The sequence below is a fragment of the Notolepis coatsorum genome (genome assembly GCF_963971535.1).
Source record: "Notolepis coatsorum genome assembly, chromosome: 6".
In the NCBI taxonomy this organism is placed as follows: Eukaryota; Metazoa; Chordata; class Actinopteri; order Aulopiformes; family Paralepididae; genus Notolepis; species Notolepis coatsorum.
This window is the reverse complement of record NC_140170.1, coordinates 180,900,583-180,972,671: the sequence shown is the minus strand read 5'-3', so window position 1 is coordinate 180,972,671 and position 72,089 is coordinate 180,900,583. Positions and strand designations below refer to the sequence as shown.

Here is a 72,089-nt window from a genome sequence, read left to right as displayed (position 1 = left end):
GTTTTGCACACTGTTCACATATTATCCTGATATTTATTTATATTTATTACATGGCGTTTTAACATTCGCTGAAATGCTTGATTGTGATTGGTCAATAGCCCCCGACAGCGGTGAATTATTTTTCGATAACTGACCGCTGCCATGGGCAACGCGCAATAATCACCGGTGATTATTGGCAATAATGACCGCTGTTCGCAACTGGAGAAATCAAGCCCACTGACACACACTGCATTAGTGCAATCAGTCCACACACCTGCCGGCTGCCGGCGATAATAATAATAATAACTTTATTTGAGCAGACAGCGGACGGAGCCACAGAACAACTGCGTCTGCATTTGATCTCGTCTTGTCGATGGTGTAAAATGAATTAGGTATATTGTTAGTAAGTTAGCCATGTAATAAGCGGGATAATGTATAGCTATACTCTGTCTTTGTCGCAAAATAATTGACATTCACTACGTTTAGAACCCCTCGGCGGAGCGCCTCGGTATTCTAAACTCTGTGTCGGTCAATTATTTTGCGACAATGACCTCGTAGCTATACATTATTCCTTACATATATAAAGCGATATTGTAAAGATTCTAGATGATAATGGTGATATGAATCTCCAACAGCAACATGGGCGCTGAGGTGAACCTGGTGTTCTTCTGCTTCCAGTGTGTTTCAGGACAGGGGGAGCCTACCTTTGTAGAACACGCCCCAGACTCCCTTCTTCTCAGACAGCAGCCAGCTGTTGAGGCGGGGCACCTTCTTGAGGTACGCACACGTGCAGACGAGCAGCAGGCCAAAGACCAGGATGCCATCGAAAGAGTACACTGAGAAGAATGGAGAGAACATAATAATAATTATATATATTTTATTTGTAATGCGCTTTATAATTGGGGAGCAAATCTCAAAGAGCTACATTTTAAAAGAACATAAAAACTAGCAAAGGAAGAAAGAATAAAAAATAGGCGAGACTAAAGCTAGCAAGGAGTCAGAAGAACACTAAAACTAGTAGCAGAGTAAGAGAAACATAGAATAAATAAAACTGATGAAAGAAATTGGTAAAACATCAAATGTGTGGAGCTATACATTTGATAAAAAAAGTTCATTATTTGTCACATACACAAAAATACAGGGAGCATTAGGTAATGATATTCTTGTGTTTTTCGAGCTCAGACTCAACAGTGCACAATGAAGAAACACCAATAACATAAAATAAAATATAAAAAGAGGTAAGATAAAATTGTAAATAATTTACAGAAAGTGTATGTGCATGTTAAGGTTGTGTGTGTGTGTCCAATAACAGTAAGTACTAAGTAGTAGTAGTACAATAAATAAAATATCAAAATAGTCCATTTCTACAGAAAGTGTCTTGCGTAAAAGTGTATAGTATGTGCATCTTAAGGTGCATAAGTCTTGTGTTCAAGAGTTTTTTTAATAGGGCTATAATAAACATGTGCCTCAGGTCAGCTGCCTTCAAAAGAACCAGTCTTGCCTTTCATTCTGGGATGGGCAACAGTAATCGAGTACTGGAGTATTTTCTTTTTTACCGCCTACAATACCATTTCTTTCTCAATCCCATTCATTACACTGTGGTTTTAGTTATTCGACACTGCATGATGCCTCTACGTATGGTTGTTAAAGTGCCAATCCTTATCCCTTTCACTACCACACTACAGAAGGTTAACCTTTCACTACCACACTACAGACTGTTAACCCTTTCACTGCGACAATACCGAAGGTTAGCCCTTTCACTGCAACACGATAAAGGGTTAACCCTTTCACAGTGTGGTAGTGAAAGGTTTTACCTTCTGTAGTGTGGTAGTGAAAGGGTTAAAGTGCCAATCCTTAACACATTGAGTGCCAGCCATGAGAAATCTCGTTATTTCATGCCATGCGTTGAGTGCCAGGGACGAGAAATCTCGTTATTTAATCGTTATTGCTTTTATTAGCGATATCCATTCATTTTTCATCAATCTAGCCTCAAGTTACCATTGGGACTGTCTATGAGCTCGAACAGGGAAAATACCGCCCCCTATCGTCTCCCGGATGGTAATGCACCCATTGGATTGGACTCAATGGAAATGGATGAGAAAAAAAAAAACTCCGGATTCCACATTTTACTTCTCAGGCATGTAACCGGAGACGATCGGATTCATTGTGGATCCTCAGAACAGCGTGGAATATGTGTTTTTCGAGTACCTAACGTTGGATCAATAAACGCGACCGATATTTGAAATGGCGATCAGGAATTGGAATAATCTTTTTGCAGAACATCTGATGTGGGGTAAGGAATCTATGTTACCAGTCTTGGGGTAATCAGATGTATTTTTCACATATATCTCAACGTGTCTGTGTGTGTGCGTGTATGACGTTAGCGCTAACTAGGAAATAGATAATCGATTTTTCAGCCCGCTTCTCTAGCGTGCATAAGTACACATATACTATCGATAATCTAGCGTTTATTTGAAAACGATTAATAAATCAGCCGGAAAATGACAACGTGTTTTGTGTATTCCAGTAAAGAGCTATTATCACGGAATCTTTTTTTTTTTTTTTTATAAATTTGCAAAAACTTTTCAAAACGGTATAAAACGGAAATGTAGTTAATGTACAGATGAAAAAACTATCCGTTTCGTACATGTTGACTGCAAGCAAGTCATTGATAAGCGACGGGCATATTAGACACATAGCCATAATATAGAATATAGAAATAGCTCAGCGAAAATCAAGAAATATCGGAAAATCCGTCTCAAACGGCTGGCATTCAAGCAATAAATCGTGCGCCCCCTGCTGGCACTCAAAGTGTTAAGATCCCATTTATTTTTTTTGATATTTAGAGTTTTTATTTTTCACAAACAAGACAATACATACATGACAAGACAAGACAAGACAAGACAAGACAAGACAAGAAATAATAATAATAATAATAATAATAATAATAATAATAATAATAATAATAATAATAATAATAATAATAATAATAATAATAATAATAATAATAATAATAATAATAATAATAACAACAACAAGGGGCGAGGGGGGGGAGGGGGGTTGCAGAGAGTTACAAAGGTTCAGTACACAGTGATCTAATAAAGTTCAGGGGACCTTGAAGGCCATCGGGCCTATCACTCTCTTGAAGAGACAGAGCAGCCTGTTCCATCGATAGCAAGTCCATGAAGTCCTTGCGCCAGTTCTCCAAACTGAAGAGGTTCGGTTTGCGTTCTTTCCAGTTCATTAAAATAATCCGACTTTGCATGCTAGAAAAGCCAGTGCTACAATATTATTTACAATCCTTGCTTGAGCAGTGTCCATTTTTACACACAATATACACATTATAGGGCAAGGATTAATGTCAATTTGGAGAGTAACTGACAGGTCCTCAGCAATGTCCAACCAAAATGTCCTAACAAGCGGGCAGTGCCACAGCAAGTGCATGAGCGTACCCTCTACTCCACACCCATGCCAGCACAATTTGGGTAGGGTGTGATTCATTGTATTCAATGTACAGGGTGTTATATAGGCCCTGTGTAGTATCTTTAATTGTATAATTTTATATCTAACACATTTTGATATTTTAGTACTATTCCTAAGTGCTGCTTCCCATTGTGTTTCAGATATGGGTATACCCATGTCTCGCTCCCATTGGACTTTAGTTTGGGTATTGGTATCAGGGGTGGTTGAACATGATAGTTTATACATTGCAGAAACAATGCCTTTCCTGCCTGTAATTCCCCTTAATGTCTCTTCCAAGACTCTGTTTGTTCCTATAGCTATGCCTTTAGACAACAATGATTTAATAACTGATTGTATTTGTAAAGGATCCCGTTTATATTGGCGACATTTATTGGCAATAAGTAAGTGGTCATTGCTGTTCTTGAAAGCTCCATCTTGAAGCCCCATCTTGAAGATTCATGCTAACTGCTATACTTTTATGCGCCTCAATCTCCTGAACACGGCGCGACCCATTCCTAATCGATCAGAACTAAATCGGCAGAGAAAAAGCCCATTTGCCCACGCAAATGCGCAGATTGCCCACGGAGTCTGGACGATGCGAGATGACGCACGAATGAATGTGGACTGTTCCGTCAGAGGGGGGAGCTTCGGTGGCCAGTGTCCTTTCAGCCGAACAGGATAATGAAAAAATTATCCCACTAAATGGCCAGACACGTCTTATGGCGACATCTACAATTACCTCATTGAGTCTCCATGTAGACTAATGTTTATATTTAAGTGCAGCGGACTGTAGCCACTCACATTACCAATGAAGCTCCCCCCTATGATGGAACAGTCCACATTAATTTGCGCGTCGCCTCGCGTCGTCCAGACTCCGTGGGCAATCTGCGCATGTGCATGGGGAATAGGTGCTTTAAAATGGGCGTTTTCTCTGCCGATTTAGTTCTGATCGATTAGGAATGGGTCACGCCGTGTTCAGGAGATTGAGGCGCATAAAAGTCTATTCGATCATGTCTCCAGCACCCCCACAGCCGTATCTGCAACCACTTACATCACGGCTCTCATCCATATTCATTCATTTGCTCCCTCCCGCTCTCCCCTCCCCGATTGCGGATGTAACGCGGAGATTCAGGGTTAGGGGGGGGGGGGGGCACACCCCAAAATCTGACCAATGAGTGACAGTTTGCTCGCGCGTGTGTTTGTTTAGGTCCGCTGTTAACACTTTGATTGCCCAACCCGAGTTTTCTCGGGTTTACCCCCCCGCGGGTTGAATGCCCACTCACGAGAATATTCGTTTTTTTTAGCGATCTGAAATCATATTGCATATTGTCACCCCAGGCTCTCAGATGTGAAAAAAGCACCCCCTATCGTCTCCCAGATGGTAAATCACCCTTTTGGATTGGACTCAATGAAAGTGTGGGAGAAAGGATTTCTGACTCCACATTTTACGTCTCACCCATGCAGCCGGGGTTACCAGAGTTCATTCTGGAGCCTCTGAGCCGCGCGGATTATGTGTTCTACTGTATACACGGTTGATCAATACAATTATCGATTTTTTCGAATGGTGATCAGGAATTGGAATATACCATTTGGATACCATCTGATGTCAGGTAAGGAATCTATGTTATCAGTCTTAGGATAATCAGACTCGTTTTCACGGATATATAAGTGTTTCCCCAATATGTGATATGGCTGTTTTGACTGTAAAAGCCATCAGGAAATAAGAGCAGCGATTATCAGCGTGCGCACACATACTATCGATCATCTAGCGTTGATTTGAAAACAATTCATAAATAGACCGACAAATGACAACGTTCTGGAATATTCCAGTAAAAGGAGATTATCATAGAATGGGTAGCTTTTTCCGCGAAAACGAGTGATTTTCAAAATGCTATCAAACGGAAATGAAGCGATAAAAAAACAATCTGCCTTGACAATGTTGACTGGAAAATGAGTCTTTGATAAGCGACGGGCAGATTAGACACATAGCCATAATTTAAAACATAGATTAGGCGATATTAAGTTAACATTGAAGTGGCCTTGGGCATTCAAGGGACTAATACGGAATTAACCTTGGGCGCTCAAAGTGTTAACACAGCCATGTGAACACAAACGAACTAAGGGACAAGTGCAACATTGTATCATTATAGTCCCTGTGTCTCCCTGAATCGGAACAAAGCAAACAAACTACAGGTGTGAAAACACCCTAAACTTCACAACACACAATCTAAACCCCCTTACCTAGAGCCATATGAAATCCGTTTTATTATTTTCCAAATTACATTTTATTTTTTCCCAAATTCCATTTTTTCCGTTTTAATATTTCAGAATTCTGTATTTTGCTTTTTATGCTCATTTTACCATCAGAAATAGTGTCTAATACGTGGGAATGAATAAATGTCCACAATTGAATAAGATATAACAGTCCATTTAATGTTTTTTTTTTTTTTTAACTTTTTTTTTAGCGTTTATCGCTTTTCTGGTCAAGCATGACCGACAGAAACAGGTTGAAAATGGGATGTAGAGCAGGGGAAGACATTCTGAGAAATGACGGCGGGTCCGGGAATCGAACTCGTGTCCCCCAGATCCGTGACGAGCACGGTTTTCCTTGACGCAGAAATAGCGCCGATATATGCGGTGAGCTACGGGAGCTCCCGCCATTTAATGTTTTTAAGTGCTGCAACTCAGAAATACAGTTCAATTTTACACAATATTTTTCAATTAATATTGTGACAAAATAAAAATACATATTTCAAGTGTAAACAATAGATACAGCTAGCTACTACTGACATTATCACAATGACAATGTCAGTAACCTAGCTATATCTATTATATTGTGATAATTATATAGTAATGCATAATTTAGGCACCTTTAGTTTAGTTTATTTCGTTTATAAAGGACAGTGTATAATGACAATCGTTTGCATTAAACAAATGGATGGGTGCACTAGATTTAGCAAGAAGCTATCATTTCCATCTATAGTCCTATGTACTGTAACGTTTCATAGCTATTTAAGTTTATTTAGTTTATAAAGGGCAGTGTATAATGACAATCGTTTGCATTAAACAAATAGATGGGTGCACTAGATTTAGCTAGAAGCCATCATGTCCTAACGTTATAGCTATTTAATCACAATAGTGTCGCAAGTGTTTTTTGCGGGTGCAGTCCACGGAACGTTGACAGTGACACTTGACAGAATTAGCAAAACACCTTATCACCGAGGCATAAAAGTCATTAGGATACTGTTCTGCTCTGAATTGAGGGCTTATTGTGGAATTGTTTAGCTTCTTGACGATGTTAACACTGAAGCAGCCAGACGCTTGAGCACCGCTGTGTTGTGTGTAACACGCTGTAGCGTCCCCGCCTCCCCGGTCGCGTGTGCACCAAACGTTCCACCCAAAAACGTAATTTCAGTCCAGATTAGGCCAAATTCTGCAATATTCCACGTTTTGCAGTTGATTCCATTTTTATTGGTTAATTCCGCGATTCCGTCCGCGATTCCGTGAACGCGGATTTCATATGGCTCTACCTTACCTCCCTCTCCCAAACCGATCTTGTATCTCAATGGGACTTCCTGGTTAAGCTTTGATAATTGCATCATTCCAAATCGCAATTTCGATTAAAAATCGATTAATCGTGCAGCCCTAATGTAAACACATTCATGAACTGGTTATAGGTAGAATCACTATTGTGTTATATCAGTCGACGATAGAGAGTGGCAAAATAGACATTTATTTTATATGAAAATGTTTGAGATTATTACTTTAATTACAGCTCAATGAAATGATAAGGTAGCAGTCCCCATAAGACAAGGTATTGCTATAGTTTCATCTATATCATTCCATGGCTGCTGTAATTAACACAACACAAGGATTCAATGTCAATGAATCGATGACATCACTGCTGGCCATATTCAAACTAATTTACTCTCTACATAGCCCAACTGTGAAAAAAAATGCGGTGTGGGTGAATTGGGATGAAGGGCGTTTGTTTTTACTGTAGGCTCCTCCCGTTTTGCCAGTACTGTGGTACAACTGATAGCGTGTGGTTTAGGAAGAGGGCGTTTTACACAAATCCAGCGATCCCTTTCTTGGCTGTGACGTAGCCACGTACGTTTCAGAAGCAGCGCGGATGTAAACAAAGATGGCGTCAGTAGTGTGGGAATTTTTCAAAGTTTCAGAGGAAAAAAGTTTGCTTGCTATTTGTAACAAATGCAATGCAGAAGTTGCACGAGGAGGGAAAAGGGCAACAACTTAGTATCCAACCTAATAAGTCACCTGCAACATCACCACCGCTACGATGGTGTGTTAACACTTTCAGTGCCGGCCGTGTTTTCCTTTTTACCCTGTTGAATGCCACCATCCATGGCCAATGTTAACGTTAATATTGCCTAATCTATGTTTTAAATTATGGCTATGTGTCTAATCTGCCCGTCGCTTATCAAAGACTCATTTTCCAGTCAACATTGGCAAGGCAGATTGTATTTTTATCGCTTCATTTCCGTTTGATAGCACTTTGAAAATCACCCGTTTTCCGGGGAAAAACAACCCATGCCTATGATAATCGCCTTTTACTGGAATATTCCAGAACGTTGTCATTTGTCTGCCTATTTATGAATAGTTTAAATAAACGCTAGATGATCGATAGATTATGTGTGCGCACACGCACGCTCGTGCCGTGCGCTGATAATCGCTGCTGTTATTTCCTCATGGCTTTTACAGTCAAAACAGCCATATCACATATCACATAAACGCTTATATATCCGTGAAAACGAGTCTGATTATCCTAACACTGATAACATAGATTCCTTACCTGAGGTCAGATGGTATCCAAATGGTTTATTCCAATTTCCGATCGCCATTCGAAAAAATCGATAAATGTATTGATCAACCGTGTATACAGTAGAACACATGATCCGCGCGGCTCAGAGGGTCCAGAATGAACTCTGGTAGACCCCGGCTGCATCAGTGAGAAGTAAAATGTGGAGTCAGAAATCCGTTCTCCCATTCACTTTCATTGAGTCCATTCCAAAAGGGTGATTTACCATCTGGGAGACGATAGGGGGCACTTTTTTCACATCTGAGCGCCGGCGGTCCCTGGATCTCCAACGGTAGGCTCGCGTGATGCAATATGATTTCAGATTTAAATACCCGAGAATACTCGTGACGTGGCATTCACCGGGTCGTAAACCGTGAGTCGCGCTCAAGTGTTAAAAGCCTACGACGACGCACGAGCAGCTAAAGCTGCTGTGAATCCAAAGCCAGCTGCAAAGGAACACAGATGCTGCAACTGAACAACAGAACGACAGCAGAGTGGATGCGGACGTAAGTGTATATTTTATTTTAATGTTTTATGAACACTGTATTCTTGTGTTATGGAACCGGTAGAACGTCATCGTAATTAGATCCCGTTCTTCTGTGCTTTTGTTTTTACTGTTAGCTCCAGTCCTATCTGTTGGAGCCCACGCTGAGCCGTTGCCCGCTGGAATACTGGAGTAGCAGCCAGTCCCGTTACGAGTGCCTGGCCCAACTTGCTCGTAAATTTATGTCAGCGCCTTGCACTAGCGTTGACTGAGCGTTTGTTTTCTGCTGCTGGACACGTGATGACCGAGCAAAGGAACCGACTCACATGCGAGAAGGCAGAGATGCTAATCATTAAAAAAAAATCTCCCACTGATCGGACCAGAATTAAAAAAAACAGTAGAAGAGTTACCAAAAAAATAACAATACAGGGTCAAACATGAATCTATCTGTCTCGCTCTCTCTCCCCCTCTCTCTATTTGAGAAAAAAATGAAAACAATTGAAAGTTTTAAACCTCAATGCTTTAGTAGTTTAGTGGAAAAAAAGGGTTCACTCACTGTCATTTATATGGATTATTATTTAAAGGTAATATTAATCCTTTGTTCTGTAAAATGACTGTTTGTTACTGTGTGGAACTTGTTTCAGTAGCTTATTTGTTTTTGATACTGTGAGGAATGCACTTTTTCAGTTTGTTTGTATACTTTACAGAGACATATCTGACTGTCCGATTTTACCTGCCAGTATTTAATTTGAATCCCAGGCTTATGCAAAGATTTGCAACAGTTCTAGAGGCCTTTATTTAATTTTTACATCACTGAGTGATGAACCTCACTATGGCAATTGGCAAATATTTACATTACAAACAGTGTTATGTTTACAAGTTATTGACGGATTGTGAATTTTCTGATTCAAATTATATTTATTTGGAAAAATAAATATAGTCACTTTATCAGTCAAAACTGTTGTCTTGGCTTTGTTTTGTTCATAGTAGTAACACTCATGTCATGATAAATCTGGTTAGGTCAAAACTACAGGAATATACATTTTTTTAAATTTTTTATAATACAATAAATATAATATATTATCGGTTATCGGTATCGGCCTTGAGGAGCAGAAAGTTATCGGTATCGGGGTCAAAAAATCAATATCGTGCACCCCTAATTAATAACCCTTTAATCGCCAAGGACAACTTTAGACGTCATTGCTCGCCATGCTTATTTATTAATCTGCCAATGACGTCTTTGAGATCAATATTTCAAAAATCTGTCATGGCAATCATATTTCACCCACGGAGACTTGAGACTTGCTGTTGATCTCCTCTCAACTCTCCAGCGGTTCAATACCACCATCTGGTGGCCGATCGGCGAATCGCCAAAACCGGAAGTGACGCGCCGGAAGTGGTGCTCACCCATATTTCGTCCGGCCACTCGCTATCGCTAGCGGGACTCCAGCTTGATAAACTGGATAGCGATCCGTTGCCAATAACTCGATAAACAACATGATTTGGACGTATATAGTATTATACAACCTGGAACTGGACCAACTAGATCGACATCCCATAATAGCGAACTTTCTGCTCCACTAAATATACTAAATAAATGATTTAACGTCGGCCACGGACTTATAACCCCCCCCCCCCCCGGTCACCTTGTACAATTGACATTTTTAATCTGACATCAATCGGTATCAAACTACATTTGATGATCTAATAATGTATTTAGGGCTATAACTCACGTTCTGCAGAATGCTGCAGAAAACGATAAAAACATATGTATACTTTAGACCGTATTTTAGTATGAATATGTGAATGAAAAAGTAGAACGTTGCTACATCCTAAACGATAGATACTTGACGTTGAATGGGCCATAGTAATGTCAATTTAGCAATACAATTAAAAACGTTATAGCCCTGCAAAGAAGGGGAACATCTCCATAGACAAATAGAGCTGGCAGAGGATGGTATAAGGATGGATATAAGCGTGGCAGAGAAAGGGTTAACACAATACTCTAACTTAGCATCTTTAGATAATAAAGTTCCAAAACGTGGTTCGTCTGAGGTGCCATTACATGATACAAAACGACTGTATACCGTTAAATATATACCGTTATACTGTCAAAAAGTAAGATACATATTGTGATATATTTTGAACATATCGCCCAGCTCTAAATCCATGTGTGCATTACAGGGGTCATCATGCCAACAAGGAGTAGAGCTTCCTCGGACCAGTTTTTAACCATGACCCATGAGCCCTGTGCTTGCCGGCAGCATTACCGATTGAGCCAAATAAAATGTTGTCAAAGGTCAGCATTTCTCGCCTAGAGGAAGTTCCATCCATGCAAGAGCCAATGTGTCCTTGAGCAAGATACTGAACCTCAACGGTTCAACCTGTCCCAGGGTGAGAGTCTGAGCCCTCTGCTGAAATGCATGCATGGCTCAGAGGCATTAGATCAAAACAAGTCACCCCTCGTCAAACCAGTCAGTTCACCAAGGCCAATTTGTTTTGCATCAATTTGTTTTGCATCAATCAGAAAAGACAATATTTAAAATGCTTTCTATGATTGATCATTTTTGCAGAAAGAAAATAAACCTGCCTTCAAAACTCAATGGAGAGAGAACCTACCAATTCGGAGGCGTCATTGATTACAAGCAGTCTCTTTCCAAAGATGACACGCACTACATTAATATAGTGGATGTCTGAATGAATGAATGAATGAAAACTTTATTTAACAGATTGCAGAATGGGTACAATACAGTACGGCTCAATACATACAATTGTTAAGGGGATGCAGACCTGAGAAAGACGTTTGTCTTGTTTCCATCAGGGTCCCCCATTTTCAATTCATATAGACATATATGACATACATGACATACAGATAGTCAGTACTGCTACATCTATACATTTATGACATACCAGATTTGCAAATACAGTACTGTTTGTGATACAGAAGGAGTCAAGAAAAGGGAGTATATACATTTGACGTAGAAACTGTACATCTAGACTAGAAGCTAATAGTAGCGTTGTCCAATCCCATCAGAAATGGCATTGGACGGCTGCATAGTTAAGACAGTAAACCGGTTCGTCACATTGCAACCTGTAACCTAACCTGTTTGACTTGATTGATTGATTGAAAACTTTATTAACAGATTGCAGAATGGGTACAGTACAGCTCAATTAATACAATTGTTAAGGGGATGCAGACCAGAGAAAGACTTTCGTCTTGTTTACATCAGGGTCCCCCATTTTCAATTCATCATAACATATATGACACACACGACATACAGATAGACAGTACTGCTACATCTGTACATTTATGACATACCAGATTTGCAAATACAGTACTGTTTGTGATACAAAAAGTGTCCAGAAAAGAGTGTATATATACATTTGACGTAGAAACTGTACATTGGAGGAGGTTGGGTAGGGTAGTTGGGGTGGGGTTGGGTGTGTGTGTGGGGGGGGGGGGCTGTACATTGGAGGTGGGGGGTAGGGGGGATACACTGTACACTGGAATACTGACAAAGCCATACTTGGTCGTGTACAGCATTGACAGCTGGCTTGCTTGACGTACCGGCGTGATTATTATTGTTATAGCCAAACCACTGCTGCAAATTAAATGACACTATATTGTTGCTGTCTCAGTCTATTGCTGTATTTGCTCATTACTCTGCAGTGTTGTCGAGGAAGTGTCTTCTCCAACTTGTGTTCCCTTTAATTCACTGGCTAACAGTTAGCTAAGCTATCGTATGTTCAAGCTGGGGGAAACACACCACATTACCCGTTGGAAAGTAGTTTGAAGTGAGGACATTGTAAAGATCGCAAGTCAGTACAGTGAGCTAGCGAGTCCAGCAACAAGTCGTTGTTATTATAATAACATGATCATAAGGTTTGAATGCGCTCCGCCTGGGCCACGTCCACAGCTAGCTATGCTAACGTTAGCTCGTTGAGGTTTACAAACAGACAGACAGCGTCCAGGTGAGACACAAAGTGCAACAAACATACCATTTGTCATATTCGCAGGATGCTGTTTGACCAGATGATGTGAATATGTCTTCTTTTCCAATTAGCAATCCATGTTGTTGTCAAGTGATGCTCGTTGGTGATGATGAGGCTAAACACGTTATCTGCGTTGAAAGTAACCAGGAGCACTAATGGGACGCCAAATAGTGGATTACATTTCCGGGTTGCGTAAAGATTCTCCCTAATGCACTTTCAGTTCCGCGTTCGCGTTCCGCGATCTGATTGGCCACTGACGTTTCTCTCAGCGCCAATCGCGTTACGCCTAGTTCTGCCTCTAACAGCCTGCTAGTATACTGGTTATTAAAGTGGAAATGAAGCAGTGCGATAAATACATATTCATAGCATCACATTAGTATTTAGATAAGCCACAGAAGAAATCACGTTATAAAAATAAGCAGTTTCTAAGAAAAAACGATTTGTTGTGTGCATTTCTGAAGCATTTATCATTATGGGCGCGGCCATTTTGTTGCTGACGTCATGAAGGTTGTTTGGTGTACACTGCTGGTTAGCTGCCTATAGTGAATGGGTCAGTCAGTAAATAAAATGTTGCCTACAAAACAACGGGACCGCGGTGGTTCTGTTTGTATTGCTCCTGGCTGTTCAAACTAATTTTACCATGTGAGAGAGAGGAAAGTTGGTTAATTTCCACAAACTACCAGTGAAAAAAACAGTGTTGTTGGCATGTTGGCTCAGGCTGGCTGCACTCAGGCGGCGCGACCAGCCTGTTGGACAGGGAAGGAGGATCTGCAGAGAACACTTCATTGCCTCGGATTATGTTGTTGGGGGTGGAAGGTTTGTCCAGAAGACCACTAATCAGCTGAAGCCTGATGCGGTTCCCTCGACAGACAGACCGGCGTTAGCTCTCGGGAGCGATCGCTAGCTAGTTAGCACCAGCCGGGGACCGGCGTTAGCAACCGGGAGCGTCGCGGAGCATTCAGCCTGCTGGCTACCTAGATCCACTTCAACCAGCGTCGCGGAGCATTCAGCCTGCTGGCTACACAGCTTGTCGGTGTGCTAATAGCCTCTGCAAGCTAACGGTAGCTGGCTAAACAGCTTGTCGGTGTGCTGGAGCCTCTGCAAGCTAACGGTAGCTGGCTACACAGCTTGTCGGTGTGCTGGAGCCTCTGCAAGCTAACGGTAGCTGGCTACACAGCTTGTCGGTGTGCTGGAGCCTCTGCAAGCTAACGGTAGCTGGCTACACAGCTTGTCGGTGTGCTGGAGCCTCTGCAAGCTAACGGTAGCTGGCTCCAGGCTATTAGCACATCGACAAGCTGCTGGAGCTCCCGACGCTCGGCTGGTTGAAGTGGATCTAGGTAGCCAGCAGGCTGAATGCTCCGTGACGCTCCCGGTCCCCGGCTGGTGCTAACTAGCCGGCTGGTGCTAACTAGCTAGCGATCGCTCCCGGTTGCTAACGCTGGTGCCAACTAGCTAGCGATCGCTCCCGAGAGCTAACGCCGGTCTGTCTGTCGAAGACCGAGGGAACCGCATCAGGCTTCAGCTGATTAGTGGTCTTCTGGACAAACATCCCACCCCAACAACATAATCCGAGGCAATGAAGTGTTCTCTGCAGATCCTCCTTCCCTGTCCAACAGGCTGGTCGCGCCGCCTGAGTGCAGCCAGCCTGAGCCAACATGCCAACAACACTGTTTTTTTCACTGGTAGTTTGTGGAAATTATCCAACTTTCCTCTCTCTCACATGGTAAAATTAGTTTGAACAGCCAGGAGCAATACAAACAGAACCACCGCGGTCCCGTTGTTTTTTTTAACATTTTATTTACTGACTGACCCATTCACTATAGGCAGCGAACCAGCAGTGTATACACCAAACCAGCGGCATGACGTCAGCAACAAAATGGCCGCGCCCATAATGCTAAATGCTTCAGAAATGCACACAACAAATCGTTTTTTCTTAGAAACTGCTTATTTTTATAACGTGATTTCTTCTGTGGCTTATCTAAATACTAATGTGATGCTATGAATATGTATTTATCGCACTGCTTCATCTCCACTTTAAGCTTGGCGACTCTTTCGAAGTCGCTCTCTTTCGAAGTTGGTTAAGGTTAGAGTTTGTCTTTAGAGCAGGGCGATAGACCACCGACAAACTCTAACATTAACCGACTTCGAAAGAGTCGGCAAGCTTAACCAGTGATCTGGCGTAACGCGATTGGCGCTGAGAGAAACATCAGTGGCCAATCAGATCGCGGAACCCGAACGGGTAACTGAAAGTGGGTTGGAAAAAATCTTTACGCTTCCGGGTTCGCTTGATTGATTGATTGATTGATTGATTGAAAACTTTATTAACAGATTGCAGAATGGGTACAATACAGTACGGCTCAATACACACAATTGTTAAGGGGATGCAGACCAGAGAAAGACGTTTGTCTTGTTTACATCAGGGCCCCCCATTTTCAATTCATCATAACATATATGCAATGGGCCTGGTCTACAAGATACACTACACGACCAAGGTACCCATGTACATGTCAAAATACTTCCCAAAGGTCAGTGCAGTGGCGGTTTCTCCACTAGGGGCGCTGGGGCGCCGCCCGCCCTGGTAAAGAGAGAGGAGAAGAAGAAAATGTTTTATTTTTATTTTTTATTTTAGAGCCCTAGAAATAAAATAAACATGTTTAAAATGAATAATATTTACTAATTTTAAGTATGTTTGTGTTTCCAATGCACAATATAACGTTAGCATTTCTCGGAGACGCTCTCTGATTGGCCGACGCCAGATTCTACACTGGTTAGGCTTAGGCACTCTTTCGAAGTTGGTTAAGGTTAGGGTTTGTCTTAGAGCATGGCGATAGAACGCCAGGTAGTTTGCAGGCTGTTTGACGCGGAAATGGGCATGTTTGAAAACAAGTAGTACTTGTGGTGCCTAACTTGGCTAACAAGACGCTATATGGCTAGCTGGATGCAGTGGACATGGACATCAACACAGTCTGGACAGTGGATATATCCACTTTATCAAGCCCTTCTGCCTGCTGGACAGTGGTGCGTTTCAACTAAACGAGTGAGTGAGTGTCTGTCTGTCTGTCTGTCTGTCTGTCTGTCTGTCTGTCTGTCTGTCTGTATATCTTGTCCTTTTTAACAAGTTACCATTCATTGTCCGGTTTATTGTGCCCCCCCCCCCCCCCCCCCCCCCCCGCGGCGAAATTAATTAGTTCGTTCAACAACAACACAGCATTGCTCTGAGAGAGAGAGAGAGAGAGAGAGAGAGAGAGAGAGAGAGAGAGAGAGAGAGAGAGAGAGAGATGTGCGTGTTTGTGTAGGGCATATTGGAAGCGTGGCTGCATTTGACTGACTGTGATCATATATTGATTGATGGCAATGGTGATAGTTGTACGTACCTACTTAAATATTCGCCAATGCGTGGTACATGTTTGCAAAATGTTTGGTATAGCGCCCCTCATGGAGAAGAATGCACCAGCCGCCACTGGGTCAGTGAATACCACGATCACAACACCAGAGGGAGCTCCACAAATCATGTTAAACCCAGATTCGGCTCAAACAAGGGACTAAACACGTTTCGCAATTATGCCACATCAATGTGGAACGCCCTACCCAAAGCCGTAAAGGAATGTGAATCACTACCCACTTTCAAAAAACACTCTCAAAGAACACCTACGGGAGACTGCAATTCGAAACTGGCCCTACAAATGTCCTAACCCAGTTGTACAGTAAATGACCAGTATGGCTTTGTCAGTATTCCAATGTACAGTCTGTGTGTGTCCCCCCTACCCCCACCCCCCCCACCTCCAATGTACAGCCCCCCCACACACACCCACCCAACCAACCCTACCCCACCTACCCAACCTCCTCCAATGTATAGTTTCTACGTCAAATGTATATACACTCTTTTTCTGGACACTTTTTGTATCACAAACAGTACTGTATTTGCAAATCTGGTATGTCATAAATGTATAGATGTAGCAGTACTGTCTATCTGTATGTCGTGTGTGTCATATATGTTATGATGAATTGAAAATGGGGGACCCTGATGTAAACAAGACGAAAGTCTTTCTCTGGTCTGCATCCCCTTAACAATTGTATGTATTGAGTGTACTGTACCCATTCTGCAATCTGTTAATAAACGTTTCAATCAATCAATCAACAGATAACATATATAGGTATGTCTAATAAAAATTACGTGATAGCATTCCATGCTAATGGGAGATGAGGATTGTACCATAGTTTTTCATAAATGTACGTGTGGTGAGACACACATTTGGAGATTAAAGGACACCATGTTTATTAGATTAGATTAAAATGTATTGTCATCGTACAACACAAGTACAGTATAACGAAAATAAGGGTTGTAAACACAGTTCATTAACCCTTTCACTACCACACTACAAAAGGGTTAACCATTTCACTGCGACGTGACAGAAGGTTAACCATTTCATTGCCACGTGACAAAGGGTTAACCCTTTCACTACCACACTACAGACGGTTAACCATCTGTAGTGTGGTAATGAAAGGTTAACCTTTGGTAGTGCGGTAGTGAAAGGGTTAATGCATTCACTCCTCCACCCAAAATCTTCTTGCCTACCCACAAGCCTGCTTCTCTATCCTCTAGGCCCCAAAATGACCTAATCTATGCTGAACCAATATCTTGTAATGTAATGGTTTGGTTGCTTGTAAAGATGTGTGTGTGTGGTCAAGTTCAAGTTTGCTTTTATTTGTCACGTATAAAGTACATGTACATTGTACAGTGAAATGCTTGGTTCTGTATGAGGGCCTGAGAATGTGCTTCATACAGTAAAGTGCATTCTGTTTAAACCATCACGATTCACAACAACACTTAGAATCCATTGCACACATAACAAATGGATGTAATGCATACAAACACCTGTACATTGCTCGTCATGACCGTATTGTGGACATTGTGTCTGATGCGGTACGGAACATCTCACCATCTAGTGCAGCAATGTACAAACATGCTAGAGTGCAACCAGAGTAGTTTGGCCTTACCAACAATGTCTTTGCTAACATACCAAATACACCGGATGTTGTTTTTGTTGACACCAGCCACAGGGAGGTGCTTGTTATAGAAGTAGGCTGTACCTTTGATTTGTACATGGACCAGGCCTTCCGGGACAAGTATATCAAATACCAACTACTGCTCAATGTGATGGCCTATTCTCAGCCGCCTATTCTCAGTCCTTGCCCCACAATGGTGGAATGAACTACCCATCCCAGTTAGGACAGCCGAATCCCGTCCAATCTTTCGCCGTCGACTAAAGACTCACTTCTTCAACCATTATCTGAAATGATACAAAAAAAAAAAAAACTAACCGTGACTAACCTTACTGTCATGCACTTGTCCTATAAACTAACCTACATTGTAACACGCAACACTTTGATAAACATTGTTACTCAGCTGATAGAGTTGTACCCTTCTTGCTGTCTTGTCGTACAGAACTTGTAAGTCGCTTTGGATAAAAGTGTCAGCTAAATGACTAAATGTAAATGTAAATGGCCGACCTTGTGGATACAGTATAGTGTACTTGTATTCGGAAGTCTTGGCCATGTATACAAATGCACCATGTGTGTGTGTGTTCCCTTTCAAATGAGGTTTTTGGGAAATGTGTTGGGCCTTCAATCATTCATTGTATCTTCAATGTTGAATATCCATTTTTACAATTTCCTTTATACTTTCTGTATTGTTATATTAATTTCACGTGAGGACCCCAGGACGACTAGTGGTCATTCATGTGTCAGTCAATGGGGATCCTGACACAACATCAATGGGAAGTCAATTCCCATAATGTTGCCATGTTCTTTTACAGCTAGAGCAGCGGTTCTCAAACTATGGGTCGCGACCAAAAGTGGGGTTGTGGGGAGGTGAAAAAAAAAATTCTGGCAACATATTTTGGCTAAATATGCCTTGTTTTATAAATGTATTGATAACATAGTGCTGTAATAAAATGTTCTAATAAATATGCATGATCAAGTTCAACAACGTGTGCTTTTATTTTGATATCTGAAATTACGCAATACATTAAGTGTGGGGTTACCAAAAAAAATCCTAATGCCTTGAACTTCATTGTTTTACTACTGGCTCCCCAATTGATTGATTGATTGATTGAGTTTGATTGATTGATTGAAAAGTTTATGAACAGATTGCAGAATGGGTACAGTACAGTACAGCTCAATACAATTGTTAAGGGGATGCAGACCAGAGAAAGACTTTCGTCTTGTTTACATCAGGGTCCCCCATTTATATTATTATATAGATTATATCCTAAGAGCACCTTCTAAACACTAGATTCACTACAAGAACGCTGTAGCCCTCCTTCTTGTTCAAACATTTAATATTATTTGTTGTTATCTAATATTCTACTATAATAATCCTTCTTACATATTCTCATAATATTAGTTAACTTATTTTTGTATTTCTTATATTTAATGTCTCCCTCTTTTATTCTATGTTTTATAAATTCTCTATATAGTGTATCTTTCTTTTTACATGCATTCTGCAATCCCCTTGTGATCCATGGGCTGTCTGAGGCCATGTTTAGACGGAGAGAGTCTGAACAGAAACCGCAAAAGTCGTCTTGCGGTCTCACTTTTAATTTTGCGTTTAGACTAGCGTTTTGGGATGGAATTCTCCATGCAGGCGAGGCTGTAACGACTCCAGACGACTGAGCCCCGCTGTCACACGATTGGCGCATATGTCACATGACGTGCTGTGAAGACCCGCCCTACTCTGCCTCTGATTCGCAGAGTGTGGGTGGGGAATGTGATTGGACCAAAGCAGAGTCACTCACAGACAGTGGGTCCAGTCACGCCGCGGGACAGATTCTTGTGTATTTAAAAGTACTGCCAATGTAGCCTTCAGGTGATCGCCATGGATAGAATCAGACATGCTTTGTTTACGCTTCTACTGGCGCATGCCTGTGATGTAAGCAGTACGCGCGACGAGAGCAAGCCTTTCGTCATTGTTTTATGCGGTTTGACAGTTTAGATGAGAGCGCAAAGGTTTATCGTTTCTAGGAATTCCACCCTGGAAGGTAGTCTCACTTTTTTGCGGTTTCACCCCGTAAAAACGCTGTTTCCGTATAAACGAAAGGCACATCCGAAAAAAATATTTTTGCGGATTCACCTGCTAGCGGACTGAGAGCAGTGGACACAACCAGGCTGGATAAGCTGGTCAGGAAGGCCAGCAGCGTGGTTGGGGTTGAGCTGGACTCTCTAGCGAGGGTGGCGGAGAGGAGGAGCCTCGCTAAGCTCCAGGCCATCAGGGAAAACCCCACCCATCCACTATACACAGACTTGGCTGACAGGAGGAGCATGTTCAGTGCTAGGCTCACACTACCCAAATGCATCACTGAACGGCACAGGAAGTCCTTCATTCCAACAGCCATCAGACTATATAATGCATCACTGTGCCTCACTGCATCACTGAGCACAGAGCGGCAGCTCAATAGTGGCAGGAGGACGCGACTAGCGGCCTCCAGGCTCCACAACAGGGGGCAGCGACAGCTGCCAGACATTGATCTAAGTCTTATTGGAACCCAAGGAGGACAATACACTACCTAAAGCATACTGCACCTAGTTACACTGAATACTGGAATATATATTTCATATTTCATTTAGTTAGATTTAAATTATAATTATATTGACAATTGTTTACCCCATGCTCAGTATGCTCAGTATATTCTTACTGTATTTATTTCTGTATATTTTATTTCATTTCATTTTATCCTATTTTATTTTACTCTACTCTTATCCTAGGCAACTTGATTTGATTTGTGTTATTATTCTAATTTGTGACCTGTCCTGTCCAAATGTTTAAATGTTGAGCGATTTGCAGTGTCTAATTTCCCACGGGATAATAAAAGTATTTCTATTCTATTCTATTCTATTCTATAGCGTTTCCGTCTAAACAGAGTGTTTATGTTTACTGCTATATTCTTTTATTGGACAATGTTTATGATATAAGTATAATGTCACAATAAGAACAATTATTATGATCTGCTGAGTAAATTTGGCTCATTCAATATTTAGTTAATTTATATTGTTTAATTGTCCAAAGCATATTAAAACAAATATCAGTCACATTTCAATGCCTTTTTTTTTAATATTCAGATACAATTGTATTGCCTATATTTATATATTTCTACTATTACCTTTATGAATTTATGTTTTATAAATTCTCTATATAGTGTATTTTTCTTTTTACATGGATTCTGTAATCCCCTTGTGATCCATGGGCTGTCTGAGTGTTTGTTTACTGCTATATTCTTGTATTGGACAATGTTTATGATATAAGTATAATGTCACAATAAGAACAATTATTATGATCTGCTCATACATTTTGTTCATTCAATGATATTTAGTTAATTTATATTGTTTAATTGTCCAAAGCATATTAAAACAAATAGTCATATTTCAATGCCTTTCTTTTTTTAATAGTCAGATACAATTGTATTGCCTATATTTATATATTTCTACTATTACCTTTATGAATTTATGTTTTATAAATTCTCTATATAGTGTATTTTTCTAGACATTTTCTACTATTACCTTGCTATAGCTTCTACTATTACCGTCAGACGAAGCATTTGTGGAAGTCAACAGGCCACACATTATCAAGGAGCACAACACCTTCATGGGGGGGTAGACCTCATGCATCGCAAGGTACAAGTACCACATGAGGTCACGGAGGTGGTACCTCTACCTGTTCTGGCAAACCATAATGCTAGGCCTTGTTAACCCATGGTCGATCTACCGCTGTGACTGAAAATGTCCAAAAGCCACTCAAACAAAGGACCTTCCAGGCAGAGGTCGCAACTAGCCTCATTCTCCTCCAGTCATGAAGGGGCTCTATGAGAGCTTGTGTTGGAATTCCAGATGATGTTCATGTGGACCAGGTTGCGCACTGGCCTGTGAAATGTGACAAGCGTGGCCATTGCAAATTCTGCAAAACGAATGCAACCACCACCCTCTGTGAAAAATGTGATACGAAGAAGAAATTGTTTCAAATCTTTCCATTTGGCCTATATAAACTGCCACACATGCTGATAACATTGGTTTAAACATGGTGCTAAGGATACAAAAGTGTATTTGATTCTAAACTCTTTTTGAAACATATATTTTTGAGAAGACCTCCAATATGAGGCAGTCTTATTTATTTGTAATCAGTTTGCAAAATGTTGTGTTGTAAAATAAATCTGGGGGAAAAAAGAAATTGTGAAACCGAAGAAGGAAAATTATAGTTTGAGGAAATGCAAATGAAAAGGAAGAGATTTGTCAGCTTGATTTATTTTCCAATGAGGAATATGTTTAATGATTAATGATTAATGCCCAATGTGACATAATAGATTATGTAACATTTTAGTTTAACCAATGTGACATATAATGTAACATTGCAGACCAGGGGGTGGTATTTTGAAAACAATGTCAGATATGTGTTCTTTGTGGTCTATCTGTTTTATGCAGTGTTAATTTTGGCAGCTATTTTCATTTTAGTTTTAGTCTTAGTCATGTATCAAGTGCTCCTTTTTCGTTTATCATATTTAGTCATCTTCATTTATTTTTCGTTTAGTCAGTTTGTCAACTAAATGTCTGAGCAGTGTTAGTCTCAATTTTGTCTTTTTTGTTTTAGTCTAGATTTAGTCTACGAAAACGGATGACATTTTTGTCTATTTTTAGTTAATGTACTAAAAAAATTATATTATATAAATTATAAAAAAAAAATCTTTTCTTTTTTACAGCTACTGTTTTATATATACTGTTTTTTAGTAATAACTAGAAAGTAATGGTATTTATTCAACAACAGGTGATTGTATAGATTAGTATTAGTATCATTAAATGACAACTGTGCTCAATGAGTTCACCCACGGAAAGGTTGTTGGCACATTGGTTCCACACGGACATTATATGTTGTTGCACTTGCTTCCAGAAGGCTCCGTTTAGGTCAGCTAGTAGCAGAGGTTCTGTTGTGATTTTTAATGCACAATAAATATTCAACATTCTCTTTTGAGACTCCGCCTCAGACTCTTATCATTTGGCACTAAAAGCTAAACATTGTCACCTGTATGGCTGTCCGCAACATGTCATTAATTGTGTGTGAGAGGTCGATCAGTTAGCCACATTAGCATGAGCTAGGTTAGCCAGTTAGCGTGAGCTAGATGGAAATACAAACTGTTATTGGTGAAAAAGTGATTTACCTTGGAATACTCCTTTGCCAACTTGCTGTACTTTGCTTGCAGGTCTGCAGCTGGATTATGAATAGTCCCAACTTTAGCCAAGGTAACGTTAAGCTAAAACTAGCTTTTCAAATAGCTCTTCAGCTAATGCTAATAACAGAGCTCCCTGTCACACTGCTCTACTCGGGATGATGGCATTAAGAAAAGTTATAATTATTTTGTCTCGTCTTGTTTTAGTCAACAATATTAACATATACAAATTTCGTCCTGGTTTTTGTAAATTACATTTTTGTGTCCTCAGTTGTGGTCAACGATATTTAATAAACTATTTAGTCTCGTTACCGTCACACGGTCTTCAATAACGTGACGTCACGTCTCGTTGGCGTCATGAAAAAAACCTTCGTTGACGAACATCTTTCGTCACCATTTTAGTTGACAAAATTAACACTGGTTTTATGCAATAGCATAAAACTGCAGTGCCGCAGCCCCATACATAGGAGGGGCCTGTACTGTGCGTTGGGGACCTGCTGCCACTAAGAAGTCTCCAAAGAAGCCTGCAGTCAAAGCCAAGACGCTGGCAGCCAAGAGCCCCAAGAAGGTGGCAGCCAAGAGCCCCAAGAAGGTGGCAGCCAAGAGCCCCAAGAAGGTGGCAGCCAAGAGCCCCAAAAAGGTGGCAGCCAAGAAAGCCCCTACGAAGAAGGCTGCCAAGCCCAAAGCCGCGAAGCCCACGAAGACTGCAGCCAAGAAGTGAAGGTCTTAAACCTTACCGTTTGTCTAAAACACACAAAAGGCTCTTTTTAGAGCCAACCATTGCTATCCTTGAAATGACACATTCCCTCATATAAATGCATTGTTTGGTGGATAGAAGCAAATCTACTGCTTATGTTTTGTGTCCTTACCAATATTAGCTAACTTCTAGTCGGTTAAATTAATAGTTAATATCCTATACTCTAGGTCAAGGATATATAATAGAATAGACTTTTAATTGTCATTGCACACAAGTATACAACAAAATTTCAGGGGAGCTCCCACAGACCGTAGTACAATATATACATAAATGAAACACATAACACTGTACATATAACAGAATATTTTAAATAATAAAGTGCATGGTGAGCGGTAACATAGTGGTTATCAAGTCCAGGTAAGTGCATGGTGCATGTGAGGGGACAGTCAATGAGAGTTTAACAGTCTGACTGCTTGGGGGAAAAAGCTGTTCATAAGTCTTGAACTCTTCGCATGTATGGACCGGTATCTCCTCCCTGAGGGAAGGAGCTGAAAGAGGTGATGTGCTGGGTGAGACTGGTCCTTGATAATACACTTGGAGCGGTGGAGGCAGCAGGAGGTGAAGACGGAGGTGATGTTTGGTAGAGGAGTCCTGACGATCCTGCCTGCCGCCTTCACCACCCTCTGTAGAGCCTCTTGCTCTGCCTTTGTGCAGCTGGAGAACCACACAGACACACCGTAGGTCAGCACACTCTCTACCGCACAATGATAAAAGTTATCATTTATCATGTTATCCATACTGTTCAAACTCTGAACTATGTTGCCTATATACTGCCTTACACTGTAATCACTACCGACTAACGTCTGGGCTTCTCTCCCTATTCAGGATTGTAATTTTGTAATCAGTAATTACCTTGATTGTTGTCACTGCTGCTGATTGGGTCTGCTGGCTGTACTGAGGCCTTTATAGTAATACTCTGCCCCTCTCTCCCTGTTGGTTCTTCAGCAGTGTTACTGGGAACAGCCGTCCACGGGCAGAAGTCGGATATCTCGCCCGTTATCATGACTTAAGTTCTTTGCTTTAGGTCGAGAAGTCGGATCTCTCACCGCCCTGTTCTCTCGTTATTTAAGTTGTCCTTCTAAGTATCCTTCCTTATTACTAGTACCTGCTTTACCTGGTACAGTATTGTTATCGCTCAAAGTGTTTCTGATAATAAAAATAACACATATTCGATAAGAGCAGCACCCTCTCCGTCTCCATTCTTCCATGCCATACTTTAACTCAACATTCTTACCTGGATTAACAACCGACCTCATGTTCTACCCATATAACTCTTGTGTGATAGATAGCATGTACAATAATGCTGCTTATACTGCATGTATACATATGTATAGTATATATCTATCCACTTCTGTCTGAATACACCTGCATATCTTTTTTATATACCTGCATATATACTACTATATATATCCCTTACCTTATACCACTGGTCAGTGGTCAGTATAACTTACTAGTCCTACCATAGTGGCTTTATACCTGTGATCAGCATTATTACTCAGTAGTAGTAGTAGTAGTAGTACTAATTTATATATACTCCAGTCTAATCCTATTGCACTTTACTGTTACATTTGTACTCCGTTAGATGCCAATTTATTTACGTTGTACTATACTTGTGCTGTATAATGACTTCATTTGAATCTAATCTAATCTAAAATAGTGAAATTAAAACACTAATTTGGTTGGAACGCTCTCAACGATGAATATAAATGTCAACAGGATATAACGAGTCAAACAAAGCAATTATGGTAGAAGCAAAACCTTTCTCCACATAAATATTCTATATGGAATTCCAAAAATATATATACAAAAACTACAGCTAGTTTCAATATCAATCTTATATCTAGAAAAGCAGCTTTTAACAGGCAGCATTGCTGCATTCTTTTGAATAACTGATTAAAACTGAACTTCAGCACGAGAGGAGCGAGTCTTGGCCTTATAGCTCTGGCCTTTCCTCCGGTCTTGCCTCTTCCAGACATGTTTATTATTCTCTTTAGTTAAACGAGTTAGAAAATAAATGCAGTGAGTTGGAGAGTCACCTTTTATCTTCAGGCTTGTGTTTTCTCACAGAAAATCGCCCAGGACTTCAAGACAGACCTGCGCTTCCAGAGCTCTGTGGTCATGGCTCTTCAGGAGGCCAGTGAGGCTTACCTGGTCGGTCTGTTTGAGGACACCAACCTGTGCGCCATCCACGCCAAGAGGGTGACCATCATGCCCAAAGACATTCAGCTGGCCCGCCGCATCCGTGGAGAGCGAGCTTAAATCGACCTGTTGACTAGTTGTCCCCCTAAAGGCTCTTTTAAGAGCCACCTCAATAATCTTGAATGATTGATTGATTGAAAAGTTTATTAACATATTGCAGAATGGGTACAGTACAGTACAGCTCAATACATACAATTGTTAAGGGGATGCAGACCAGAGAAAGACTTTCGTCTTGTTTACATCAGGGTCCCCCATTTTCAATTCATAATAACATATATGACATACATGACATACAGATAGACAGTACTGCTACATCTATACATTTATGACATATCAGATTTGCAAATACAGTACTCTTTGTGATACAAAGTGTCCAGAAAAAGTGTATACATTTGACGTAGAAACTGTACATTGGAGGATGTTGGGTGGGTGGGGTGGGGTTGGGTGGGTGGGGGCTGTACATTGGAGGTGGGGGGGGGGGGGGGACACTGTACATTGGAATACTGACAAAGCCATACTTGGTAATTTACTGTACAACTGGGTTAGGAGATTTGTAGGGGCCAGTTTCGAATTGCAGTCACCCGTAGGTGTTCTTTGAGAGTGTGTAGTGATTCACATTCCTTTACAGCTTTGGGTAGGGCGTTCCACATTGATGTGGCATAATTGCGAAACATGTTTAGTCCCTTGTTTGAGCCGAATCTGGGTTTAACATGATTTGTGGAGCTCCCTCTGGTGTTGTGATCGTGGTATTCACTGATCTTTGGGAAGTATTTTGACATGTACATGGGTACCTTGGTCGCGTAGTGCATCTTGTAGACCAGGCCCATTGCAAGTTGCTGTACTCTGTCGTCTACTCTAAGCCATCCTAGGTTGTCAAAGTGGGCAGGGGTGGGTTCTAGGAGTCAGGTCAAGCAGTAGTCTGACTAGCTTGTTTTGAGATGTTTGTAATGAGCGCAGTTTCCTCATTTTAACTGTTTTCATTCCACATGGATGAAGTAAGTGATGTGTCATGTTCGTTTGACCACCATCGTAGCTCATCATATACGAAATGGACACTACTGAACTGGATCTCAAATTCAAGTTAAAGTTCTTTATTTGTCAAATACACAATACAGGGGCATTGCAGGTAATGACATAATTGTGTTCCGAGCTGACTCAACAGTGCACAATTAAGAAACAATGAATACAAGAATGGTAACAATAGGTAGTAGTAAGATACAATGAGATAAGATTAAATAAAAGTTAATTATTTACAGAAAGTATCTTGCATATACGTGTATGTACATGTTAAAGTGCAGAGTGCGTCTATGCATGTGTGTGTGCGTGTTCAAGGGTCTCATTAGAGGCCACGTTTATAAACGGTGACTTTAGGAGCCTTCCATGTGTTTATGTAAATTAATGAAGGTATTGATTAGACAGCAGAAAAGTGAATATTTGGTTGATATATTCAGAATCAGGTCTATTTGCGACCTTGTAGTAATATACTGTATTTAGTGTATTATAGTCTCACCCATTGATGTTCTATCTGATCAGATTTTACTTGAAACACCACAGATGTATGTTTGAATAAAACACTTCAAATTCAATGACAATTGCGATCATTAATTGTATGTCCTGTGTGGAGGAATTAATGATGAAAGAAAGCAAATGTTTGACAGAGGAAGGTTGTAAACAGGAGGGTTAATAAACATATAACTGCCTTCTACATGATGAGACTGTGTAGGTGATGTTTAAATGCAACGAGGCAAGTATCACAAATAGAATCTCAGAATTGTCACTGCTGTGCAGAACATGCAGTAATAGGAGATTAATAAATAGGAGATACAGCGTATTTTCAGGGGTAAAAGAGAGTGGTACAGAGATATTTTCTGTATCTCTGTACCACTCTCTTTTACATCGCAGCATCCTCAGGTGAAATAGTTAAGAGTCTTAACTATTTCACTTGAGGATGCTGCGATGTAAAGGGGCATCATTTTGTTTTCAAAGGTGGGGGGGACACATTTGGGGGCGTGGTCCGGCAAAAATGGTGAACATTTAGAATTTTTTGACAATGTGTAGTAAATGCAAGCATATGAGACTTGCTTTTTTCATGACCTGTAAATGTCCCCACAGCCTTCCTCCAATTTCTGAATCCAGCAGAAGCAAATGGTGGATCAGTGTATTTCGCCAGGTAAGACTTCTTAAGTTGAAATGCGTTTGCACAATAAAAGCACAGGACTCCTCCCACAGTATGACTGTAGTGAATCCAAGAAAATGCTTTAAACCATTTCTCTTGGAAACATAGAGTTTTGTTTGCCAATTCCTGAACTGGTATTTCTTTTGGATTGGGCTGATATGGCTCAGTTATCTGCTCTTGCTCTCCTCTTCCATCTTGTTCTCCTTTATTGCCTGAGCATCCATTGACCTCTGCCTGCTGCTGATCCAGCTATGGTAAACATAAACAAAAAGTGGAATATCTGTGAGCCATTTCTAATGTTTTACAATAATAATTATAATAATTACAATAATGACAAAGATTGTTGCCAAATAACCTACTTTATGCTACTCCCTCCTCATTGTGAGTCCCTGACCGAACTCACTGCTTAGAACTATACACAGTAAAATACTTATTCTGTTAAGACATTATTGTTACTTACATCATTTCTGTCATTCAGTGATGGTGGGAGTGGCAAGCTTGTAAATGCAAGCTTAGTAACTGCAAGCTTATGAGACTTGCTTTTTTCATGACCTGTAAATCTCTCCACAGCCTTTCTCCAATTTCTGAATCCAGCAGAAACAAATGCTGGATCAGTGTATTTCGCCAGGGAAGACTTCTTAAGTAGAAATGCTTTTGCACAATAAAAGCACAGGACTCCTCTCACAGTATGACTGTAGTGAATCCAAGAAAATACTTTAAACCATTTCTCTTGGAAACGTAGAGTTTTGTTTGCCAGTTCTTGAACTGGTATTTCGTTTGGATTGGGCTGATATGGCTCAGTTATCTGCTCTTGCTCTCCTCTTCCATCTTGTTCTCCTTTATTGCCTGAGCATCCATTGACCTCTGCCTGCTGCTGATCCAGCTATGGTAAACATAAACAAAAAGTGGAATATCTGTGAGCCATTTCTAATGTTTTACAATAATAATAATAATAATAATAATAATAATAATAATAATAATAATAATAATAATAATAATGACAAAAGATTGTTGCCAAATAACCTGCTTTATGCTACTCCCTCCTCATTGTGAGTCCCTGATCGAACTCACTGCTTAGAACTATACACAGTAAAATACTTATTATGTTACTTACATCATTGCTGTCATTCAGTGATGGTGGGATTGGCAACTGCTGTGCATCCACTGGCACTGTTTGTGTACTTTTAGTAGGCGTAGCAGTTTCATCTCCCTGCTGAATAAACAAAACAAAAAAGAGAGAAAACATTAGAACATATTCCCATTAGTCATTACTGAATGGTTTTGTATCTTGTTTGCAAATTCAGATTAAAGACAGCAGATTTAAGCAGCATATGAACAGACCAAGGCTAGCAAGGCTAGTCATTACTGAATGATTTTATTATTATTCTTACAATGTGATTGCGTGGCAAATACATTTTACTTTGGACTTGTTATGATAGCAGAAGAATCTGCATTGTTGTCAGTACAAGATTAATCAGTGAATCACATTGAATTAAAACATGATTATTTCTTGCTGGTGGACTCTGTAAACACGCATTTGTCATGTCTCATGATTTTTGTACCACGATTACTTTCAAGAGAAACAAACAGGCAAATAGCCAATCTGGACAAATACATTAGGCCTATATTAATAAAGAAAAAAATAAAAGCTGTTCAAATGCTGTTACTTGCCTTCTTGTTGAAATAGTTTCGTGGTGGAAGTGGGAGTGGCATCTGGGCGTCCACTGCTGTCACTGCTGCTGGTTTAGCTCTAGGAGGCGTAGCAAAACTAAGTTTGCTTTGAACGAGTATCTTCCTCCTCTTGGGCGGTGGTGACCGTTGCATTATTGCGTTGCATGCAGGTACTGTAGAACACAGCAGTACTGCCTGTTGCCAAATGCTCTGTTTATACAGTGTATATGAGGACGTGTTTGAACACACCTTGACGACCTGAGCTATAAATTAATTGTTATGCAAAGACGAGTAGCCAAGTGGTTACTTTGCGGCACGATTAGTCGCATTTTTGTGTGCAGGCTTACCTGGTCGGTCTGTTTGAGGACACCTGTGCGCCATCCACGCCAAGAGGGTGACCATCATGCCCAAAGACATCCAGCTGGCCCGCCGCATCCGTGGAGAGCGAGCTTAAAGCTGTTGACGAGTTGTTCCCCTAAAGGCTCTTTTAAGAGCCACCTCAATAATCATGAATGAGCCCAGTTTCCTTATTTTAACTATGTTTTGATTCCACGTGGATGAAGTTAGTGCATGTCATGTTTGACCACCATCGTATATATTCAGATTCAGTTGGCCTTTTCTCTGATCTAATTAATAGTTCAATCGATTACACTATGGTCAGTTTTATTCCCCCTGTTGCGCCAGCTGTTATTATTATGACTTGTATGCTTTATTACTAACTAACTTGTGCCTATTATTACTATTGACATGTAATTGAAACAATTGTATTTATTGCTAAGCTTTCCGTCTGGGCTTTAATCGACAGCACGCAGCAGTTTGACAATATAGGCGAGTCTTGTTACAGGCATAAAACAAGTCTCTCCCAAAAGGAAAGTTACATTGTACCTTCCCTTTTTTTTTTTTTTAATCTTCATAAAAGTAACTGTAGATTTAATTCATCATGAGCTACATAAAGCCTTCCTCAGAAGTGGTAATCTTCCACAGAAGACGAGGTAACACATATCATGCCGACGCCAGCAATGACTGTGTTTACCAGCACTGAGAAAGTACAAGTTTATAACCAAAAGCATGACACCAGATGCCTTGTTTTACTGCCAGTCCCTCACCAGGCAGCTCGACTCACCGGGGAACGAGTACTGACTGGATTATAATGACATTTAAACCATTTAAAAAACAAAATACTGAGACAAGTTGCTGCTCACTGCACCATGTGACGACGGAAAGGAGAGCGTTGGAACGTGTCCAAACTAACCACGGCTCTCCAGATGGTTTTATTCTAATGGAACATGCTTGTGCTAACTGACCCATTAGGTGTTCGATTTCAACTATGTTCCCACGTTTGTATTTTAGCCCGTTTTGGCGAGAAGAAAACACAAGTAGCAGAGCTTTTCAGCTGCAGAGTTGTAGACAGGGTGGGTTGAGTCTGCATGGCTCTCATGTAGTATTTAAGACCAGCCCCCTGTCCCAGCTCCACTACCATTTACATTTACATTTACATTTAGTCATTTAGCTGACGCTTTTATCCAAAGCGACTTACAAGTTCTGTGCGACAAGACAGCAAGAAGGGTATAACTCTATCAGCTGAGTAACAATGTTCATCAAAGTGTTGCGTGTTACAGTGTAGGTTAGTTTATTAGGACAAGTGCATGACATTAAGGTTAGTCGGGGTTAGATTTTTTTTTTTTTTTTTTTTTTATCATTTCAGATAATGGTTGAAGAAGTGAGTCTTTAGTCGACGGCGAAAGATTGGACGGGATTCGGCTGTCCTAACTGGGATGGGTAGTTCATTCCACCATTGTGGGGCAAGGACTGAGAATAGGCGGCTTCTCTTTGATGACCCTCCGGGAGCTTGGATAGGAGTAGATCTGAGGCGGCCAGAAGACGCAGAGCGTAGGGGTCTTGAGGGTGTGTAGTTAGAGACCATTGACCGGAGGTAGGCGGGAGCAGTTCCCTTTGCCGCACGGTATGCTAGGTCGAGGGCCTTGAAGCGGATACGTGCAGCAATGGGGAGCCAGTGCAGGTCCCTAAGAAGTGGGGTGACATGGGCTGACTTCGGTAGGTTTGAGATCAGGCGGGCCGCTGCATTTTGAATGAGTTGAAGAGGCTTGGTGGCAGTGGCCGGGAGGCCAGCTAGCAGTGCGTTGCAGTAGTCGAGGCGGGAGATGACTGTTGATTGGACGAGTCAGCTCGGACTATTTCTTGCATTTCGTGTTGATCAGACGATAGAAGAGAACTATGGCAGAAGTCGCTCCAGCCGCTGCCCCTCCGGCTAAAGTCCCCAGGAAGAAAGCTGCCTCCAAGCCGAAGAAGGCATCAGGTCCCAGCGCCGCAGAACTCGTCCTCGAGGCGGTATCTGCCTCTAAAGAGAGGAGCGGCGTGTCCCTGGCTGCGGTAAAGAAGGCTCTGGCTGCCGGTGGCTACGACGTGGAGAAGAATAATTCACGTGTGAAGACCGCTGTGAAGAGCTTGGTGTTAAAGGGCACTCTTGTCCAGCTCAAGGGTACCGGTGCCTCCGGCTCCTTCAAAATCAACAAGGCTGAAGCCAAGAAGCCCGTCAAGAAAGCAGCTCCGAAAGTTAAGAAGGCGCCAGTGAAGAAACCTGCTGCTGCTAAGAAGGTTGTGGCTAAAAAGTCTCCAAAGGCAAAGAAGCCTGCAGTCAAAGCCAAGAGCCCCAAGAAGGTGAGCCCCAAGAAGGTGGCAGCCAAGAGCCCCAAGAAGGTCGCAGCCAAGAGCCCCAAGAAGGTGGCAGCCAAGAGCCCCAAGAAGGCCGTGAAGAAGCCCACAGCCAAGAAAGCCCCCGCGAAGAAGGCTGTCAAGCCCAAAGCCGCGAAACCCACAAGGACAGCAGCCAAGAGGAAGTGAAGGTCTTAAGCTTTACTGTCTAAAACACACAAAAGGCTCTTTTTAGAGCCAACCACTGATCCCTGAAATGGCACATTCCCTCGTATAAATGCATTGTTTAATGGTGGATAGAAGCAAATCTACTAATGCTTATGTTTTGTGTCCTCCCCAATATTGGTTAACTTCTAGTCGGTTGAATTAATAGTTAATATCCTATACTCTAGGTCAAGGATATGTTATCCTTACTGTTCAAACTCTGATGCCTATACTACTGCCTTGCACTAATCACTACCGACCTCATTATGTTCTACCCATGTAACTTGTGTGATGGCATGTACAATAATGCATGTATAATATACATAGTATATATATCCACTTCTGTCTGAAAACATCTGCATATCATATACTATATATATCCCTTAACTTACTATCACAGTGTCTTTATAACTAACACTGTACATACACATCTGATCAGCATTATTACTCAGTATACTCATTTATATATACTCCAGTTTAATCCTATTGCACTTTACTGTTACACTTGTACTCTAGTTAGACACCAATTTATTTTCGTTGTACTATACTTGTGCTGTATAATGACAATTCATTTTTTAATATAATCTCATCTAATAGTGAAATTAAAACACTCATTTGGCTAGAACGCTCTCAATGACAAATGTACATGTCAACAGGATATAAGGAGTCAAACAAGGCAATCATGGTGGTAGAAGCAAAACTTTTCTCCACATAAATATTCTATATGGAATTCCAAAAAATATATACAAAAACTAAAGCTAGTTTCAATAACAATCTTGATCTAGAAAAGCAGCTTTTAACAGGCAGCATTGCTGCATTATTTTGAATAACTGATAACTGATAACTGATAACTGTCCATAGCTCCATTGCTGTCTTGTATACTGTTAGAATTGCATAGCTGTAGTTTGGACAATAATAATGGAGAAAGTAAAACACATGATCATAGTATTAATTATGATATATACTGTACCGCAGTACAGTAACTTCTAAGTCAGTTAAATTATAGTGAAATTAACACTCATTTAGCTGGGGTACCACCTGGAACCCTCTCAAAGACCCCTGACTGTCTTTTTTAAAGATTAAAATGTATTGTCATCATACAGGGCAAGTACAGTACAACAAAAATAACTTGAGTGCAAATACAAAAGTAAAGTGCAATATACAATGTATAAGTGATTAAACTGGAGTACATGTATAAATTAGTACTAGTGCTAATCAGACATAATACAATTTTGGTTTCAATATCAATATTCTAGAAAAGCAGGTTGTAACAGGAAGCATCACTGCATTATTTTTTTAATGACTGTGATTTAGTCCAGAACTCCATTGCTGTCTTGTAGTTCTGTTATAATTTAGAAAGTGAGTCATTATTATACATACTTCATATTGGGAAAACTTCTAGTCAGTTAAATAATAGTTAAAGTTAATAGTGCCTATACCTGATTGCCTATACTCTAGGATATGTTATCCATGCTGTTCAAACTCCTGCATTTCACTGTCTACAACTGCCTTACACACCTACCTCAAACTATATTCTGCATAAGATAAGATATTCCTTTATTGATCCCCTTGGGGAAATTCAGGCATCATAGCAGCATGGGGGGGGGGGGGTACAGGTAGTAAAAAAACAACACAGGCAGTGTAAACAATTAGGTCAATTTGGTCAATATAATTTACTATCTAACTAGCTGAAGAAAATATTCACATTATTCACAGTGTCACATAAGGTGCAGTATGCATAGGGTAGTGTTATAATTTACTATCTACTGAGTATACATTATTCACAGTATCACAGTATCCACTGAAATATACATTATTCACAGTATCACAGTATCCACATAAGGTGCAGTAAGCCTAAGGTAGTGTAGGTTGTCCTCCTTGGGTTCCTATATAAGTCCCAGGTCAATGTCTGGTAGCAGTCGCTGCCCCCTGTTGTGGAGCCTGGAGGCTGCTGGTCGCTGCCCACTGTTGTGGAGCCTGATGGCCGCTGGTATGAAGAACTGTCCGAGGCGGTTAGTTGAGTGTCGGGGGGGAATGAGTCTGTGGCTGAACGAGCTTCTCATCTTGACTAGCTCGTCGTAGAGGGGGTGGTAGGGGTTCTCCATGATGGCAGCCAGCTTCCTTATCATCCCCCTCTCTGCCATCACCTCAAGTCTAGGTAGCTCGACTCCCACCACAGAGCTAGCCTTCCTCACCAGCTTGTTGAGCTTGTTGGTGTCCCTTGAGTTGATGTAGCCTCCCCAGCATGCCACAGCATAGAAGAGGATGCTGGCCACTACAGACTGGTAAAAAGACTGCAGCAGTCTGTTGCACACATTGAAGGACCTGAGTCTCCTCAGGAAGAACAGCCTGCTCTGTCCCATATGTCTGTATGATAGCATGTGCAATAATGCTGCATATATATATATATATATATATATATATATATATATATATATATATATATATATATATATATATATATATATATATATATATATATATATATATATATATATATATATATATATATATATATATATATATATATAATGTGTACTATATCCCCCCCACCCCACCAGCCAACCTCCTCCAATGTACAGTTTTTTCGTCAAATGTATACTCTCTTCTTGTACTGTATGTAAATCTGGTATCTCATAAATGTATAAATGTAGCAGTACTGTCTATCTGTATGTCATGTTATGATGAATTGAAAATGGGGGACCCTGATGTAAACAAGACGAAAGTATTTCTCTGGTCTGCCTCCCCTTAACAATTGTGTGTATTGAGCTGTACTGTATTGTACCCAATACCCATTCTGCTGCATCTGTTAATACAGTTTTCAATCAATCAATCAATCAATCAATCCCTTACCTACTCTTCTAGTTATACCTGTAACACTGATGTACATACATCTGATATACTCCAGTTGAATCACTTTGTCCTTTCATATTGCACTTTACTGTTATATTTGTACTGTTTAGACGCCAACTTATTTTCTTTGTATAACGACAATGGATTTAAACCTATTGAGGAAATGTATAACCATGTCTATTATGATGAGTTAAATGCACTGTCCTCTCCACATACAGTAATTCTGTTTTAGTTTCGACCTGGGATGAACTGATATTATGACTGTCAAATCACCTCCTACTGATTAGTCTTATTCTGAAGTTATTCTATTGTCTCCTAAAGAATAATTATTTTGAGAAAAAATTAGCTTCTACAATAATGACCTTGTTTGACTCCATAAACTCCTATAGTAAAGAGTGAGCGGCAAAAAGAGGTTCAAAACTGTGACTATGCTATTGTCAAACATTATATGGATAAACATGCTGACAGTTCCATTTCTTTTACAGCTCTAGGAATTGAACATGCATCCCTCAAGCCTCGAAGAGGGGATAGAGAGAGAGAGCACTGAATCAACTAGAGCAGGGGTGGCCAACCAGTCAGAGACTAAGAGCCACAAAAAAATGACTGTGGTACCACAAAGAGCCACACCATATACCAGCGTTTCTCAACCTTTTTTTTCAGTCACGGCACCCTTCATGTGTTTATAGGTCTCACCCTCTGGCCTCTGAAGTTGCTAATGTCTTTTTTATTTGGGCCTCACAGGGTTAAAAGTACCCTGTGAGACCCACGGTTGCAAAATTACAAAATCACTTTTAGCCATTTAAAAAAAATAATGTTTATTTAAAAAATGTTAAAGGGGAACTATTTTACTATTTCTTTCACTATTTGGGCACTTTTACACAATTCCTGTGAGTCTATGGAACACCTAGGTTTTTTTCAAAAAAAATGCATTGTTTTGTATTTCTAATCAAGTACTAAAAACCGCATTTTTCTACCTCAAGATCTTAAGCCGTTTTGAGGCTGGGCTCCAACCACTGTGTGGCCTGGTGCCAACTGCCACATCAACTGCCACATTATTATGCAGCTGAGAAATCTCTGACATCACAGATATGCACATTTTCAGATGACTCAGTTCAGTGAGGGTGAATATTGTGAGAGGAGAATTGGAAGAATTCGCCAATATGAGAATTAGAGACATATATCCTATTAATATAAGTCCACATAGCTAAGAAACAATGGTAAACACTGAAAAAAGCCGTTTATAAGATAGTTCCCCTTTAAGCACATGTATAGTCAATTGGTCCTGTTGTTCAGCCTCACAATGCTATTTGATAGTAAATGTGTTTATATGTCCCACCCTCTGGCCTCTGAAGTTGCTAATTTCTTTTTAATTTGGGCCTCACAGGGTTAACCTCTTAAGCCCGAGATATACAGTAAAAGTGTATATTTTCAGCATTATGTTTGTTTACCAATTATTTTAACTGTTATTAGTGAAATATAAGATTATAGAAATCTCAGGGCATTGAGTCGGAAACCGGCGCATATTGACAGGAGGAAGTGGCACAGCCAAAAGTGAGTGTAGTCTTTTGAAGGAAGAGACTCAGGGCTTTCAAATTTCGAAAAACGACCCTACCCAGCTCACACCAGCCCCTGTCAATCATCTGACTTCTGGATTTACTTTTTAATTTCTCTTATTTTTTGGGATTATCTCCCACAAACCTGAACGTTATTGCCATAAAACAGAACGCAGTTAGTTTCTCTACCTTTCTGTGAACGTCTTGCAAAAAACGGTGTTGCAATATGATGAAAAATGGTGGAGAAATTTACATTATAAAAAAGATGGCAGAATTCAGTACTGTATCTACAAAACCTTCTGTTTAATCATCTTCCCTTTATTCATTTGCTTAGATTTTTCAGGTCTGGTCAATTTTAGCATGGTGTTATTTACAGTCAAAGATTTTTTTTTTTTTTTAAATAGAATTTATATTCTCCTTTGGTTCATTACAATTTACTCAAGCCTAGTAACAGACACACTATTTCTGACACTGATCCATATATGTCCCTAGATTCAGATACCAAGAACATGCAAATGGACCATTTAAAAAAAAATTGTAAATGTTTATTCTACGTCCTTATGGAATGAGTGACATAAAAAAAAAAAAAAGTAAAAAAAAAAAAAAAAAGTAAAAAAAAAATAAAAAAAAATATTTTTTTTTTATTTTTTTTTATTTTTTTTTATGGATGGAAGAGCCGCACATTGACGGGCAAAGAGCCGCATGCGGCTCGCGAGCCGCGGGTTGGCCACCCCTGAACTAGAGAGTCGCTGGATATACAGACTCAAAGCTATGTATTATCCAGGGTTAAATGATACTATTGATATGGTTTCTTTTTTGTAAATATGGAAGTATCTATCTGCCTGTCTTTTTGGTGTTTTGTTGTGTCGGATGCTATTCTGGTTTAAAATGTGTATATAGCTTCCAATTTAAGTGATATGTAGCCGATATTGCAGGAGGTAGCCTGTCTGTCTAGATCAGCAGTTCTCAAACTATGGGTCGCGACCCAAAGTGTTTTTATTTTTGGTTAAATATGCCTCTTTTTATAAATGTGTATTTATAACAGTGCTGTAATTAAATGGTCTAATAAATATGCATGATCAAGTTCAACAACGTGTGCTTTTTATTTGATATTCCTTAATTCCACTTTGAAATTACGAGATGCATTAAGTGTGGGGTCGCCAAAAGAAATCCTAAATAAAATGGGGTTGTGGTATAACAAAGTTTGAGAACCCCTGAGCTAGAGCAAATCTAGTGGTACCATAATATGAAACTAGAGAACTTCAGGAATCCACCATGCCAACAAATAAATATTGCTCCAAAATTACGCTACATTTTGAGGTGAAGAATTGGTGTGGCCATTCTCAAAGTGTTCCCTTTGTCAAGACCAGGACTGGGGACCCAAGATGCAGGCGGACACTGTAGTAATAAAGAAAATACACTGTATGTTTATTTAAAAAATGGGGGAAGGTTGGAGGTGGTGAGTCTGTATCAGAGAAGGCGGGCATGCAGGCAGTGGTGATCCTGAGACAAAAGAAAGACAAAAATGAGGAAAGCACAAAAACTAGGGATGTCCGATATTATCGGCCGACCGATATTATCGGCCGATATCGGCAGTAAAATGTGATATCGGAAAATATCGGTATCGGTTAATTTTTTTTTTAAAACAATAACAATATTTGTTATATATATATCCAGTGAAATGATTAGTTACCTGAAATTATTCCGTTTTTTGGGGGGGGAAACCCTGCATATATCGGTATCGGTTGATATCGGTTGATATCGGTATCGGAAATTAAGAGTTGGACAATATCGGAATATCGGTATCGGTAAAAAAGCCAATATCGAGCATCCCTAACAAAAACACAGGAAAACGGACAAAAAAATCTATAGCGTAGTCTTTTCTAAAGCGAGGCCTGAAACGTCACCATCAAGTAGCTGAGTTAACGATCTGACGACGAGTGACTGAAGAACTGGGGTAGATGTACTGCAGGGCTGATGAGAAGATGGTTGACATTGTTGAGCAGGTGAGATGAATGAGATGATTGCCAGGAAGCTGCCCTATGGTCTGCAGGAAGCTGCTCCCCTCAGCTAACAGGGTAAAACAGGGGTAGGGAAGACACAGGAGCCGCTAGATCGTGACAACCTTGACCTTTGACCACAATGTATCTGAATAACACAGGGCTCAATGGAGAGCGAGCTTAAATCGACCGGTTGACTAGTTGTCCCCTAAAGGCTCTTTTAAGAGCCACCTCAATAATCATGAATGAGCCCAGTTTCCTTATTTTAACTATGTTCTGATTCCACATGGATGAAGTTGGTGATGTGTAATACGTTCGTTTGATGACCATCGTAGCTCAATACTAAGTAACCAGAATGATTCATAACTCGACTATGCAAAAGGTAATATTGAAGTAATATATTCATATTCAGTGAGTCTTTTCTCGGATCCATTAGTTCATTGAATACACTGCTGCCTAGTAATAAATATAACCCATATGGTTAAAAATAAATACAATCCGGATTCTCAGTGTTTGCTCCAGAGCCTTGTCTGGAGTTCCAAAATGGTCAGTGTCAAGTAAGTAATTTATTTATAGAGCACATTTAAAAGCTCAAGAGCCAACCAAAGTGCTGTACAGTACAGTCACATCATAAAATCAATGTGGGTAAGTGTGGTCCGGTACTGTCCATGGTGCTGAAATAGTGACATTTAGATTTCCAGTGACTACAAGTAGCGAATCCACACTTCCAAACAATCTCGAGATAATGAAATAAATGAATCCGTTATGACAAATAAACTATTTGTTATGTCGAGTAAATGATACAAATAATAGTAAATCAAATGTATGCATGGCCTCTTAGGGCTTCCATAGAATACACCTGCATTATAATCTTTTTTATATACTTGTATGACTATATATAATATCCCTTACCTTATATCACTGGCCAGTATGACTTACTACCATAATGTCTTTGTAACCTGTAACACCTGATCAGCATTATTAGTAGTAGTACTCATTTATAGATAATCGTTTAATTTAAGAGAGTAAAGCAGAACAAACTCATGGCTGAAACTTTTCTGCCCTCTACTGGCTAAATGAGAACTTAACTTCTATTAGCTTTACACACGTGCGCCACGCCCGACCAATCGTATCGTAGAAGCCACGCAGTACTATTTGCATCGACCTCCTACAAATAAGGCAGGAAACCGTAAGCGACCGTCACCAGTCGATTCTGATAAGCCGTCGAATATGCCTGAACCAGCCAAGCCAGCGCCCAAGAAGGGCTCCAAGAAAGCCCTCACCAAGACCGCTGCCAAGGGAGGCAAGAAGCGCAGAAAGTCCAGGAAGCAGAGTTATCTCTACATTAACCAAGCCCCGAAGCAGGTTTATCCCGACACCGACATGTGGTTCCCGAACTCATTCCTTAACTACATCATCGAGTGCATCGCTGGAGAAGCCTCGCGTCTGGCTCTCTACAACAAGCGTCAGACCGTCACCTTCAGGGAGATCCAGACCGCTGTGCGTCTGCAGCTCCCCGGTTGCTTCCAAGCCTACCACAACGCTTGTGTGTTTCATATTGTCAATTTGAACCTGATGTAAACTAAACAAAGTCATTGATAATGACGGCCATATTAGACACATAGCCATAATTTAAGATATAGTTTATTGATTGAAAGGGCTTGTCGCTGCGCGGTCGTAAGCGATAACTGGCGGCGTGCTAGCAACGTAGGGTCACGTGGGCTTAGTGGCCAATCCGAGGAACGCGGAAACCGAACAGCGTTGTAGAAGGCATAGACGCTCCCCGGTGAGCTTGCGAAGCACGCTGTGTCTGAGGGAACCAAGGCTGTGACCAAGTACACCAGCTCCAAGTAAACTACCATGTTCACTGAAGATTAACCCAAAGGCTCTTTTAAGAGCCACCCACTCTGTCCTGAGAGAGTTGTTCCTATTATTCTCATGATCGCGCTGTTCATCAAAGTGTTTGAGAGCCTGGTATTGCCTTTCGTTTGAACAGTTATTATCATGGTAGGGCTGTCTGTCGGGAGATGAAGTTGTGTGTTAGTTATTGATTAATAAATGAGTTAACTGTAATCATAGTTTGGATGGCTATTAAGTTGCTAATTATATTTACTAGTCAAAATCCTGTGATTTTAGGTTGTTGACAAGTAGCTAGATTGGATAGACTAGCTTAGTACATCACATTTATACAGTCAATTAATATATCATCACCTGCCGTATTAGAACCCTGATCAATAATACATTATTGGACTTTATAATACACATGGATAATGTTGATTTTAGCATTTTCAAAGTGGAAATGCTATTCCAAAAATAATACATTCCAGGCTCATTTAATTATAATGAAAAAGATGAACTACCCCATAGCCAAACACACGTCATATGATTTCCAACAGTCAAGTGCAAATAGTATTCATTATTTGATCATAATTGAGCTCTGTATATTTCTGTACAATTTACAACCTTGCGTTGTATGTTAAATGCATTATTACAACAACAATAACCTTTTATAACGTTATTGTTGACATCAAACTCCAGCAATCAGAAGTCTAAAATCTGACTTCATAAGTAACCCTCAGCAATACTGATCATCTCCGGTCCCCTCTCCCACCATGTTTAGCAGGATACACAGCCTCCACATCTGGCTGAAAGGTTACTCTGCTCATCAGGCATCCCCTGTGGTTTGGACTTCAACAAATTCACTGATAAACCACACCATGCTCTCTCCACTCGTAATGTTAATGCTTAAAATCTAGTCACAATTTCTCTAGATGTGTTTCTGTCATACAACATAAAATCAGAGATTAGGGCCTAACTTTTCTGAACAGTATTTACTAATAAGGACACTTTTGATCAAACTGATCAGCAGCTCAATAGTTGCTTTTATGTTTAAGGTGCTCTGAATCTGTCCTTACAAAAAAAATATTTTCTGTTTTACCATGGTACCAGTCATATAAATTATTTACCATGGTACAGCCATATAGTAAATGTAATGGAACCATTAATAACATGGTTATAACATGGTATAGTCCATTTTAAACCATGATATCAATGGTACATGGCATTATTTGGTATCATAGGAATGCCAGGATACATTTTTGTAAGAGATGTTTCAAAATGGAAATGGGGACCCTGATGTAAACAAGACAAACGTATTTCCCTGGTCTGCATCCCCTTAACAATTGTGTGTATTGAGCCGTACTGTATTTTACCCATTCTGCAAACTGTTAAATATTGATTGATTGATTGAAAATTGTATTACCAGATTGCAGAATGGGTACAATACAGTACAGCTCAATACACACAATTGTTAAGGGGATGCATACCAGAGAAAGACTTTCGTCTTATTTACATCAGGGTCCCCCATTTTCAATTCATCATAACATATATGACACACATGACATACAGATAGACAATACTGCTACATCTATACATTTATTTACAAATACAATATTGTTTGTGATACAAAAATAGTCTAAAAAAGAGAGTATATACAGTTGACAAAGAAACTGTACATTGGACGTGGTTGGTGGGGGGGGGTAACTGTACATTGGATTATCGACGAAACCTTACTTGGTCCCAAGAAGATGGTCTTGTGTATTAAATAAAGTTTTCATTAATTAATTCACTCTGGATCTGGTAAATCCAGTAGCTATACACACAATTGTTAAGGGGATGCAGACCAGAGAAATACATTTGTCTTGTTTAGATCAGGGTCCCCCATTTTCAATTCATATTGACATTTATGACATAAACAACATACATGGCATGTATGCCCCGGTTTATCTGGCAGCTGTGCTGGAATATCTGACCGCTGAGATCCTGGAGTCTGCTGGAAACACTGCCTGTGACAACAAGAAGAGTCCTATCATCCCCCGTCATCTGCAGCTGGCCGTGCGTAACGACGAGGAGCTCAACAAACTGCTGGGAGGAGTGACCATCGCTCAGGGTGGTGTGCTGCCCAACATCCAGGCTGTCCTTCTGCCTAAGAAGACCGAGAAGGCTGCCAAGAAGTAAATTATTTAGCCTCTTCGACAAAGGCTCTTTTCAGAGCCACCCACCTATTCTTGAAAATGCAACATTTCCGTTTGTCATAATACAATTTGGTTGTGTAACTTACGTTGTTACCTCGGACATAAGTGTAAGGCGATAAACATAAATAGTAAGGGTTATATATATATATACAGATTACAGCATGCACGAACATAAATTTACTATAATGACAGCAATTTGTGTATTTCCACAATTGTTGGGGCTCAATTCGTAAACTATCTGAAGCGGTGCGACTCGTTGAGACCATTTTCTTTACCTGGTCTGGATCACTAATCACATTATAAATAAATGGGTAGAACTATAAGTCGTGTTTTGTAGCTGTGCCTGTTTCATATAAATAGTGGGGGTCCATAAAAGAGCCTTTTGTGAGACAATGTTCCACGTGTTCTGTATAATATAATGGTTGCTTGTGTAGATATTTAATGTGAGGTAGTGGGGGAACATAATTATGTGCCAACATATGATCCAAACCGGTCTGAATAAATAAAATTACATTAATCTGCTGTGTCCACTAAAGGGCCATCACCCGTAGTCATTCGAATAGTGTCATAGCGGTCATTTACGCACAGACATAAATGCACCATAATGATAGCAATTTATGTATTTCCACAATAAAGAGCCTGCTGCTCCCCGGTGAACTGGCCAAGCACGCAGTCTCTGAGGGAACCAAGGCTGTGACCAAGTACACCAGCTCCAAGTAAACTTCCCTGTCCATCAAACCCGTATTCACCCAAAGGCTCTTTTCAGAGCCACCCACTTTATTTTGAGAGAGTTATCCCAATGATCCGTCAAGGTCAGGTGACAAATGAATAAACCCATATCCCTATATGCATTTGTTTTTCCTGGATCATGTCTAGGATGCTGCCTGTCATATTCACGAAGGGGGTGGGGGTGTAATTCTAAATTCTATAAAACTAAATATATGAAAAAAATACATACAAAGTGGCATATAATCATCAGAGCCACCCACTTTGTTTTGAGAGATTTATCCCAATGATCAACCAAGTTCAGGTGATAACTAAATAAACACATTCCTTATGTATTCTGTTTTTCCTGGACCATTTCTAGGATGCTGCATATGTGTTTCGCCACCTGATGGAGTAAGTGCTCTAGTAGGTGGAACAAGCGCCTCCAATATATTTTCAAATGGGAGAAGTTTGAAGTTAGGCTTAACTGATTTTGGAAGTGAAATTGAGGTTTTTGGTTAGGTTAAAGGTCAAGGGTTGAGTGTTTGGGTTAGATCCTGGTGCACAGACACAGGAAACGGAACATGGTTATAGGGTCTAGGGGGTTAAAGCAGTGTGCAATAGCAGGGTTGAGAGCCTCTAGTTGGCTCCAGCAGCTGTTTGCTATGGGCTTTTAACTGCACTATTTAATAGCATCTATAACTTCTGGCTACACACACTCTTGGAGAGTTAACAGTAACAACCATACAATCAATCAATCAATCAATCGTACACAATAAATACATATGTCAAACCTGATATATGATGTCAGTCAGACTCTGGCACATTTAAAATGAATAGTTATTGCATGTTTAATTTGTGACCACAAACCAATATTTTCTGTAAACCTTTTATTTTCTAAAAAGTGCATCTAATCTTGTTGATAGATAGATAGTAGATTTTTTATTTGACTGTATGGAGCACATTCCCATGGGCTCATACAGAACCAAGCATTTCACTGTAATGTACCTGTACTTTATACAAGACAAATAAAAGCAAACTTGAAACTTGAACTACTTGTAGGCACCGCACATCTAGCGCTCAGCACCATAGACGGTACCGGACCACACTGACAAAATCATTTTGGAAACCGGGAAAGCATGCAGGCTCAACCAAAATGGACCCCAGGCTTGCGGCCAGTGTGCACAGTAGCGTCCGTTAACATGGGAGCGGAAGTGAAGCGGCAGTCGCCCGTCCGTCCGTGTTCATTCGCGTTGGGTGTGCCGGGGGCGTAAGGCCAGAGTTTCTACACAGCAGCGTATTATTCTTGTTGAAGTGAAGACTGAAACATAGTTTCTCATAATGGCCAGAACTAGCTTAGCTTCATCACTGTAAGTGGGTCAGACATTTACCTTAGTTCCCTACAGTCACGAAATACACACTCCAAATACAATCAAAATGTGTACCACGTCTCCCACAAGTGTGACTGGGAGACTCATGTGACTGGGAGACTCGTGTGACTTGGAGACTTGTGTGTCTGGGAGACTTGTGTGACTTGGATACTTGTGTGACTGGGAGACTTGTGTGACTGGGAGACTTGTGTGTCTGGGAGACTTGTGTGACTGGGAGACTCGTGTGACTTGTGTGACTGGGAGACTCGTGTGACTGGGAGACTCATGTGACTTGTGTGACTGGGAGACTTGTGTGACTGGGAGACTCGTGTGACTGGGATACTCGTGTGACTTGTGTGACTGGGAGATGTGGGAAATACACAGGTCACAACATGTTTACAGGAACGTTTTGGAGTTGTATTTTGATTGTATTTGGAGTGTGTATTTCGTGACTGTAGGGAACTCTGGTAAATGTCTGACCCACTTACAGTGATGAAGCTAAGCTAGGCTAACGGTCCAGGCGTTCCCTAAGCCTAATGCATGCATGTCTAACTCAAGGGAAGATGTTAAATAAGCTAATTTCCCAAAATGTTGGAGTTTTCCTTTAAGAGAGTAAAGCAGAACAAACTCATGGCTGAAACTCTTCTGCCCTCTACTGGCTAAATGAAAACTTAACTTCTATTAGCTTTACACACGTGCGCCACGCCCGACCAATCGTATCGTAGAAGCCACGTAGTACTATTTGCATCGACCTCCTACAAATAAGGCAGGAAACCGTAAGCGACCGTCACCATTCGATTCTGATAAGGCGTCGAATATGCCTGAACCAGCCAAGCCAGCGCCCAAGAAGGGCTCCAAGAAAGCCGTCACCAAGACCGCTGCCAAGGGAGGCAAGAAGCGCAGAAAGTCCAGGAAGGAGAGTTATGCCATCTACATCTACAAAGTCCTGAAGCAGGTTCATCCCGACACCGGCGTTTCCTCCAAGGCCATGGGGATCATGAACTCCTTCGTTAACGACATCTTCGAGCGCATCGCTGGAGAAGCCTCGCGCCTGGCTCTCTACAACAAGCGTCGCACCATCACCTCCAGGGAGATCCAGACCGCTGTGCGTCTGCTGCTGCCCGGTGAGCTGGCGAAGCACGCTGTGTCTGAGGGAACCAAGGCTGTGACCAAGTACACTAGCTCCAAGTAAACTACCCTGTTCACTGAAGATTAACCCAAAGGCTCTTTTAAGAGCCACCCACTCTGTCCCGAGAGAGTTATTCCTATTATTTTCATGATCGCGCTGTTCATCAAAGTGGTTGAGTGCCGGGTCTTGCCTTTCGTTTATTATCGTGGTATGGGGGTCTGTCGGGAGATGGAGTTGTATGTTACTTATTGATTAATAAATTACTTGCAACTGTAAGCATGCAAATTATATTTACTAAAGTCAATATCCTGTGATTTTAGGTTGTTGACAAGTAGCTAGATTGGATAGGCTAGTTTAGTACATCACATTTATACAGTAAATGAATATATCATCACCTGCCGTATTAGAACCCTGATCAATAATATATTATTGGACTTTATAATACACATGGATATTGTTGATTTTAGCATTTTCAAAGTGGAAATTCTATTCCAAAAATAATACATTCCAGGCTCATTTAATTATAATGAAAAAGATGAACTACCCCATAGCCAAACACGTCCTATGATTTCCAACAGTCAAGTGCAAATAGTAGTCAGTATTTGATCATTATAAGCTCTCTATTTCTGTACAATTTACAACCTTGTGTTGTATGTTAAATGCATTATTACAACAACAATAACCTTTTATAACGTTATTGTTGACATCAAACTCCAGCAATCAGAAGTCTAAAATCTGACTTCATAAGTAACAGCAATACTGATCATCTCCGGGATGGGCCTGGTCTACAAGATACACTATACGACCGGGGTGCCCATGTACATATCAAAATACTTCCCAAAGGTCAGTGAATACCACAACCACTACACCAGAGGAAGCTCAACAAATCATGTTAAACCCAGATTTGGCTCAAACAAGGGACTAAACACGTTTCGCAATTATGCCACAACAATATGGAATGCCCTACCCAAAGCTGTAAAGGAATGTGAATCCCTGCCCACATTCAAAACCGCTCTTAAAGAGCACCTACGGGAGGCTGCAATTCGAAACTGGCCACCGTAAATGCCCAAAACCCCCACCACCTCCTAATAGACAGTCTCCTCCCCACCGCATGTATATATTCCCTCCCCGCCGTATGTATATTTCTCTCCCACCCACCCACCCCTTCCTAATGTACAGTCCCCTCCCCATCATATGTATATACTCTGTCAGGATCTAGGGGTAACAGTACTGTATATTTGAATACCGCTTATGTCACAAATGTATCAGTACCAAATACCTATATGTCCCTATGCCATAAATGTCATGTATGTTGTGTATGTCATAATTATATTTGTGATATTTGTGATACTTGCCTCATTGCCTCGTAACATCACCTACAGTCTCATCGTGTATAAGGCAGTTATACTTGTTTATTAACCCTCCTGTTTACAACCTTCCTCTGTCAGACATGTGCTTTCTTTCATCATTAATTCCTCCACACAGGACATACAATTAATGGTCACAATTGTCATTGAATTTGAAGTGTTTTATTCAAATGTTGTGGTGTTTCAAGTTAAATCTGATCAGATAGAAAAGCAATGGGTGAGACTACAATACAGTATATATTACTACAAGGTGGCAAATAGACCTGATTCTGAATATTTCAACCAAATATACACTTTATTTTCTGCCGTCCAATCAAAATGCCTTTAATTAATTTACATAAACACATAGTAAGGCTCCTAAAATCACCGTTTATACACGTAGCCTCTGATGAGATTCTTGAACACACACCTTTTAAAAACTCTTGAACACGCACACACTCTGCACTTTAACATGCACATACACTTATGCAAGACACTTTCTATAAATAATTGACTATTTTTTTCATCTAATCTCATTTAATATTTTATCTTACTACTACCTATTGTTACCATTCTTGTATTCATTGTTGTGTCTTAAGCTGAGTCTGAGCTCGAAACACAATTATGTCTTGCAATGCCCCTGTATTGTTGTGTATTTGACAAATAAAGAACTTTAACTTGAATTTGAGATCCAGTTCAGCCGTGTCCATTTACAGTATTGCTCAGACCAGTGTCAAAAGAGCTAATATACGTTAAATGTGAATAATGATCTTAAATGTATTTATATTATCAGATCCAATAGCCATCCCTCATAATTAGGCTACTTCTCTTATCTTCTTAACAAGACGAACACGAATCGATAGTGCATCTCTCTTGATATTATTTTATTCAGTGTTTCAACAGACAAACAAAGCAGACAGAACAGACAAAATCAAGACATTACAGTGACAAATTTAAAAATATATACCCTCCCCCCTCCCAAAAGAAACAAACAAAAAATTAATAAAAAAACAAGACAACCAGTCACTCCTTCGTGTCTCCTACCAGTGCTAGACATAGACACATCAAATCAGACACTGAGAATATATATCTATAATAGACATTCAGTCCACATAGTCCAGTTATAGTCTTTGTACAGAATACCATCAGGTCATCAAGAGTCCCTTTAGTTGATGCCTATAGAGGAATGAGCCGAGGGAAGAAACATCACACAACAATCACATAGCAAAAACAAAACACAGAAAAATAGTGCTCTATAAGTTCACATTGTTTTAGATATCTACAGTATATGATAGTGCATCTCAAACTGAAAACCCTGTCAAAATAGATAGGGTTACGATGCCTTTTTTATTGTGGTCCAGTTAACGAACGCAATTCCACTACATTCTACTTACTTACTTACAAATCCTCTTTGTCCCGGTAGTTCTTGGACTTCGGAAACCGTGCGAGGCAAACAAATATATTGGGGGCCCACGTGTATGGTTATTGCCCGAGATACCTGCCGGTTTATTTTTGAGACCACCTGTCTCGACAAGCCAAAGGCATTAGCTGTCTTTCGCAGTCTTCCCTCATCTGCTAGATAGTAGAGAGTGCAGGCTACTTTCTTTACCACACCGACCGGGGAACGCATGACTGTTGTTTGTCCTTGAATGTGCGGGCGAAGCATTTCACTCAGCGACAGTAGCGCTGGTCGGGACATCCTAAAGTTATCTCGCCATTCTTCTTCCAACACACCTCCGCTGGCGAGCGCATCGCCGCTGTCTTCGTGTAGTTGCATTTGGGCTAGCAGACAAGAGGAGCAGTAGCCTTCTTCGAATCACGACCATGCGCCTCCGTTCGTGCAACGCGTTCATCAACAGAGCATAACATCCATGAACAGCCTTCCATTTCAGTAGCTGTCTTTTTCAAAACGGTGTTCCCTCAGATGTAGCTGGCTCTGCTCTAATCTCTCTAACTTGCTATTGTTTGCGACAGTCTGCCGTAAACATGGAAAATAATTGCGACAGCTCTGCCGTAAACACTGGACTCCAGTTTTCAAAGACCGCGGTTGCAGTGTAGCAAAACCCCGGTTGTGTGTGGCCGAACAGTGCAACTGCGCACATACAATTATGGTTATATTAAATCCAGTGCTCGTATGGACTGGGCCCAGTCCACACGAGCGCTGGATTTAATGTAACCGAAGTTTGAAAAAAATAAACCTCTGTCCACACAGGTGAATAACCGTGTATAACCGCATACTCACGGCGGCTGGAAAACCAGCAACCGATACATGTAGTACAATGCCAAAGCAGTAGGCGGCGATGTTGTTCAGACATGAAGGCCATTTCAACCAATCAGAAAAGGTTGAACGCTCACTACACTTCCTGCAAAACAAAGCCGCCATCTTTAAATACCCTTGCGTTAGCCATTTAGCCAACGGATCATATATTTTTCAGCAAAGAAAGAAAGTGCAATAAACAAACGCAATCATACACTGCCACTGAATCCTGTCTCGTGCTTTGGCCTGCGCTTCGTCCCAGGAAAGACCCATCTCCCTCCATACTACATTCTACGCTGTAATAATAGCTGCCTGGTGCGCATGCGCTGTGACACCAATGGCGGAAATACACGGCTCGCTCTGTAATTACCACTCGTTTTGTAACAATGATTTAAAAGGTTTATTAGCAACTCCGAGCTTTCAGACCCCATCGTTTCGCTGTGTTAAACCCATATTGTATGCTGGGTATCTTTGAAATTCATATCTGATATATTTTTGACCCACCCCCAGCTCAAAAGCAGCGCTTGGTACTTAATATGAGCCTGGTAGCGGCATAGCTGAGAGTGACTGCGGATACAAAAAGCCCCTGGCTTGCAGATCACAGTTACGATGCATACACATCCACATGCACACACTCACTATACAAGCACTCACTTTAGACACTTTTACACTACACCATATTTGATCTATTTAATAAAGAGATTTGCACTACATCCATACCTAAGATGCATTTAGCATTTTTAAAAGTTTGCATTTTTTACCTCATTGGTACTTAGGTTGTTCTTTAGTTGTATTGTATATCTGTAGGCTATAGTGTTGGGTCTTTATTCCTCTTTTACTTACTTTTTACTTTACTGCTTGAAGCACATTCTCTGGGGCTCATAAAGAACCAAGCATTTCACTGTAATGTACATGTACTTTATACATGACAAATAAAAGCAAACTTGAACTACTTGTAGGCACTGTGAATCTAAATCTGGGGCAAACTAATGGGATAGATAAATTAAATGAGTGCAACCATGTGAACCCAGCTGCCACGAGGAACTCATGAATCAGACATGTCTTAGAATGATCACGTGACACCAGTTCTATGGTCAAAAGTGTGTGAGAAGGGGGGTTATTATGGGCTGCAGCTTTTGGCCACGCCCAGCATGACGGCTATCTCAGTCTTCTTTTACGTCCTCAGACAGTATTTATATTCAGAGGGCTTTGCCTTTGTTCGTCATTACTTCTTTTTATTTGTTTTGAACTCATCCCAGAAGAAAATGTCTGGTCGTGGAAAGGGAGGAAAAGGACTCGGAAAAGGAGGCGCCAAGCGTCACCGTAAAGTTCTCCGTGACAACATCCAGGGAATCACCAAACCCGCCATCCGTCGCCTGGCGCGCCGCGGAGGAGTGAAGCGCATCTCTGGTCTGATCTACGAGGAGACTCGTGGTGTGTTGAAGGTCTTCCTGGAGAACGTGATCCGTGATGCCGTCACCTACACCGAACACGCCAAGAGGAAGACCGTCACAGCCATGGATGTGGTCTATGCTCTGAAGAGACAGGGACGCACTCTGTACGGCTTCGGCGGCTAATCAATCCAAACTACCAAGACCCAAAGGCTCTTTTCAGAGCCACACACATGTTACTAGAATTGAGTCGATTCCATCTTGCGTCTCAAATAACATTCATCCTTAGCTGCTAGATATGTACGCCTCCTAGGCTTTGGACAATGCACAATTCTATACGTATATATATTATGACTTGTACAGGACGTGAAAATTACATACAGGTCATTAAACTGAACTTCAGCACGAGAGGAGCGAGTCTTGGCCTTAGCGCTGGCCTTTCCTCCAGTCTTGCCTCTTCCAGACATGATAGTATTTATACACCTAAACGAGTTAGAAAATAAATGATTGCGGTGAGTCTGGGAGTCGCCTTTTACATTCAGGCTTGTGTTTTCTCGCACCATCAGAAAACATCGCTCACCTTATAAATGTATACTGGCATTTCCATGATTAAAAGTTATGCCAAATACATGTAAAAAGGATTATATGCAGGTATGTACAGACAGATGTGTATATGAATGTGTGTGTATATATATATATATATATTGTACGTCAAAGCAGTGACAGTCGACAGATGTCACCAAGAGAGCTATTGTTTGATTGAAAACTTTATTAACAGATTGCAGAATGGGTACAGTACAGCTCAATACATACAATTGTTAAGGGGATGCAGACCACAGAAAGACTTTCGTCTTGTTTACATCAGGGTCCCCCATTTTCAATTCATAACAATTATGACATACACGACTTACAGATAGACAGTACTGCTACATCTATACATTTATGACATACCAGATTAGCAAATGCAGTACTGTTTGTGATACAAAAATAGTCTAGAAACGAAAGTATACATTTGACGTAGAAACTGTACATTGCGCTATCAAGGTGCACAAAATCATTCTCTTGGAAAAATGCAGTTTCATGTCGATTATTGCTTGGCTTAGTTAATATCAAGTGTGGCTATGGAGTTTTGCTAAGAGAATATAGTTGGGTTATTATGGCTTTGCACGCAAATAGTTTTCTGTGCGCGGGAAATGTGCGACAAAGCCTCTCAACCAATCGTATACAAGAAGCCACGCAGCTATACTTGCACAATTTGACCTATATTCTACCCATGTATAGTATATATATAAATCCACTTGTGTCTGAATACACCTACATATGATCTTTTTTATATAACCTACCTTATACCACTGGTCAGTATGACTTACTACCATAGTGTATTTATACTTATAACACTGTACATACATCTGATCAGCATTATTACAATACTCGGTATAGTACTAATTTATTATACTTCAGTTTAATCCTATTCTTCTTCTTCTTATTTGAATTTCCGGCAGTGTAGACGCATCGTGGCGTATTACTGCCCTCCGCAATTCTTTTTATGGGCTCTTCTTCTTCTCCTTCTTCTCCTTCTTCACCGTCTTTTTCTCCTTCTACTGGACCCCGTCATCAACTACATTGTCCATTGGAGTGCAGCTAATGCTGCTACTTCCTGTCTGAGCCCCCCTCCGCGGGACCCTCCTTGCCCCCTGCAATCTTATTCTGGGCTGCTTTGTCCCTCTCAGCCCCCTCAGCCAATTCGCTATACACCTCCTCCCAGCCCAGACCTTCCAATCCCAGATGTTGAACCGCTATCCTAACAATCATCTTCACCATCGCTGTTTTACCCTTAGCCTCTGCCATACCAGTAACTACCCCTGCCACGAAGGCCACAATACCTAATTTCTCCTCCCTTCCCCTCTCTCTTTCCACCTGCTCTACCCTCTCTGCCACATGCCCTCCTTCCACCCCCTGCACCCTTTCTTGACTGCCCTGTCCTACCCTGCTAACCGCCTCAGCATACGACAACTTACCCTCCTTTCTCACTCTCCGAACCGCAACCTCCTTCTTCATCACCTCACACCCCCTAAACGCTACACTATGCTCCCCACCACAACTACAGCACTTCAGCTTCACTCCCTCTCCACACTTCCCATATTCATGTTCCCCGCCACACCTAGCGCACCTCAGCCCCTTCCTACACGTGGTAGCTATATGGCCAAACTCCTGGCACCTATAGCACCTAAGAGGATTCTGGACAAATGCCCTAACCCTATACATCCTACGCCCTACAAACACCTCCCTAGGAACAACCCCACCCTCAAACGTAATCACTACCGTCTCCGTCACTGCCCTCTCTGCTCCCCTCTTCATCCTTTCTGCACTCTTAACTATGCCATTACGCCCGTTCTCCTTTAGCTTTTCCACCAGCTGCTCTACTGTAACCTCGACCGGTACCCCAGCTATCACCCCCTTACATCCCCCCTCCCCTACTCTCGCCACCCTACTTATACCCACCCCACCAATGCTCCCCATCTTCCTAGCCCTCTCCACCTGCCCCTCACTACCACACCCTATGGCCAGATTCCCATCCCACAAAACTCTTGCGTACTTTACCTCCCATAATTGCTCGACAATGAGTTTGGGCCACTCGAGCCTACCTACTTTCCCCTCTCCCCTCTCCCCCTCAAGCCTGACCACTATATGAATCACTTCCTCTTTTGCCACATCATTTCCAGCACCCTCGCCTCCCGGCCCACTTGAGCTATCGTCCCTCGCTTTCTTCCTCTTCCCCCCTTCTTCCCCACTCTCCTCCCCCCTACTCTCCACGGCACCACCCGACCCCTTACCCTTGCCCTGGCTACTCTCACCCCCATCGCTGTCGTTCCTCTCCGTCTGTTTCTTCCTCTTCTTCCCCGCCGTTTCCCACACCTCCCTCTCAATCTCTTCTTTCTCACTCTCCCTCTCCTCCCCACTATACTCCATTCTGTCACCACCCGACTCTTTGCCCTGGCTATTCTCACCCCTATCGCTGTCGCTCCTTGCTTGCAGCTCCTTTTTAGCTCGCGACGACATTCTCACCAAGACCGAGTTATACTCGTCAAGGCTCAACAATTCCCACCCGTCGTCACGCGTCTTCAGCTCGTCAAGGCTCATCAATTCCCACCACTTGTTGTCACTCCCCTTCATGTCACCATCGTTTCTTCCACTTGAGCTATCGTCCCGCACTTTCTTCCCTTCTCCCCCACTCTCCTCCGCCCTACTCTCACCCGACCCCTTACCCTTCCACTGATCGCGAATATCTGTCGTTCTGGAAATTCGTATCTCCATTTGCCATTTGCCGTTCTTCCTCTTCCTCTCCCTTCTTCTTCTTCTTCTTCTTTCCACCACCCATCTTCACAACATCTTTCCACAGCAAAACGGTTACTGTTACATTTATACTCTAGAAAGACTTCCAAAAGACCAGTCCTCCAATAACCTTGTTCCCAGTTGTATCTCCGTGAAGTCCTCCAATAACCCTGTGAGGTGTAGGCGGAGTAACGACCTCACAGAGAGGAGACCAATCAGAAACTACTGCGCCTCCGCGTTAGTAATATAAGGCCAGAGTTTCTACACAGCAGCGTAATGCGTATTATTCTTGTTGAAGTGAAGACTGAAACATAGTTTCTCATAATGGCCAGAACTAAGCAGACCGCTCGTAAGTCCACCGGTGGCAAAGCCCCAAGGAAGCAGCTCGCCACCAAGGCTGCCCGTAAGAGCGCACCGGCTACCGGCGGCGTGAAGAAACCTCATCGTTACAGGCCCGGTACCGTGGCGCTGAGAGAGATCCGTCGTTACCAGAAGTCCACCGAGTTGCTGATCCGCAAGCTGCCTTTCCAGCGCCTGGTCAGAGAAATCGCCCAGGACTTCAAGACCGACCTGCGCTTCCAGAGCTCCGCTGTCATGGCTCTTCAGGAGGCCAGTGAGGCTTACCTGGTCGGTCTGTTTGAGGACACTAACCTGTGCGCCATCCACGCCAAGAGGGTGACCATCATGCCCAAAGACATCCAGCTCGCCCGCCGCATCCGTGGAGAGCGTGCTTAAATTGACCTGTTGACTAGTTTTTCCGTTAAAGGCTCTTTTAAGAGCCACCTCAATAATCATGAATGAGCCCAGTTTCCTTATTTTAACTGTTCTGATTCCACGTGGATGAAGTTGGTGATGTGTAATACGTTCGTTTGATGACCATCGTAGCTCAATACCGAGAGTGAACGGAATGATTCATAACTCGACCAGTCAAACCGTAATATTGTAGTCAACTGTTCATATTCAGTTAGTCTTTTCTCGGATCCATTAGTTCATCGAATACACTGCTGACTAGTAATAAATATGACCCATATGGTTGAAAATAAATACAATCCTCATTCTCAGTGTTTGCTCCAGAGCCATTTAGGTTGAGCCTGCATGCTTTCCCCATTTCCAAAATGGTCAGTGTGGTCCGGTACTGTCCATGGTGCTGTAATAGTGACGTTTAGATTTCCAGTGACTACAAGTAGCGAATCCACACTTCCAAACATTCTCGATAACGAAATAAATTAATCCGTTATCACAAATAAACTATTTGTTATGTCGAGTAAATGATAAAATGAATAGTAAATCAAATGTATGCATGGCCTCTTAGGGCTTTCGTAGAATACACCTGCAATCTTTTTTATATACTTGTGTGACTATATATAATATCCCTTACCTTATATCACTGGCCAGTATGACTTACTACCATAGTGTCTTTATACCTGTAATTGATTGATTGATTGAAAACTATTAACAGATTGCAGAATGGGTACAATACAGTACAGTTCAATACACACAATTGTTAAGGGGTTGCAGACCAGAGAAAGACTTTCGTCTTGTTTACATCAGGGTCCCTCATTTTCAATTCATCAGGACATATATGACATACATGACATACAGATATACAGTACTGCTACATCTATACATTTATGACATACCAGATTTTCAAATACAGTACTGTTTGTGATACAAAAATAGTCTAGAAAAGAGTATACATTTGACGTAAAAACTGTACATTGGGGGAGGTTGAGTAGGTGGGGTGGGTGGGTGGGGGGGCTGTACATTGGAGGTGGTTCGGTGGGGGGGGGGGGGGGGGGTTGGGCAGGAGCGGTGGGGGGGGGACACTGTACAACTGTACAAGCAAAACTGTACATTGGAATATCGACAACCATACTTGGTCATTTACTGTACATTGGAGGGGGTTGGGTTAGGATATTTACATGGGCCAGTTTCGAATTGCAGTCTCCCGTAGGTGTTCTTTGAGAGTGTTTTTGAAAGTGGGTAGTGATTCACATTCCTTTACAGCTGTGGGTAGGGCGTTCCACATTGATGTGGCATAATTGCGAAACATGTTTAGTCCCTTGTTTGAGCCGAATCTGGGTTTAACATGATTTGTGGAGCTCCCTCTGGTGTTGTGGTAGTGGTATTCACTGACCTTTGGGAAGTATTTTGACATGTACATGGGTACCTTGGTCGTGTAGTGTATCTTGTAGACCAGGCCCATTGCAAGTTGCTGTACTCTGTCGTCTACTCTAAGCCATCCTAGGTTGTCAAAGTGGGCAGTGGTGAGGTGGGTTCAAGCAGTAGTCTGACTAGTTTGTTTTGAGATGTTTGTAATTTTGTTTTTAGCGCCTTTGAGGTGCTTTGGTACCATGAGGTGCAAGCATAGTCGTAGTACCCTTGTATGAGTGCTCCTGCCAGAGTCTTCAGGGTGTTCTTGTTTACCAGAGAGGAGATCCGGTACAAGAATCGAGTTTGTTGGTTGACTTTTTTTATTACATTGGATGCCATTTTGTCACAGGAAAGATTAGCCTCTAGGATGCAGCCCAGGTAGGTAATTTCATCTTTCCTTGTGACAATATTGTCACCCACTGTAACCGAGAAACCGTCGGTCTTGCTGAGTTTGTTATTTGAACCGAAGAGAATGGACTCTGTTTTGCCCATGTGTAATGATAGTTTGTTATCAGCGAGCCATATGCAGATTTTGCCTAGTTCCGAGCTGATCAGCTGATCAGCATTATTAGTAGTAGTACTCATTTATAGATAATCGTTTAATTTAAAGGAAAACCAACATTTTGGGAAATTAGCTTATTTAACATCTTCCCTGGAGTTAGACAAGATACATACCTTTTCCGTCTCTCTGCATGCATTAGGCCTAGGGAACGCCTGGACCGTTAGCCTAGTTTAGCTTCGTCACTGGAAGTGGGTCAGACATTCACCTGAGTTCCCTACAGTCACGAAATACACACTCCAAATACAATCAAAATACAACTCCAAAACGTTCCTGTAAACATGTTGTGACCTGTGTATTTACCACGTCTCCCAGTCACACAAGTGACTTGGAGACTTGTGTGACTAGGAGACTTGTGTGACTGGGAGACTCGTGTGACTGGGAGACTTGTGTGACTGGGAGACTCGTGTGACTTGTGTGACTGGGGGATGTGGTAAATACACAGGTCACAACATGTTTACAGGAACGTTTTGGAGTTGTATTTTGATTGTATTTGGAGTGTGTATTTCGTGACTGTAGGGAACTCTGGTAAATGTCTGACCCACTTACAGTGATGAAGCTAAGCTAGGCTAACGGTCCAGGCGTTCCCTAAGCCTAATGCATGCATGTCTAACTCCAGGGAAGATGTTAAATAAGCTAATTTCCCAAAATGTTGGAGTTTTCCTTTAAGAGAGTAAAGCAGAACAAACTCATGGCTGAAACTCTTCTGCCCTCTACTGGCTAAATGAGAACCTAACTTCTATTAGCTTTACCCACGTGCGCCACGCCCGACCAATCGTATCGGAGGAGCCACGCAGCACTATTTGCATCGACCTCCTACAAATAAGGCAGGAAACCGTAAGCGACCGTCACCATTCGATTCTGAAAAGCCGTCGAACATGCCTGAACCAGCCAAGCCAGCGCCCAAGAAGGGCTCCAAGAAAGCCGTCACCAAGACCGCTGCCAAGGGAGGCAAGAAGCGCAGAAAGTCCAGGAAGGAGAGTTATGCCATCTACATTTACAAAGTCCTGAAGCAGGTTCATCCCGACACCGGCGTGTCCTCCAAGGCCATGGGGATCATGAACTCCTTCGTTAACGACATCTTCGAGCGCATCGCTGGAGAAGCCTCGCGCCTGGCTCTCTACAACAAGCGTCGCACCATCACCTCCAGGGAGATCCAGACCGCTGTGCGTCTGCTGCTGCCCGGTGAGCTGGCGAAGCACGCTGTGTCTGAGGGAACCAAGGCTGTGACTAAGTACACTAGCTCCAAGTAAACTACCCTGTTCACTATTAACCCAAAGGCTCTTTTAAGAGCCACCCACTCTGTCCTGAGAGAGTTATTCCTATTATTCTCATGATCGCGCTGTTCAGCAAAGTGGTATTGCCTTTCGTTTGAACAGTTATTCTCATGGTAGGGCTGTCTGTCGGGAGATGAAGTTGTATAATGTTACCTATTTAATAAATTACTTAAAACTGTAATCATAGTTTGGATGGCTATTAAGTTGCAAATTATATTTACTAGTAAAAATCCAGCGATTTTAGGTTGTTGACAAGTAGCTAGATTGGATAGACTAGCTTGTAAATCACATTTATACAGTAAATTAATATCTTCACATGCCGTATTGGAACCCTGACCAATGATACATTATTGGACTTTATAATACACATGGATAATGTTGATTTGATCATTTTCAAAGTGGAAATGCTATTCCAAAAATAATACATTCCAGGCTAATTTAATTATAAACTATAAACTCCCATAGCCAAACACATGTCCTATGATTTCCAACAGTCAAGTGCAAATAGTATTCATTATTTGATCATATGAGCTCTGTATATTTCTGTACAATTTACAACCTTGCGTTATGTTAAATGCATTATTTCAACAACAATAACCTTTTATAACGTTATTGTTGACATCAAACTCCAGCAATCTGAAGTCTAAAATCTGACTTCATAAGTAACCCTCAGCAATTCTGATCATCTCCGGTCCCCTCTCCCTCCATGTTTAGCAGGATACACAGCCTCCACATCTGGCTGAAAGGTTACTCTGCTCATCAGGCACCCCCTGTGGTTTGGACTTCAACAAATGCACTGATAAACCACACCATGCTCTCTCCACTCATAATGGTAATGCTTCAAATCTAGTCACAATTTCTCTAAATGCTAAATCACCATTTGTTGATTTAGCATTTAATTTAATTTAATCCAGTCACTGACGTTGCTAGGTAATTCCTGCATTGGAATTCCCATGTAACTATACAGCGTGTACATATATGTAGAAATTAATAACTATGTGGTGATTTCAATGGTGAAGACGAACGTGAAAGACGTTTCAGTGACTAGTACACTAGTCTCATCTCACGGCGGGGCTTCCTGAACATGTGAACAATTAAAATTAAATTGATATGCCTCAAGATTATTCGTACAACACATCTATTGACATCATACAATGCAATTACAGTACAATGTGTAAAGAAGGCATTAAACTATAGTGCACATATAACAGTTAAATGCAATAGTAATATGCTGTATACAGGTGAATAAACTCGCTATAAAATATATAAATGAGTACAACTGAGTAATAGTGCTAAGCAGATGTATGTACTGTACAGAGTTGTAGTATTAATATGTACAGTGATACAGCTATAAAGACACTATTGTACATACTGGCAAGCAGGGTAACCAGTAAGAGTAGGAAAGGAATATGTACAGGTATGTAAATCCCTAAAGGAACAAATAAAATAAACATTTTTGTTTGGAAGCGTGGATTCGCTACTTGTAGGCACTGGAAATCTAAAGGGCGCTAACCTATTTCAGGACCACACTGACGAAACCATTTTGGAAATGGGGAAACCATGCAGGCTTAACCCAAATGGGCTCCAGACAAGGAGCAAACATGATAGTTCGGATTGTATTTATATTTAACCATATAGGGTCATATGTATTACTTGTCAGCAGTGTAATCGATAACTATTAGATCAGTTCTGTTAGTTAGTTCTGGCCATTATGAGAAACTACGTTTTAGTCTTCACTTCAACAAGAATAATACGGTGGTGTGACGAAACTCTGGCCTTATAATATTATTACTAACGCGGAGGCTCAGCAGTTTCTGATTGGTCTCCTCTCTGTGACGGCCCGAACTCACTGCTCACGAACGGACACGGACGGACGGACGGGCGGCTGCCTCTTCACTTCCGCTCCCATGTTAACGGACGATAGTAGGCACACTGGCCGCGAGCGGGAGCGCGCCTCCCGAGTGGCTGGCGAGCGGCAAGCTATTTTTTCGCCTCGATCCTATTTGAGGCGGCGCGCCACGCGCATTGTCACAGAAATACAATTGAATATCTGCATTATTACCACAGATATAGATGTTGTTCAACCAGCTGTGTCTGTATCTGCAAATAAACGCCTTGAATGTTTGTCTGTATGTTTGTTTATACCTATAACTATTACAATGTTGCATAATAATAATAATAATAATAATAATAATAATAAGCTCTTGCTGCTGCTGGGGCTACACGCTGCTCTTTCAGGAGTACAGTCACACTGATCATCATTCTAAAATGACTGACTTTGCATATAGACTAGGCATTTACAGCTGTCCCAATGTAAATATGCCTTCCTCGGTGCGCTTCCGCACGCTCAAGTCGTAGGTCCAGTGTGCCTGACCAGGCGCGCGATCTCACGAGGGAGCCGCACGTGAAATTCGTTCGTGAGCAGTGAGTTCGGGGCGTGAGGTCGTTACTCCGCCTACACCTCACAGGGTTATTGGAGGACTTCACGGAGATACAACTGGGAACGAGGTTATTGGAGGACTGGTCTTTTGGAAACACCACCAACAAAACGTCTTTCCTGATTGGGTGAGAAAACACAAGCTTGACTATAAAAGGTTACTCTCCAACTCACTGGATTTAATTTCTAACTCGTTTAACGTGAGAGAATAATAAACATGTCTGGAAGAGGCAAGACCGGAGGAAAGGCCAGAGCTAAGGCCAAGACTCGCTCCTCTCGTGCCGGGCTTCAGTTCCCCGTGGGTCGTGTCCACAGACTGCTGCGTAAAGGCAACTATGCTCATCGTGTTGGAGCCGGTGCCCCGGTTTATCTGGCCGCTGTGCTGGAATATCTGACCGCTGAGATCCTGGAGTTGGCTGGAAACGCTGCCCGTGACAACAAGAAGAGTCGTATCATCCCCCGCCATCTGCAGCTGGCCGTGCGTAACGACGAGGAGCTCAACAAACTCCTGGGAGGAGTGACTATCGCTCAGGGTGGTGTGCTGCCCAACATCCAGGCTGTCCTTCTGCCCAAGAAGACCGAGAAGGCTGCTAAGAAGTAAATTATTTGGCCTCTTCGACAAACCCCACAAAGGCTCTTTTCAGAGCCACCCACCTATTACCGAGAAAGCAATACTTCTGCAACATCTATAACTATGCCTATTATAAGTTAAATGTATTTGTCCTCTCCACATAGTTTCGACCTGGGAGCAACTAATAATGACATCACCTCTTAAGGAATAAGTTTAATCGGAATTCCATATAGAATATTTGCGGAGAAAATGTTTGCTTCTACGATAAGTGCCTTGTTTGACTCCTTATATTTAGATTCGTCGAGAGCGTTCCAGCCAATTCTTTTTAATTTCACTTTTAGATCAGATTAGATTAAAATGAATTGTCTTTATATAGTACAACGAAAATAAATTGGCGTCTTTCTGGAGTACAACTGGAACAGTAAAGTGCAATAGGATTAAACTGAAGTATAATAAATGAGTACTATACAGAGTATTGTAATAATGCTGATCAGATGTATGTACAGTGTTATAGGTATAAATACACTATGGTAGTAAGTCATACTGACCAGTGGTATAAGGTAAGGTATATAAAAAAGATGATATGCAGGTGTATTCAGACATAAGTGGATTTATATATATACTATACATGCACACAAGAGTTACATGGGTAGAATATAGGTCAAATTGTGCAAGTATAGCTGCGTGGCTTCTTGTATACGATTGGTTGAGAGGCTTTGTCGCACATTTCCCGCGCACAGGAAACTATTTGCGCGCAAAGCCATAATAACCCAACTATATATTCTCTTAGCAAAACTCCATAGCCACACTTGATATTAATTAAGCCAAGCAATAATCGACATGAAACTGCATTTTTCCAAGACAATTATTTTGTGCACCTTGATAGCGCAATGTACAGTTTCTACGTCAAATGTATATTCTCTCGTTTCTAGACTATTTTTGTATCACAAACAGTACTGTATTTGCAAATCTGGTATGTCATAAATGTATAGATGTAGCAGTACTGTCTATCTGTAAGTCGTGTATTATATGTTATGATGAATTGAAAATGGGGGACCCTGATGTAAACAAGACAAAAGTCTTTCTCTGGTCTGCATCCCCTTAACAATTGTATGTATTGAGCTGTACTGTACCCATTCTGCAATCTGTTAATAAAGTTTTCAATCAATCAATAGCTCTCTTGGTGACATCTGTCACTGCTTTGACTTACAATATATATATACACAGACACACACATTCATATACACATCTGTCTGTACATACAGCTGCATAATCCTTTTTGCATGCATTTGGCATAACTTTTAATCATGGATATGCCAGTATACATTTATAAGGTGAGAGATGTTTTCTGATGGTGCTGAGTCATCTCCATGAGCAGGTGTCCTCTTGTTTGGGTTATTTATTACTGATCATAAACAGATGACACAGACCGACATGGTCTCACCATGAGCTACATGTATCAGTACCTCACTGTGGTACAAGATAATAATACAAGTATGACTCTGACAACATAGTATGTTTCATTCCTTGAGCTATTTCTTCTGAATGTATCAAAAATGTAGCTGGCAGCCTATTGCACCACATTCTAATATCCTTTACTTCACAATGAGTTGAGCCCTAACAATAGAGGCCTTTATATCTGACCTATAGGCTAAACACAAACTGTAATGTTTGTGTTGTTCTGTTTCTTCCAGCATGGCTGCCTGTAACCGTTGGTAACCACTTTCAAAAGAAAATGCCTAATTTATGTGCAGTGGTAGTCGGTAAAACACTGCTGAAAAGCATGATATTACTGTTCCGTTGTGACTTCTTTATAACATTCAGTAATAAGACACAACACTATGTGTTGATATGATCATCTATACATATAATTTATACATATAGCAACCATTCCATTGCCTTTACTACACAAACATTCCGTGCAAGGCCTCTTTTGTGGTAATGCAGAACATTGATATGGTGCGTTTATGGTTGGTGATATGATTCATTATGAATCTACTATGTCTATTTAAACTATTGAAATACAATTAAAATAGACCAATGCAGTTATTATTTATTGTGTTCAGTGTAGCAGATTAGCAGATAGCACCGGCGTGTCCTCCAAGGCCATGGGGATCATGAACTCCTTCGTTAACGACATCTTCGAGCGCATCGCTGGAGAAGCCTCGCGCCTGGCTCTCTACAACAAGCGTCGCACCATCACCTCCAGGGAGATCCAGACCGCTGTGCGTCTGCTGCTGCCCGGTGAGCTGGCGAAGCACGCTGTGTCTGAGGGAACCAAGGCTGTGACTAAGTACACTAGCTCCAAGTAAACTACCCTGTTCACTATTAACCCAAAGGCTCTTTTAAGAGCCACCCACTCTGTCCTGAGAGAGTTATTCCTATTATTCTCATGATCGCGCTGTTCAGCAAAGTGGTATTGCCTTTCGTTTGAACAGTTATTCTCATGGTAGGGCTGTCTGTCGGGAGATGAAGTTGTATAATGTTACCTATTTAATAAATTACTTAAAACTGTAATCATAGTTTGGATGGCTATTAAGTTGCAAATTATATTTACTAGTAAAAATCCAGCGATTTTAGGTTGTTGACAAGTAGCTAGATTGGATAGACTAGCTTGTACATCACATTTATACAGTAAATTAATATCTTCACATGCCGTATTGGAACCCTGACCAATGATACATTATTGGACTTTATAATACACATGGATAATGTTGATTTGATCATTTTCAAAGTGGAAATGCTATTTCAAAAATAATACATTCCAGGCTAATTTAATTATAATAAACTATAAACTCCCATAGCCAAACACATGTCCTATGATTTCCAACAGTCAAGTGCAAATAGTATTCATTATTTGATCATATGAGCTCTGTATATTTCTGTACAATTTACAACCTTGCGTTATGTTAAATGCATTATTTCAACAACAATAACCTTTTATAACGTTATTGTTGACATCAAACTCCAGCAATCTGAAGTCTAAAATCTGACTTCATAAGTAACCCTCAGCAATTCTGATCATCTCCGGTCCCCTCTCCCTCCATGTTTAGCAGGATACACAGCCTCCACATCTGGCTGAAAGGTTACTCTGCTCATCAGGCACCCCCTGTGGTTTGGACTTCAACAAATGCACTGATAAACCACACCATGCTCTCTCCACTCATAATGGTAATGCTTCAAATCTAGTCACAATTTCTCTAAATGCTAAATCACCATTTGTTGATTTAGCATTTAATTTAATTTAATCCAGTCACTGACGTTGCTAGGTAATTCCTGCATTGGAATTCCCATGTAACTATACAGCGTGTACATATATGTAGAAATTAATAACTATGTGGTGATTTCAATGGTGAAGACGAACGTGAAAGACGTTTCAGTGACTAGTACACTAGTCTCATCTCACGGCGGGGCTTCCTGAACATGTGAACAATTAAAATTAAATTGATATGCCTCAAGATTATTCGTACAACACATCTATTGACATCATACAATGCAATTACAGTACAATGTGTAAAGAAGGCATTAAACTATAGTGCACATATAACAGTTAAATGCAATAGTAATATGCTGTATACAGGTGAATAAACTCGCTATAAAATATATAAATGAGTACAACTGAGTAATAGTGCTAAGCAGATGTATGTACTGTACAGAGTTGTAGTATTAATATGTACAGTGATACAGCTATAAAGACACTATTGTACATACTGGCAAGCAGGGTAACCAGTAAGAGTAGGAAAGGAATATGTACAGGTATGTAAATCCCTAAAGGAACAAATAAAATAAACATTTTTGTTTGGAAGCGTGGATTCGCTACTTGTAGGCACTGGAAATCTAAAGGGCGCTAACCTATTTCAGGACCACACTGACGAAACCATTTTGGAAATGGGGAAACCATGCAGGCTTAACCCAAATGGGCTCCAGACAAGGAGCAAACATGATAGTTCGGATTGTATTTATATTTAACCATATAGGGTCATATGTATTACTTGTCAGCAGTGTAATCGATAACTATTAGATCAGTTCTGTTAGTTAGTTCTGGCCATTATGAGAAACTACGTTTTAGTCTTCACTTCAACAAGAATAATACGGTGGTGTGACGAAACTCTGGCCTTATAATATTATTACTAACGCGGAGGCTCAGCAGTTTCTGATTGGTCTCCTCTCTGTGACGGCCCGAACTCACTGCTCACGAACGGACACGGACGGACGGACGGGCGGCTGCCTCTTCACTTCCGCTCCCATGTTAACGGACGATAGTAGGCACACTGGCCGCGAGCGGGAGCGCGCCTCCCGAGTGGCTGGCGAGCGGCAAGCTATTTTTTCGCCTCGATCCTATTTGAGGCGGCGCGCCACGCGCATTGTCACAGAAATACAATTGAATATCTGCATTATTACCACAGATATAGATGTTGTTCAACCAGCTGTGTCTGTATCTGCAAATAAACGCCTTGAATGTTTGTCTGTATGTTTGTTTATACCTATAACTATTACAATGTTGCATAATAATAATAATAATAATAATAATAATAATAAGCTCTTGCTGCTGCTGGGGCTACACGCTGCTCTTTCAGGAGTACAGTCACACTGATCATCATTCTAAAATGACTGACTTTGCATATAGACTAGGCATTTACAGCTGTCCCAATGTAAATATGCCTTCCTCGGTGCGCTTCCGCACGCTCAAGTCGTAGGTCCAGTGTGCCTGACCAGGCGCGCGATCTCACGAGGGAGCCGCACGTGAAATTCGTTCGTGAGCAGTGAGTTCGGGGCGTGAGGTCGTTACTCCGCCTACACCTCACAGGGTTATTGGAGGACTTCACGGAGATACAACTGGGAACGAGGTTATTGGAGGACTGGTCTTTTGGAAACACCACCAACAAAACGTCTTTCCTGATTGGGTGAGAAAACACAAGCTTGACTATAAAAGGTTACTCTCCAACTCACTGGATTTAATTTCTAACTCGTTTAACGTGAGAGAATAATAAACATGTCTGGAAGAGGCAAGACCGGAGGAAAGGCCAGAGCTAAGGCCAAGACTCGCTCCTCTCGTGCCGGGCTTCAGTTCCCCGTGGGTCGTGTCCACAGACTGCTGCGTAAAGGCAACTATGCTCATCGTGTTGGAGCCGGTGCCCCGGTTTATCTGGCCGCTGTGCTGGAATATCTGACCGCTGAGATCCTGGAGTTGGCTGGAAACGCTGCCCGTGACAACAAGAAGAGTCGTATCATCCCCCGCCATCTGCAGCTGGCCGTGCGTAACGACGAGGAGCTCAACAAACTCCTGGGAGGAGTGACTATCGCTCAGGGTGGTGTGCTGCCCAACATCCAGGCTGTCCTTCTGCCCAAGAAGACCGAGAAGGCTGCTAAGAAGTAAATTATTTGGCCTCTTCGACAAACCCCACAAAGGCTCTTTTCAGAGCCACCCACCTATTACCGAGAAAGCAATACTTCTGCAACATCTATAACTATGCCTATTATAAGTTAAATGTATTTGTCCTCTCCACATAGTTTCGACCTGGGAGCAACTAATAATGACATCACCTCTTAAGGAATAAGTTTAATCGGAATTCCATATAGAATATTTGCGGAGAAAATGTTTGCTTCTACGATAAGTGCCTTGTTTGACTCCTTATATTTAGATTCGTCGAGAGCGTTCCAGCCAATTCTTTTTAATTTCACTTTTAGATCAGATTAGATTAAAATGAATTGTCTTTATATAGTACAACGAAAATAAATTGGCGTCTTTCTGGAGTACAACTGGAACAGTAAAGTGCAATAGGATTAAACTGAAGTATAATAAATGAGTACTATACAGAGTATTGTAATAATGCTGATCAGATGTATGTACAGTGTTATAGGTATAAATACACTATGGTAGTAAGTCATACTGACCAGTGGTATAAGGTAAGGTATATAAAAAAGATGATATGCAGGTGTATTCAGACATAAGTGGATTTATATATATACTATACATGCACACAAGAGTTACATGGGTAGAATATAGGTCAAATTGTGCAAGTATAGCTGCGTGGCTTCTTGTATACGATTGGTTGAGAGGCTTTGTCGCACATTTCCCGCGCACAGGAAACTATTTGCGCGCAAAGCCATAATAACCCAACTATATATTCTCTTAGCAAAACTCCATAGCCACACTTGATATTAATTAAGCCAAGCAATAATCGACATGAAACTGCATTTTTCCAAGACAATTATTTTGTGCACCTTGATAGCGCAATGTACAGTTTCTACGTCAAATGTATATTCTCTCGTTTCTAGACTATTTTTGTATCACAAACAGTACTGTATTTGCAAATCTGGTATGTCATAAATGTATAGATGTAGCAGTACTGTCTATCTGTAAGTCGTGTATTATATGTTATGATGAATTGAAAATGGGGGACCCTGATGTAAACAAGACAAAAGTCTTTCTCTGGTCTGCATCCCCTTAACAATTGTATGTATTGAGCTGTACTGTACCCATTCTGCAATCTGTTAATAAAGTTTTCAATCAATCAATAGCTCTCTTGGTGACATCTGTCACTGCTTTGACTTACAATATATATATACACAGACACACACATTCATATACACATCTGTCTGTACATACAGCTGCATAATCCTTTTTGCATGCATTTGGCATAACTTTTAATCATGGATATGCCAGTATACATTTATAAGGTGAGAGATGTTTTCTGATGGTGCTGAGTCATCTCCATGAGCAGGTGTCCTCTTGTTTGGGTTATTTATTACTGATCATAAACAGATGACACAGACCGACATGGTCTCACCATGAGCTACATGTATCAGTACCTCACTGTGGTACAAGATAATAATACAAGTATGACTCTGACAACATAGTATGTTTCATTCCTTGAGCTATTTCTTCTGAATGTATCAAAAATGTAGCTGGCAGCCTATTGCACCACATTCTAATATCCTTTACTTCACAATGAGTTGAGCCCTAACAATAGAGGCCTTTATATCTGACCTATAGGCTAAACACAAACTGTAATGTTTGTGTTGTTCTGTTTCTTCCAGCATGGCTGCCTGTAACCGTTGGTAACCACTTTCAAAAGAAAATGCCTAATTTATGTGCAGTGGTAGTCGGTAAAACACTGCTGAAAAGCATGATATTACTGTTCCGTTGTGACTTCTTTATAACATTCAGTAATAAGACACAACACTATGTGTTGATATGATCATCTATACATATAATTTATACATATAGCAACCATTCCATTGCCTTTACTACACAAACATTCCGTGCAAGGCCTCTTTTGTGGTAATGCAGAACATTGATATGGTGCGTTTATGGTTGGTGATATGATTCATTATGAATCTACTATGTCTATTTAAACTATTGAAATACAATTAAAATAGACCAATGCAGTTATTATTTATTGTGTTCAGTGTAGCAGATTAGCAGATAGCACCGGCGTGTCCTCCAAGGCCATGGGGATCATGAACTCCTTCGTTAACGACATCTTCGAGCGCATCGCTGGAGAAGCCTCGCGCCTGGCTCTCTACAACAAGCGTCGCACCATCACCTCCAGGGAGATCCAGACCGCTGTGCGTCTGCTGCTGCCCGGTGAGCTGGCGAAGCACGCTGTGTCTGAGGGAACCAAGGCTGTGACTAAGTACACTAGCTCCAAGTAAACTACCCTGTTCACTATTAACCCAAAGGCTCTTTTAAGAGCCACCCACTCTGTCCTGAGAGAGTTATTCCTATTATTCTCATGATCGCGCTGTTCAGCAAAGTGGTATTGCCTTTCGTTTGAACAGTTATTCTCATGGTAGGGCTGTCTGTCGGGAGATGAAGTTGTATAATGTTACCTATTTAATAAATTACTTAAAACTGTAATCATAGTTTGGATGGCTATTAAGTTGCAAATTATATTTACTAGTAAAAATCCAGCGATTTTAGGTTGTTGACAAGTAGCTAGATTGGATAGACTAGCTTGTACATCACATTTATACAGTAAATTAATATCTTCACATGCCGTATTGGAACCCTGACCAATGATACATTATTGGACTTTATAATACACATGGATAATGTTGATTTGATCATTTTCAAAGTGGAAATGCTATTTCAAAAATAATACATTCCAGGCTAATTTAATTATAATAAACTATAAACTCCCATAGCCAAACACATGTCCTATGATTTCCAACAGTCAAGTGCAAATAGTATTCATTATTTGATCATATGAGCTCTGTATATTTCTGTACAATTTACAACCTTGCGTTATGTTAAATGCATTATTTCAACAACAATAACCTTTTATAACGTTATTGTTGACATCAAACTCCAGCAATCTGAAGTCTAAAATCTGACTTCATAAGTAACCCTCAGCAATTCTGATCATCTCCGGTCCCCTCTCCCTCCATGTTTAGCAGGATACACAGCCTCCACATCTGGCTGAAAGGTTACTCTGCTCATCAGGCACCCCCTGTGGTTTGGACTTCAACAAATGCACTGATAAACCACACCATGCTCTCTCCACTCATAATGGTAATGCTTCAAATCTAGTCACAATTTCTCTAAATGCTAAATCACCATTTGTTGATTTAGCATTTAATTTAATTTAATCCAGTCACTGACGTTGCTAGGTAATTCCTGCATTGGAATTCCCATGTAACTATACAGCGTGTACATATATGTAGAAATTAATAACTATGTGGTGATTTCAATGGTGAAGACGAACGTGAAAGACGTTTCAGTGACTAGTACACTAGTCTCATCTCACGGCGGGGCTTCCTGAACATGTGAACAATTAAAATTAAATTGATATGCCTCAAGATTATTCGTACAACACATCTATTGACATCATACAATGCAATTACAGTACAATGTGTAAAGAAGGCATCAAACTATAGTGCACATATAACAGTTAAATGCAATAGTAATATGCTGTATACAGGTGAATAAACTCGCTATAAAATATATAAATGAGTACAACTGAGTAATAGTGCTAAGCAGATGTATGTACTGTACAGAGTTGTAGTATTAATATGTACAGTGATACAGCTATAAAGACACTATTGTACATACTGGCAAGCAGGGTAACCAGTAAGAGTAGGAAAGGAATATGTACAGGTATGTAAATCCCTAAAGGAACAAATAAAATAAACATTTTTGTTTGGAAGCGTGGATTCGCTACTTGTAGGCACTGGAAATCTAAAGGGCGCTAACCTATTTCAGGACCACACTGACGAAACCATTTTGGAAATGGGGAAACCATGCAGGCTTAACCCAAATGGGCTCCAGACAAGGAGCAAACATGATAGTTCGGATTGTATTTATATTTAACCATATAGGGTCATATGTATTACTTGTCAGCAGTGTAATCGATAACTATTAGATCAGTTCTGTTAGTTAGTTCTGGCCATTATGAGAAACTACGTTTTAGTCTTCACTTCAACAAGAATAATACGGTGGTGTGACGAAACTCTGGCCTTATAATATTATTACTAACGCGGAGGCTCAGCAGTTTCTGATTGGTCTCCTCTCTGTGACGGCCCGAACTCACTGCTCACGAACGAACACGGACGGACGGACGGGCGGCTGCCTCTTCACTTCCGCTCCCATGTTAACGGACGATAGTAGGCACACTGGCCGCGAGCGGGAGCGCGCCTCCCGAGTGGCTGGCGAGCGGCAAGCAATTTTTTCGCCTCGATCCTATTTGAGGCGGCGCGCCACGCGCATTGTCACAGAAATACAATTTAATATCTGCATTATTACCACAGATATAGATGTTGTTCAACCAGCTGTGTCTGTATCTGCAAATAAACGCCTTGAATGTTTGTCTGTATGTTTGTTTATACCTATAACTAGGCCTGCCGCGATAAGCAATAAATCGATTAATTGCCGCGATAATTAAAATTAATGCAATGATTTTGACGGGCGCGATTAATTGCTATTTGCGCGTTTGTTTTAATGAGGCGGAACCAGTGCCCCTTGTCAGTCACTGTCCGTGTTGGGAGGCGGGCCGCTGGCTTTACTACAGAGCAGAGAGCACAGCAGCTCCGTGGGGCAACACCACATAGCTTAACTACATTTCTCAATAGTGTTGCACCTTTTAACCAAGTAGCGTTATTTGTAGTGTAACGTTAGCGTTTTAACGTTAGTAGCTAACGTTAAAACTAACTTAAAGTTAGTTGTTCACCAACAATCTCAACATTTGTTTTATCATTAGCTCATGTCGATCTACTAGTAGCATCAGCAAGCTAACGTTAGCTGGCCCCAGTCCACTAGCAGCATGTCGATCTACCAGCAGCATCAGCAAGCTAACGTTAGCTGGCCCCAGTCCACTAGCAGCATGTCGATCTACCAGCAGCATCAGCAAGCTAACGTTAGCTGGCCCCAGCCCATTAGCAGCATGTCGAAGTAGTAGTAGCATCAGCAAGCTAACGTTAGCTGGCCCCAGTCCACCAGCAGCATCAGCAAGCTAGGATAATAACAACAATACTTCCGGTCCGGTCGGTG

At 41.2% G+C, this 72,089-nt stretch overlaps 9 protein-coding genes across 9 annotated transcripts in view; 8 read left to right on the top strand and 1 right to left on the bottom strand.

Annotated features, from left to right (window-relative positions):
- Positions 1 to 12,879, bottom strand: part of tmem167b (transmembrane protein 167B) — a 16,459-nt gene extending 3,580 nt beyond the window's left edge. The window contains exons 1-2 of the mRNA XM_084317293.1: positions 12,744 to 12,879; positions 684 to 815 (exon numbers count right to left, since the gene is read on the bottom strand). Coding sequence (XP_084173419.1) covers positions 684 to 815; positions 12,744 to 12,753 — 142 coding nt within the window. The 5' untranslated portion in view covers positions 12,754 to 12,879. The remainder of the gene's footprint in view (positions 1 to 683; positions 816 to 12,743) is intronic.
- Positions 12,880 to 31,986: 19,107 nt separating this feature from the next.
- LOC311230851 (histone H1-like) lies at positions 31,987 to 32,613 on the top strand (the record flags this gene model as incomplete). The annotated part of the gene is made up of 1 exon (XM_084317240.1): positions 31,987 to 32,613. The coding sequence occupies one exon, from the start codon at positions 31,987 to 31,989 to the stop codon at positions 32,611 to 32,613; it is 627 nt and encodes a 208-aa protein (XP_084173366.1).
- Positions 32,614 to 40,264: 7,651 nt separating this feature from the next.
- Positions 40,265 to 40,615, top strand: LOC311229846 (histone H2B-like; the record flags this gene model as incomplete). The annotated part of the gene is made up of 1 exon (XM_084315919.1): positions 40,265 to 40,615. One exon carries the CDS (start codon positions 40,265 to 40,267, stop codon positions 40,613 to 40,615), a length of 351 nt encoding a protein of 116 aa, XP_084172045.1.
- Positions 40,616 to 45,960: 5,345 nt separating this feature from the next.
- On the top strand, positions 45,961 to 46,335 carry LOC311230885 (histone H2B-like; the record flags this gene model as incomplete). Its single annotated transcript, XM_084317274.1, has 1 exon — positions 45,961 to 46,335. One exon carries the CDS (start codon positions 45,961 to 45,963, stop codon positions 46,333 to 46,335), a length of 375 nt encoding a protein of 124 aa, XP_084173400.1.
- Positions 46,336 to 51,140: 4,805 nt separating this feature from the next.
- LOC311230900 (histone H4) lies at positions 51,141 to 51,452 on the top strand (the record flags this gene model as incomplete). Its single annotated transcript, XM_084317289.1, has 1 exon — positions 51,141 to 51,452. One exon carries the CDS (start codon positions 51,141 to 51,143, stop codon positions 51,450 to 51,452), a length of 312 nt encoding a protein of 103 aa, XP_084173415.1.
- Positions 51,453 to 54,923: 3,471 nt separating this feature from the next.
- On the top strand, positions 54,924 to 55,334 carry LOC311230859 (histone H3.2; the record flags this gene model as incomplete). The annotated part of the gene is made up of 1 exon (XM_084317247.1): positions 54,924 to 55,334. One exon carries the CDS (start codon positions 54,924 to 54,926, stop codon positions 55,332 to 55,334), a length of 411 nt encoding a protein of 136 aa, XP_084173373.1.
- A 2,856-nt stretch (positions 55,335 to 58,190) lies between these two features.
- Positions 58,191 to 58,565, top strand: LOC311230877 (histone H2B-like; the record flags this gene model as incomplete). Its single annotated transcript, XM_084317264.1, has 1 exon — positions 58,191 to 58,565. The coding sequence occupies one exon, from the start codon at positions 58,191 to 58,193 to the stop codon at positions 58,563 to 58,565; it is 375 nt and encodes a 124-aa protein (XP_084173390.1).
- Positions 58,566 to 61,243: 2,678 nt separating this feature from the next.
- On the top strand, positions 61,244 to 61,627 carry LOC311230861 (histone H2A; the record flags this gene model as incomplete). Its single annotated transcript, XM_084317249.1, has 1 exon — positions 61,244 to 61,627. One exon carries the CDS (start codon positions 61,244 to 61,246, stop codon positions 61,625 to 61,627), a length of 384 nt encoding a protein of 127 aa, XP_084173375.1.
- Positions 61,628 to 66,590: 4,963 nt separating this feature from the next.
- LOC311230864 (histone H2A) lies at positions 66,591 to 66,974 on the top strand (the record flags this gene model as incomplete). The annotated part of the gene is made up of 1 exon (XM_084317251.1): positions 66,591 to 66,974. The coding sequence occupies one exon, from the start codon at positions 66,591 to 66,593 to the stop codon at positions 66,972 to 66,974; it is 384 nt and encodes a 127-aa protein (XP_084173377.1).
- Between the last annotated feature and the right edge of the window lie 5,115 nt (positions 66,975 to 72,089).